Genomic DNA, 62,438 nt, shown 5'->3' with positions numbered 1-62,438 from the left:
TAATTATTTAAATAATTCTACAATATTTAATTGGACAAAGTATATATCTATGGGTTTGAGGCTCGATATTTGAGTCCCACTAGCACCAAGCTATCCTGAATTCTTGTATGTGTCAATTTTATTATTTTTATAATTTTGTATGTTAGTTTTGTAAATTAAATAATTATTTTTTATAATTCTACAATATTTAATTGGATAGAGTATATATCTATGGGTTCCAGGCTCGATATTTGAGGCCCAGTAGCACCAAGCTATCCTAAATTCTTGTATGTGTCAATTTTAATATTTTACATGTTAGTTTCATAATTTTATATGTTTGTTTTGTAAATTAAATAATTAATTTTTGTAAATTGGACAGAGTTTGTGTTTGATATATCAATATAAGAGATACTTAAACTACAGGGATACTACGCTAAAAGGCTTTACATTTTATTATGCTAAAAGGGCACTATATTACTAGTCTTTAAGCAAATAAATAATCTAAACTAGATAAAAACAACAAGAAAACAAAACATTCACGAAAATACATATAAAACAGTAAAAGAAATTTATTAAATATTTTTATTAACAAATAATAACGATTTCTCAATTTTTACATATTTTTTTAGAACACTAATATCTTAGTTAGGATAAAAATAACATACTAGTTTAATCGCAAAAAAATATGAAAACACATTGATGGGCCCACAAAGCAGGTATAAAGCTCTTTATAACTGTGCTATACATATATAGCGCTGTTTCTAAAGGCGTTATATGTATAACGCTCTTTTAAAGAGCGCTATACTTTAACGTCCAAAACGTCCGTTAAAGTATAGCGCTCTTTAAAATAGCGTTATACATAGTTAAGTAACTCTTTTTTTGTTACACACATTTCCGTTCACAAATGAGTTTCGGAACCAAGTAAAGAGTATACTTGCCTTTTTTAGAGGTTTTGACCAATATTGTCCCTTATCTTTGAGGGTAGGTCTATTTTGGTCCCTCAAATATAACCTTGAGCATATTTAGTCCCTTAAGTATGCTAAAGTGGAGCATCTTTAGTCTCACTGACAGAGGTTTTGACCAATATTGTCATTTATCTTTGAGGGTAGATTTATTTTGGTCACTCAAATATAACCCTAAGCATATTTAGTCCCTTAAGTATGCTAAAGTGGAGCACTTTTAGTCTCACTGACACAATATATTCAAAAACTAACAGTGTTACCCAACTCTAATTCATAAAGCAAATCTTCTGCTCTAAAGCAAAATGTTTCCTCTCATTTTATTGGATAACGCAAATTATCACTTTAATTCCTCATTTTTAGATAATGTCTTCTAAAATTTTGATCTTGAATATATCCCATTCTGTGCCAGTTTTCAATGAGAAAATGACACTGTATAACCGCTGTTAAAATAATAGCCGAAAAAATGTATAAAATTTGTATATTATATATATATTGTGTCAGTGAGACTAAAGGTGCTCTACTTTAGCATACTTAAGGAACTAAAAAATAAGGGACAATATTGATCAAAACCTCTTTTTTTACTTGTTAAATTTTCAGAGGTAGACAAATTAAAGTTGTCATTTTCAGTTTCTTGTAAAGTGACTACAGCCATTAATATTAGATTTTAGTAGGTAACAAACTAGTTTCTAATTGATTGGCACAGTTAAGAGGGTATGCCATTGTCAGGATTCTGATAGCCAATGAGAATTGAAAGCAGATAGAGAAGATATAACCCAGGTCCACGCTGGCAAATTGGAAGATATAGAGAGGGGGACCCCAAGAGACAGAGAGGATACTTGTCTTAATAATAAAAATAAGTAAAAAAGGAAGCATGTGGAGATCGGAGATGCCACGAGTGAAACACAAAGAGTCCACATGGCGAGCCATGGCAGGAACGTCGAGATCGCGCCCAACACCAACCTCTTATCATCAAAACCAAATCCCTCCCTCCTAAAACGTAATTGACTCATTTCAATCTCTCTCTCTCTCTTGTAATTACTTGGACAAAGAGAAGACCGTCTCTTTCATCTTCCCGAAATAGCAGACCCGCCATGTCCGCCATTGCTACTTCTGCTGCTCTCTCTTTTCCTTTCTCTTTCTGCCGTTCTACCAAGACTTTTACTACAAGAAAGGTACCTCTTTTTTACTACTGTTATAGCGGTACCTTACGTTATACAAACTTTAAATTTAGCTGGATTGCTGTATCTGTTGTGTAAATAAACTTTTCAGCAATATATATTACCTGCTCTAGAAGGTTACTTGACTTAATTTTTCAGGTTTTTAGTTAAACTGATTATGAGTATTTACATTTAATATCGTTTAAGAGGATTTCCATTATCAATGCTTAAAAGTTAAACCCATAAGTTCTAAATTCTTTTTTCCCTTAAAATTCGTACCCAATCAAACGCCGCCATATAAAATGAAACAAAGGGACTAAAGCTTACTAGACTCTGATGGCTCTGATCTTTCACTCAATGTTAACGGTTTGGTTTGTGGCATGTTTTTATGATCTGGGGTGTCGGGTATAATAAGTACTAGTAGTAATTCACATAGTAATTGGTTGGGTTATTTGGGAAGTTATCTGAATGTGAAGAGAGCCTTACATCACTTGCAATTTTCTGTCTGAAGACTTGTTGAGTGGACGATAATTGTGCAATTTTGTTCATTTTCAGTGTTTCAAAGGGGGATTTGGAGTGTTTGCAGTGTATGAGGAGGCAGGTGAGTTAACAAACAAGAAAAGCTCCTGGTTGACACTCTTTGATGTGGAAGATCCAAGGTCAAAATTTCCTCAGTCTAAAGGCAAGTTCCTGGATGCAAATCAAGCTTTAGAAGTTGCTAGATTTGATATACAATATTGTGATTGGCGAGCTCGGCAAGACGTATTAACCATAATGCTCCTGCACGAAAAGGTTTGTTCTTGTAAATAATCGTGTATTTACCCCTAATGATTATTGAAGCTTGAAATTGAGCCGAGTTCAAAGATTCATTATATCGCTAGGTCTATACATAAAGCAATAGCTTTGTATACAAATATTGTACTATGCTTCATCCTACTAAAAGTGACTGTTCCTTCTTTGGAGTTGTTTCTTGTCATAGTTGTCTTCCTTTTCATCCTTGAACTAAGTCGTGTGACTGGTGGATACTGTCCGAGTAGGTTGTGGAAGTATTGAATCCTCTGGCACGTGAGTACAAATCTATTGGAACCATGAAGAAGGAACTAGCAGAGTTACAAGGAGCACTTTCTCAGGCTCATAAAGAGGTATAGAATAGTTTAATACTTTAATCCCATGAACAAGCTTATGTTATTGATACAAGTTACTCCTTTCTGATTTTTGGGTGGATGTGTCAGATATCAAATATTTTCCCGTTATTATTGGTTATTAAGGTCTATTTTCCTTAAAATCTTAAACTTATTGAAGCAGAGCAGGTTTTTAATGAATTAATGGTTAATTACATAGATAAACTGGTTGGAAAATCTTACTTGTCAAAAAAAGAAAAAGAAAAAGAAATGCAAACACAAAAACCAAGTTTGAGGATTTTGTGTACTTTCATACAAGCCAAGTTCTGTATCTAAAGTAGTGATAGCAACAGGTACATATATCTGAGGTGCGGGTTTCTGCTGCTTTAGATAAGCTAGCTCACATGGAAGCATTGGTTAATGATAGGCTGCTTCCGGAGAGGAGTGCAGAAGAATCAGATCGCCCGTCTTCCTCCACCGGTACGTCTACAGTATCTAGAGATACTGTTAAAGGCAAGCAGCCTAGGAGAACCCTCAATGTGTCAGGTCCGGTCCAAGATTACAGCTCTCATTTGAAGAACTTTTGGTATCCTGTCGCTTTTTCTGCTGATGTTAAGGAAGACACCATGGTAAGTCAATTACCTGATTTATGGAATAACCACATTTTCATAACTGCAGACAACATTTGATAACCAAGTTCCGTACTCTCTACCAATTGATAAGTATTCCAGGAACAAAGGAAAGGACAATGTTAAGCTACTTAAATGGACTGATAATACTGTGTTGCCAACCTATAGCATTTTGTACATCTTCTCTCTAACTTTCTGAAAGAGGAGAGAATATGACAATGAAAACTTAGATAGGAATTGGTCTGTTAAGATTTTTATGCTTTTTGCAGTATAACACTGACTCTTCTTTTGATGGTAATTTGACTATAATGTTTCAGACACCAATTGATTGCTTTGAGGAACCATGGGTGATTTTTCGAGGGAAAGATGGAAAACCTGGATGTGTCCAGAACACATGTGCACATAGAGCCTGCCCCCTTCATTTGGGTTCAGTTAATGAGGGTCGCATCCAATGTCCTTATCATGGTGAGAATAAGAAGAATTGAAGCATTCTTCAGTGCAAATTTCCTATATTTGGGGAAATAAATAACGCTTAGTCAATTTGGTGCTTGATACGTGGAGAGTGCACGAAATAGCTGACATTTGTTTTTTTATGTTTATTTGATGATCTTTAGGGTGGGAATATTCAACAGACGGAAAATGTGAGAAAATGCCATCAACTAAATTTCTGAATGTCAAGATCAAAGCTCTGCCATGCTTTGAGCAAGAGGGAATGATATGGATTTGGCCTGGAAATGATCCTCCTGCAGCTACTCTTCCTTCTTTACTGCCACCTTCTGGATTTCAAATCCATGCAGAGGTTTGATATCACTGCCTTCAGATTTTAATTGTTTTTACAAGGCTATCTAAGGACAGTATTTTAAGCTTTTCTGCCTCATTCCTGATATTCTTGAAATTGGCAGATTGTTATCGAACTTCCAGTGGAACATGGGCTACTTTTGGACAATCTGTTGGATCTTGCACATGCTCCTTTCACCCATACGTCTACATTTGCTAAAGGATGGACTGTCCCAAGGTTTGTTGTGTTATACCGATGCTAAATTGTCTAGAAGTTAGAGTAACAGTGGTCTACTAGTATTCAGTTTTGAAACCAAAGAAAGATGCGCTTGTTCTTGAAATCTTGGACATTATGGAACTGAAAGTGCAATTCTTGGTTCCTGCATAATTTCTTAATTTCTTAATAACTACTGATTTCTTCCCAACATAAATACTAATAAATTACCTCACTGAATTCATCATGTTTGCCGTCTGCAGAATAACTCTTCTGACTATATATGTCATTACCAAAACGATTTGGACCTGCATTGCATATTTCATTTAAGAGGTCCATTATGTTAGGTTGCTTCTTGGTTAACTTCCATAAGGTTGCTTAGGAGGGTACCAAGTGAGATTAGTTGGTAATTCTTACTTTGCTAGTTACTAATTTCTTCACGTCCCATAATGAATTTTCTATTAAGGCATAGAGAAATAAATCTTTGTAATCTTGTTAATTGATGTATAAAATTAGACAAAAAAAATTGAACAGTCGTCTTGTGCATTGAGTAGAGGGAAAATATTGGAGCATTATTAGCTATGAACATGGAAAAGATTTTTCCAGTTTATGAAAACCAGAACAGTGCATTACTTTATTTCTCTAGTTTTACTTTTTTATTTTTGGGAAACCGGGGGGGGGGGGGGTGTCCTTATTGACAATGTTTGCAGTAAAGGCTCGAAGCTAGGAATACTTACTAGTTACCTTTCTTTTTCAGCTTTGTAAATTTTTTGACTCCTGCATCTGGTCTTCAAGGATATTGGGATCCCTATCCGATAGATATGGAATTTCGACCACCTTGTATAGTTCTATCAACCATTGGAATCTCAAAGCCAGGCAAGTTGGAAGGGCAGAGTACCAAAGAGTGCTCTACACACCTACACCAACTTCATGTATGTTTACCTGCATCTAAACAGAAGACAAGGTTGTTATATAGGATGTCACTGGATTTTGCTCCCGTGCTAAAACACATCCCTTTCATGCAATACGTGTGGAGGCATTTTGCTGAACAGGTTAAGTTCTATCCTTAACATTGGTAGTGTCTGTGATTACATAAACCTCGTAATGATGCGGATTGGTTTAATTGACTTCCTCAAAATATATGGCCACCTGCACAATACCTATAATGCTGAGTTCTCCTGCATAATTTTGGCCTGATTAATGTATGAAAAAGTTACCTCAGTTTCCTGTGTATTAGTCCTGGAAATAGATGCATTTAGCAAACACTTGTTAAGTTGGCAATTGCAGCCAGGAAGTGGAGATTTCTCTTGTTACCATTAACTCTCTGGCTTGTGGAACAAGCATTGCAAGATCACATCTCAAAGTTCCCAGTGCAAAGTGGCTGAACTCCACATCTATCTAGTTAAACAACAAAATTATTAAAACAACTAAAAGTTAAAACTTGCCAAAATGTAAAGTGGAAACTCATTTCCTAATTTAAAGAAAAAATGTCTGCATATGTTGTAAACTGGATAATGCATTAAAGATTTTCCGTCCAAAAAAATGAAAAGGAAGTATTTAATAAGGTATGTTCTGATTTGTTCTTTTGTGATCTCTGCTTTGGGAAAACATTTTCAGGTTTTAAACGAAGACCTACGGCTTGTGATTGGTCAGCAAGAGCGGATGCTCAATGGTGCTAACATTTGGAACCTGCCTGTGTCATACGATAAGCTAGGAGTGAGGTATAGGATATGGAGAGATGCTGTAGAGAGTGGAGCAAAGCAATTGCCATTCAGCAAATGAAACAATGGAACTAATCCAAGGACAGATTTCGTACACTCCAAACAATTTTAGCTCATTGAAGAACTTCGGTTGCTGAGATTATCTCTTGGTATATAACGTGGTTGCCACACTTGTTTCGCGAGGAGATACTAGAGCATCCTGCTCTTGGTGTGTGACTAAAAGGAGATGATTTCAGCATAGCTTCCCTTGTAATTAAACTGTACACTAATTGCTTTTTGGTTCATGTACAGTGTAAACAACCTTGACCCGCCATCAATTCTTTCCTGTTTGCCCTAGCGTGCCTCCTAGAGAATCTGGAGGTTTTTTTCATAGTCATGGAAATGGCCATCCGTCATGTATCATAGTATCAACCTTCTCAGATTTGAATTGAATACACAATTTTTTGCCAAAATGAAGCAAGAGGAAGATCTAATTTTCTAGCTGTTTGACCTAGTTTGGTTAAAAGTGTATTTTTGTCCAGAGACTTATGTTCTCTCAGTACTTCTGAATCAAGAAACAACAGCTACCAGTCCATGGATGGAACTACTTAAAACAAAACTTTCGTATCATGTTATTCAACAAATTAAAATGATATATACCAATGGCCCCGCAGCATTATAATGGTTCCAGGGTAGTAGAACTATATGAAACTTGATTATAGCTCGTAACAAATCTTAAAATCTGGTTCAGTGAAAAGAGGAGTCAGTTTTGTAATGTATAAGACTATATCAAATCAGGTTGTATCAAATTTTTATCGTAAGGTCAATTCTTAAGGTTGTACATACTTAAGACTATCAATTTTTGTCATACTAGTAAACGGTGGCGGAACCAGAATTTTCATCGAGGAGTGTCAAAAATATAAATAATTAGATACACCGAAAAACTAAGGGGAGTCAACATATAGTAAATATACATAATACAGAAAAATTTATCTAGCAATACAGTGTAACTTTTGGATGAAGGGGTATCGATCGACACCCCTTGGTTGAATGTGGCTTCGCCACTGCTAGTAAAAGGTCGATTCTTCCCTTAGACGTTAAGAGTCCGTGTAAGTTGCTATGTATAAGGGCAATATTCCCACCATTTAAGTTCGTAAGCACGTCCACCTTGTTTATAACAAAGAACATGTATATGGTAAAATCGATTCATATTAAATGCTCGTATAATAAAGCGACATGTGGAACCATAGACAGGTGAAAAGCGAGACAGGTGGAAGTCAAAACCAGGGGCAACAGTCTCGATTGGCACCGGGAGGCCCTTGAAGGGGATGTTGCTCATGGGGACAAATGAGTGTCTGTCACCCGATAACATTCAATGAAGAATATTCTGCAGTATTAAATACATAGTCTGTTATAGAGAATATGACATTCATAGCCTGCCGTTACACATTCTTCAATGGCCCCCATAATTATCATTTAAGAGGGGCTTGATCCTAGGACTTTGTTCCCTAGTTGCCAATATAAATAGGGAGTCCGGAACCAAAATGTTACTTTTTTGGACTCAAAGTGCCAAAATAGGTGAAAAAATAACTGGTGACCTTTTTATGTATAGCGCATGAATTACATGTGCTATACCTTATTGTTAACGTATAGCGCATGTAATTCATGCGCTATACTTGTTAATTGATTGACCCACAATAATTAGTGGATATAACACATAAATTAAATGCGCTATATCCTCCAATTATTGTACCCCTCACACATATTTTTTACTTATTTAAGGAGTTTCATTCGTTCTTCAAAAATTCAGTCTTCAACATCCTTTTTTATTTTCCTTACTCATTCCGAAATATTTGTTTACTTCACTTTTCTGAATTTTGCCATAATGTCAGAAGAGCAAAAAATTAGGGTTGCATTATATTGGGAGGGGAGGGGGAGGGGAGGGGAGGGGGGTTGTCGTGAAGAATAACTCAGTACACTATAGTTATTCTCTACAATGTATTGTTAAGTTGCCAGTCACATTGGAGTACGATAGATTGATAACTTTGATATGTAAAAGAATGAGTGTGAACAAACGTTCGGTTAATATTAATGTAACCAGAAGATATCCATATTCGTTTACTCCGTAAGGGGTTGCTTGTTATGTTGAGTTTAACATTGAAGACGATTAAACTCTGAAAGATTTTTTGAGGACTCCGGATGAACACCGGGAACTTCTTGTGATAAAAATGCTGGAATGTACGTCAAGTCTCAAGACGCCCATAATATTGAGGTTCCGCAAAATAGGGATAACCCTCAATCATCTGGTGGTATTTTTGGAGTAGTTTTATCCGAACAGGTTCCGTTTGAAAGAGTCTGGCCAGATCTAAACTTATCTCCACGGACGAATGAGGAGCGATGACATAATTTCTCTCAGGCTTACATAATTCACATGCCGAGTGGTAAATTTCAATTTTCCTTTTCTTAGTATGATTTTTTATTTATATATCATATTCATACTAACACTCATATATTCCAAAGGGGGTGCTGGCCAGATATGAATTTTATAAGTTATGAATCAACCAACAATTGGAATATGCTCAATTTTGGTGATTTGGATTATGCTTGTCCATCCGCGACCCAGAGTGTACGATTCCCATGTGCCTTTTCATTCAAGGGAGATTCCCTACCTTAATCAGTTGCTCAGTTTGCAGGATGTGAATGCCCTCACAAGGGATTTTGATGAAATTCGGACATCAATATGGGATGAATCTAGACCAACAGAGCTGTCAAAGAATATGCTTCTTGCTGATAAAGCGTGCCTTAGCAGAGCGGTGCGAATTTACAGCATAAAACATTGTCGTGAGATCGAGGTTTATGAGTCATCTCCGAAAGTATATGAGGTTATTTGTCGTAGATGGTTTCAAGGTTGTAGATGGATGCTGCGTGCGAGAAAGTTGAAAACAAATATATGGATTGTGGAAAAATACATTGGCAGCCACACTTGTGATATGGACACATTCAATGGAAATCATTTTAACTTGAATGTTGACTTGATTTATCTTGTCTTGATTCTACACATTGAATCATCCATAAGGTACAAGATTAAAGAGTGTATAATATTTGTCCACCAAGTATATGGTTGTACCGTTACCAAAAGAAAGGCATTTCTCGGGCGTAAACGTGCGTTTGAGATTGTTTATAGTAATTGGGATAAGTCATTTGCCGCTCTACCCAAGTACATGGCTGCTTTGCAAACACTTTAACCCTGGGACTATTGTTGAATGAAAGCTTGAGCGGAGTCCGGGAATACTAGAATTCATATTTAGATATGTGTTCTGGGCATTTAAACCAGCCATTGATGGTTTTGTGCATTGTCGGCCGTTAATCTCCATAGACGACACTCATGTCTATGGAAAGTATGATATTAAGATGTTGATTGTCATTGCAGTAGATTCTAATGGAAGCATATTTCCCCTCGCATTTGCTATTTGTTCCAATGAAAGTGAAGAGACTTGGACATGGTTTTTAAACCACTTGAAGGAGCACGTTGCTAGACAACTTCAGGTATTTATCTAATATATGATCGGCATGGTGGAATTTTAAGTTATGTATAGACTTTGGATGCATGGAAGGAACTATATGCCTACCACCGTTACTATGTTAGGCACTTGAAGACCAACTTCTAACGGGCTTATCCGAACAAGAACTTACATGATTTAATGTGAATGGTTACAACAGATCATAAAGAGTGTAAATTCAGGAGGCGAGTGAAATTGATTAGGAGGAAGACCCAGGAGATTATCGTTGGTTGATGCAACATGAACTTGATAAGCGGATTTTGCATAAGGATGGTAGTAGAAGATGGTTAATTTTGACAACAAACGTGTCAGAGTCTTTCAACGGGTTGTTGAAGTCTGTCCGTGGATTTTCTGTCACTGCCATGGTGCGGATGTCATTCAAGAAGATGGCTAAGAGGTTTGTTGAAAGATCCCGAAGTGCATCTTCCTTGTTGGAAAGGGGTGTTCAATTTATGCCAATGCCGATGAAATGATTTGAGAAACATAGGAAGCGAGCACAGTGGCATACATATTTGCAATATTGCAATGAGCGAAATATTTTTGAAGTTCGCACTGGTTTGCATCAAAATCGCGGTAATAATACCCACAACATCAATGAATCCAACAGATTATGTTCGTGTGGGAAATGGTTGATCTATCACTTTCTATGCTCACATGCCATGAAGTGCTTTCAACATACTAGTTTTGCTGCGACAAGGTACGATGATAAAGAATATAGTGTTGCTGCATACAAAAACACCTATAGCGACAACTTCCAACCAGTGAGTGCTGAGCATTATTGGCCACCGGAACCATTTAAAATGGTGTGTAACAAGAATTATGTGCGTCGCCGGCAAGTACAAAAAAGAACATAGATACAGAATCAAATGGATGTTGGTGATACCGTTTATGTGCGTAAATATGGTATATGTTTCCAAACAGGATACGATCACCGTATATGTCCTTCAGTCGGTTTGGGAAGCGGTGGTAATTCAGCTTCTGATGGCAGTTCATCTAATGCACCCAATTTTCAATGATAAACTTAGTGATTTGTTGTAGTATATTTTGTTGTACTAAATGTCTGTAATGGTGCTGCTTGCAATATTTATTAAATAAAATTAAGTTTCCAATAGTTTTCAATCTAATTGACAATTAGCATTGAAGATTCAATACAATACTTTAAAATAACTTCAAGAAATAAATAACAATTTTCATTCGCCATTATCATCACTGTCTGGCACTATTTCATTGTCAATGTCTTCATCTTCTTCGTCAACATCTTGTACGCATCCGTACGGACCGAGGGCATCATAATCTAGGCCCAGTTGACACACATTTCTCGTATTTCATCGCTATCATCAATAAGACAACTTGCTTGATTTCTACAACAATATGGGACTCCTACGTCCAACGTCTGCGGTAGAAACTTTGGTACTCCCTCCCACTCGACAACTGTTTGAAATACAGATAATCAATGTCTCTATGCAATTTTTCATTCTCTAATAAATCATAATACTGATCCTCTGTTCCTTGTAGGTAGCTAAGATCATCCAGTGCATGATGAACGGCTAGTGCCTTTTCCATCTCTAAATTCTCCTGCATCAAATGCCAAATCATTTCTGGTTCATCTTTGTGTGTGTTTATTTGGAATGGTGCAGACAGTGCTTGTGGTACAACTAGCCCATGCAAATGGCATAGTACTTCATAATCACACATTTTTAGTATATGGGAACCCATTGTAGTTTTTCACCCCAAATTCGCATACCTTCAGGCTTTGTAGTATGTGTTTCCCCCTCAATAATGTGCCCTGCAACTTTGAGATCAGTATGAATATTGATAGGCTTATTTTCCAAGGTACGTAGAACACCATACCACTTGTCATCCACCAAATTAGTATAGCAACCTAGCATGTATTTTTCAAGGTAGTGATCGATTATGTTATGACGTGTTCCATGTGGATCTGTTGAACTACCTTTACCTTTTTGCCTTTTTAAAAATGCATGCAACAATATGTAGTGAAAGTCCAGGCTCTGCTTACACGGTTCAGGGAATGGTCAATAACCCATATTCCGAGAGAGGAAAACGCGGAAGCAAGCGCACTGGCTAATCTAGGATCGTCCAAGAATTGAAGGGGTCAGACTCTGATATGATCGTATAACTTATTCATTCGGTAATGGATATAGATGGCTATAATGAAGTAAACTCGACCAATTTGGTCTGGGACTGGAGGAATGAGATCGTTGACCATCTCGAGCACGGAAAACTACCCGAAGATCCCAAGGCATCACGGGTGCTGCGACATTAAAGTAGTTCGATACTACTTCAGGGGAGGTCAATTGTATAGAAAATATTTCCAAGGCCCATTGGCCCGATGTTTAGGAGCCTCCGAAGCTAACTACGTTATGAGAGAAGCTCACGAAGGAATCTGTGGAAATCACTCAGGTGGATTCCTTGGTATTAAAGCTTATTAAGGTAGGATACTACTGGCCCAGGATGAAACAAGGCGCCAAGGCTTATGTTCAGAAATGCAATTAGTGTCAATGCCACGCACCGTTGGTGCATCAACATGCAAAATTATTGCACTCGGTTTTGTCGCCCCGGCCATTCATGAAATGGGGTATGGACATAGTCGGTCCGCTGTCGCCGGCTCCCGGCAAGGTAAGATTTCTTTTGATTTTAACTGGCTACTTTTCTAAGTGGGTTGCGGGTCCGTACCAGAAAATCGGTGAGCGTGAAGTAGTCGATTTCATGTAGGAGAACATAATTTGCAGGTCTGGGATACCAAAAGAGATAGCTTGCGAAAACATGCCACAATTTATAGGCACAAAAGTCACAAAATTCCTTGAAGACCTGAAAATCAAAAGAATCACATCATCGCCATATCACCCGAGTGCAAACGGACAAGCGAAATTAACGAACAAAGTAATTATTCAAAATCTCAAAAAGAGATTGGAAGTAGCCAAAGGCAAATGGCCCGAAGAGTTACCAGGAATGTTATGTGCATACCGAACAACGACTAAATCAAGCACATGGGAGAAACTTTTTTCTCTCGTATATGGATCAGAAGCCTTGATCGGGGTGGAAGTAGGGGAACCTACCATGAGATACTTCCAGGGGGACGAACAAGCAAACAGAAACATTAATGGTCAGACTGGAGCTGCTCGACGAACGCAGGGACTTGGCACATATAAGGATGGGGGCTCAAAAACAAAGAATGGAAAGATATTACAACCGAAGAGGTAATCTCCATTTTTTTCAAAGTGGGAGACTTGGTTTTAAGGAAAGTGACCCAAATACCCGAAAGATCAACGCAACAAAGTTGGGTCCAACATAGGAAAGCCCCTACCAGGTTTCAGTTATCACCGGGAAAGGATCATATGAATTGGAAAATCAAGATGAGGTAAAATTGTCGAGAAACTGGAACGTGGTACACTTCAAAAGATACTATTGCTGATGAACATTGCCTATACTGAAAGTATGTGTTGCACTATTTTTCCCTTCATCCAATATTTTTCCCAATTGGGTTTTTATGTCAAGGTTTTTGACGAGGCAGCAACGGAATGCATACTACGGAGAAAGCATCGTCAGTAGAAGTAAGACCTTTAAAAGACAAGGCATGAAAGCAATAAGACACTACGGGATGGTTAGATAGTCTTTTGCTCGATGGCATAGTTCCTACCGAGAAATAAAGCTTGTTATCGGGCCAAATGTTATCCGATCATTCACGAGTTCAAGTCACTGGGGGTGGTTAGGTAATCTTTGGACCTATAGCAAAGTTCCTAATGGGAAGTGAAGCTTGCTATCGGACCAAAGATTATCCAACCATTCACTAGTGGTATCTTCAAAGGAGCAAGACTTCCAGTGTTCAAATTCGCATTCTTCGCATTCGAATAATGGGAGGGAGGGAATGATACATCTAACGAAACTATGACTGCCACATGCACCGTGACTACAAAATCCGGGAACAAAGATGTATCATTGGGACCGAGGATTGCGCGGCCAGCCCCGTATAAACAAGTTGTACGAATTAGCTATAAGTAATGGCAATTTCTTTTTCAGCACAACGAATGCTTATGTACTTTTGAAAATGGAAGGAATAAAGTAAAGTCCTTTTATTTTTATCTTATTTCTTGTCCGAACAATGAATTAATTTTATCATTTAAAAGTTAATCAAGTACTTCAAATGCTAGTGCCGTAATAAACAAGAGACGCCTTCTTTAAAAGCACTGTAAACATAAAAAGGCCCTCTGTTATGAAACCCTCACAGTAAAGGGTTGATTCCAGAAGAACTTATGCCCGAAATCCAAATGCTATAGGGAAATATACACCTGAAGCCTTGCATAACTCAACGCAAAGAGAAAACATTATGCAGTACTTAAACAAAAAAACACTTCTATATAACAACGTGCCAAGCAGCACAAGGACAAGAGTATAAAGTAAAAAACAAAAAGGAAAGAAAATAAAAAGCTAAACAACTGCATCCCCAGAATCTCGGGGAAGAGAAACATCTACGTCCCCAGCAGAAGTAAGTGGATATGCCGCTGGATTGAGGTCTTTACCTTCATCATCATCCCCTTCAGGTTCTTATTCAGCTCCCGAGAACTCAAAATCGGAACCAGAAGAGTCAGTAGTATCAGGTTGGACAGGGAGACCCTTCGGGCAGTTGACTCTAGCTCACGGGCCTTGGCGATCTTGGTATCAAAGTCAATGACGCCCACTTTAGCCTCTTCCAAGGTTTTTCTCCTCATGTTGTACAAATAATATATTTTCTCATTAATGAGGGAAGTCGTTCGGCGTTGAAGCTCTTCTTTAAGATGGTCAACCTCGATCGAAAGGTTATTCCGCTCGGATCTAGCGGCTTGAAGGCTGACATCAAGGTCACGAATAGTAGAGTTATAAACTTTATTGTGCTCCATGACTTTCTTATACTTCTCTTCCAACCGGGCATGCTTCTCCTCCGCAGCAACAACCTCTTCATCTTTGGAATTCATGGTTGCCTCCAAATTATTTATTCTTTCAATAGATGCAGGCTTGCGATCGGCAGCAGCAAGAAAATAATTTTGGGCCTCAGACCACTTTGCCTTGGCCTCTTGAAATTATACCCTTAATAGGGCGGCTTCTTGGCTGAGGGTCACCACCTCTTTCTCGCTGTGCTACAATCGAGCCTCTAACTCGACCTCGGCACCCTGTGATTCCATTACCGGGAGGCAAGCAACAATTTGATCTCGCTCAGCCAGTAGATGATTCCGCTCGGAGGTGAGTTTTTCTTTATCAAGGATCAACCTTTGAAGGCCCTTGGAAGCAAGGAAGTTAGCCAGCAAAGCAAAAGTTCAAATAAAAAATCTTGTCATAGTGAAGCTAGAAGAAACAGTAGAGGGAATAAAAATCGTACCGTTGCTGTGTTGTACATGAAATTATTTACCATACATTCCCCCCGAGAGAATGTATTTTATTCCTATATTTCTCTGAAGCCATAGGCTTCAGGTAATTGGTAAGTTCCACCAGCCGGGACAACAGATGGCATTCGGTAGAGACCAAAAGGGAGACGCTCCTCCTCCTTTGAGGATCTGTAGAGGGGCGAATAGTTATGCCCCAAATTCCCATGGACTGGGAAGAGGGACATCCTTCTCTAGGATGTCTGCGGCTGGTGGAGATGATATAGCAGTTGCTGGTGGCAAAGGTAAGGCTGGCAAAGAAGGAGATAAAGCTGGTGGCGTTGTGGGTTGAGAAGCAGCTGCGGCAAAAACAGTTCTAGTTATTGGTTGCTCTTCAACCGAAGAAGGAAGAGATCCGGTACCCAACCTCACAGTACCGGGAGCAGCGACTGGGAGGCAGAATCGAGAGTTGGAATCTTCCACTATATCACACCCCCTAGAGCGCATGGATGTCGTCCTCGGTTGGTGTAACTAGCTCAACAGATTGAATGTTCTGTTGAGCTGATGAAGGTCGACGTCTTATATATAGAAAAGCCCCTTCATCACTAGCTCCTCTATCATCATCGATCATCATATTGTCTGTGGGTGGCTCAAGCGCAACGCTCTTCACCTTTATTTTTTACCCTCGGCCTAAGAGGAACGTCGCCTTTTTTGTTGTTTGTTCTCCGACCGGGGACTCCAAGAGGAAGCACTTGCACTGGAAGCAGGTCTGATGAGATTCGTTCGGGCAAAGGCCTCCTGCAACAATCTCGCCGCATCTGCAGGATCAGCCAAAACGTCCTCCTCAGGGACGGTAACAGAGCTATGCGGAAGACCTTAGTTCAACAGGAAGAGAAGTTAGTCAGGTTTTCTATGTGTGAGATAAAAATAAGATAAGTTCAACTTATCATGATTTTTGGCCTTCCACCCGTATTTAATGCCAGTTCTTTTCACCAGCGGGTCTCAGCATGGTAACGTCCAAAATATTCTTGACTCACTGGTCCAAGCCTTCAACCCTTGGTGGTGTCCATCAAATTGCTGAATAATAATTAAAATAAAGAAGGATCAGTGATAGTATGGAACAACCTTTAACCAGAAGAAAGGACAGACATTGAACTTACGTGTACGATTCCATGATTCAGGAAAGGATGGAGTTGTGGCTGGGATGATGTCCCTGGTGGCAACTATAACGAACCGCTCCATCCATTCACAGTCGTTGTCATCATCCATGCTGGTGAGCAGAGCATGGTGACCACATTTGAAGTTTATCATTCCCCCACGGAAAATCATGGGGGAATAAAGGTTCATCAGTCGAGCCAGGGAGAGCTTCTCGCCCGTCTCATGGCATAGCCGCCGAAGACAGGTTATCGTCCTCCATACAAAAGGGCTCACCTGTGCAAAGTTGACTTGGCAACAGAATAAAAACTCCAAGATTACGGAGTTAAGTTCCCCGCTCAATGAGAACGGGCCCAAAGTGAAGGGATACATATAAACGTACGTAAACTCTTCTTAGGGAAGGTCACCCGCTCCGCTAGGTCAGGAGTGATGAAGTTCAAATCATGACAACCACAGTCTTCCTTCACAGCATATATGCTAGAAGGACAGATGGAAAAAGGGTATACACCAACAACCCATGGCGCGAGAGTTAGCAGAAGGGAACTTCTCTTCGAAGTCCTTAGCCGTAGTAAGCTTTTTGGGGATAATGATGCTCACCGTAGGAGGAGCGACATCATTAGTACTTTCTTTGTTCTTTGAAGAACTGGAGTTTTTAGAAGAGGAGTCCATAGTTAGCAGAAGGAAGTAAGGGTTTCTCTGAAAAAGAAGGTTAAAAGCAAGAGTGACTTGAGTAAAGAGAGTTTGAGAGAGTTCAAAAAATTATGAAGTGTAAAAAAGAAGATTTAAACGTAAAAGTAAAGGAATGGGCGGCTAAAATTGTGGCCATGATTACCTTGAGAACCGGCGAAAGTATTGTTGAATCATGGGATGATGCGTGTTCGGGGCATTAAATACGAAGAGACGTGGGTTTAATCAAGCGTCAGAAATTTTTCAGAGGGAGTCGGTAAGTTTTTCGCCAAGAAAGGTATCTTTACCAACTTCCCGATGACACAAGGATGTGCCACCAGAAAGCATGAGGACTGTCTGTATAGGGTAAAATCGATCCATATTAAATGCTCGTAAAATAAAGCGACACATGAAACCAAAGAGATGTGGAAGTCAAGACCGGGGGCAGCAGTCTCGGTTGGCACCCGGGAGGCCCCTGAAGGGGATGTTGCTCATGGGGACAAATGAGTGCCTGCCACCCGATAGCATTCAATGAAGAATATTCTGCAGTATTAAATACATAGTCCGTTATAGAGAATATGATATTCATAGCCTGCTGTTACACATTCTTCACTGACCCCCATAATTCATAATTGTCATTTAAGAGGGGTTTGATCCTAGAACCTTATTTGCTAGTTGCCACTATAAATAGGGATTTCAACAACCATTGTAATGGGATGAATTTTCTGACAAACTTATACTATAGAATATTTAAAAGCTCAATAATATTTCGTTCCTTGCTTATTAAGATTACTATTACTATCTTCGAAAGCTACGATCCCGGAATAAGGTTGTTTATTGTGTTATCTCGATTTAAACGCTAAGTCTTGCATTTTTTATTTAATTTATTTATCATTTTGGGATCAAATCGATTAGCTTGTCTATAAACCATGTATAAATTTAACTGAACCGTTTTACGGGTAAACAGAACACTATTCTTCTTTTTTCTATTAATGTGAATCCTAATCTAGCTTTAGGACTTTTCAACCTTGTTTATGAGTTCATCTTTTTTTTCTTTCTATTAATGTGAATTCTAATCTAGCTTTGGGATTTGTCAACCTTGTTTCTGAGTTAATTTATGTATGATTTTTTGTCATCAACCTAAACTAGATTTTACCGACTATAACAATAAAATTATAAAAATTCTTATCACATTAGTATTAAACTGTCTAATTAAATTGGTCAAAATATACAAATGATCAAGATTAAATTATCAGTGTTATGACAAGATATAGCCTATCTGTAATCGAAAGGGAAAAAGTGTATATACACACACAAAGCTAAAACAACAAAAACATATTAACACCACGATCAAACAAACACCTCAATCGACCAATTTATCAATTAGACTCTTCAAGTGTGTATTACATAGATCAAGCAAGTACATGTCGCTCATGTGGCATATGCCCGTTTGCTAACCAAATTTTGAGCGCGTGATACATTTTTGCAGCCTAAATTTTTTATTTAAAAAAAAAAAAAACATGAAATAGCCTGCAGCTTAGCCTCTCTTCTTCTTTCAAGTGCAACCTACCATGAAACCATCGTAGATTCCCTGAAAATCAACCACTAAAGCGCCACCTTAAATCACTAAAAACCGTTGCCTTTCATCATATAACTTTCTGTGTAACCTCTCCGTTTAGTTCCGTCGAGCCAAAATTAATCCCGAGCCCAGCCGAAAGAAGCAACAAAAATTGCAACAACAATAGCTGTGAAAACCACCAAATCTCCACTGGATAAACACCCTTTTTCATCCAACAATACCTTCATTCCAATAGAAACACACAAACAACAACCAATTATTTGAAATGATAAATTAGAGAAACAAAAGTAATATAAGCCCAAATTCATAGTCAAGAAAATGATGGAGAGAGAAGACTGAACAATGCAGTAGTGTTTCTTTCAACTTTGCTTGGAGCTCAATTTTCCGGTGAAAGAGATGAGCTTTTTCCGGCGAGGTCCGTCAATGATTTCATAGTGGGTTCTCTATTTTGGCTATTCTCTGTTGTTTGGAGGATGGATTTAGTAAAAAGGGGATGGAGATGTAAAAAAGGGCAGAATGAAGAAGATGAATGGGGGTGGGAGTGGCGCTGGTTTTGGATGGAAGGAAGAGGATGAAGTTGGGGGGGGGGGAGGAGAGGAGGCACTGCTTTGGTTAAAAGGGTTTTTTCTTTTTTTGAATTTATTTTTGTTTTTGTTAATTATATGTGTTAAGTTTTTATTACAAATTACACGTGTCGTTCATTGATTGGTTCATTTACTATGTCATTGGCAATTGTAACTCACGTATATGATTTGTTGCACTCGGGTATTTACTTGATCTATGTAATACACACTTGAAGTGTCTAATTGACAAAGATGTCAGTTGAGGTGTTTGTTTGATCGTTGTAGACAACTTAAATGGGTCTTTATGTATTTCGCCTTAATGGTTTGATATGTAATATTCAAGTTATTGTTATCAGGCTTGACCAGCAGAGTAACCTTTCCAAATGCCCGGCCCGACCCGACCGCTAAAGTCGACCGAACCCTATAAGTAGCCATCCCTTTCCCACTCTCACTCAAAACTGGGAAGTTGATCGGGAATAAAACCCTATGCTTTTTCTCTCTATTTTTCTACTTCTCCTACAATTCGCTTATACCCGTTTGATTGGGTAGAAATCTTGGTCTGAAGTCTGTGTTTATCAATCGAGCAATGGTGTGGTGTAGTAACTGTGAAAAGAACAGGGAACCCGCGAATCTGGATGGTAAAATATGTTGTTCCTCCTGTGGAAATGTTCTTTACGAAGATAATTTGTCAATTGAGCCCACTTTCTTTAAGAATGCTGCTGGACAGAGCCAATTGTCAGGAAAACTTGTGCGGTCTGTCCAAAGTGATTATTCACTTTCACGTCAAAGAACAATAGATGAAGCATATAATGATATAGAGAGTATGGGATATGCATTAGGAATTGACGGTGGTGAATCAATATATAGTCCGGCGTCGCGTCTCTATACGCTAGCACTTGAAAGGAATTTCACAAGGGGTCGTAGGAAAGAGCAAGTTGAGGCTGCTTGTCTTTACATTACATGTAGACCATAACAATAAGCCATTCCTACTTATTGATTTTTCTGAGTATTTAAGGATAAATGTCTATGTTTTAGGTGCTGTTTTCCTACAGCTTTGCAAACTTCTAAGCCTTGAACACGACCCGATTGTTCAACAACCTGTTGATCCTAGTCTTTTCATTCATCGATTCACTGATCGTTTATTCAGGGGAAGGAAGCCGAATATATCTAGAACTGCACTTCACATTGTGGCGAGCATGAAGCGAGATTGGATGCAAACAGGGAGAAAGTCAAGTGGGGTATGTGGAGCTGCACTTTATATTGCTGCTCTTTCACATGGACTGAATTGTTCTAAATCAGAAATTATCAAAGTCGTGCACATTTGTGAAGCAACATTGACAAAGCGATTGATTGAATTTGAAAACACAGAATCTGGGAGCTTAACGATTGATGAGTTAAATACAAGAGCTAAGGAGCTTGAGAAAGAAGAGAGGCTAGCCCTGCAACTTTATTCAGGGTCAAAAGGATGTGGGATCACAGAAGTGCTATGTGAACACAAGAAAAGTGTGGAGCTGCCCTTTGCCCGTGGTCTATGTGAAAGTTGTTACATTGATTTTGTAAAACTTTCAGGTGGGCTTGATGGAGGATCTGAACCTCCAGCCTTCCAATGCGCTGAAAGAGAAAGATTAACGGCAAAAGAAGCTGCTGAAGATCCAAATTTTTCCATGTCCGATCAGGTGGAGAACAATGGCAGCGAGTATTTGGAGCCTGAAAATGGAGAACATGTGCAGATATCAGTCTCTGAGAAAATAGGAACTGAGCATAATGCGATTTGTGACACATTACATGGCACGGATGGTATATGTCCTGATGAACATGATGAATCGGGGAACTTTTTGGATATCGATGATGTAGAGGTTGACGATTATCTTCTAAATGAGGAGGAGAAGCAGTACAAAGAGATCATTTGGGTAAAAGTGAACTGGGAATATGAGGAACAAGCAGCTAAGGAAGCAGCTGCATTAGCTGCACAGAAAGCTTACGAGGAGTCCATTTTAGCTAACTGTTCCGAAGATGTTCAAGCTGCACAGAAGCTTGCTGCTGATGCTGCTGCCGCTGTTGCAAAATCAAGAAAGGAAAAACGACAGAAAAGGGCTGAAGAGCTGAAAAATTCTGGTCCTGCTCAAACTGCTGCGAAGCAACGAAGCAAATGTTAACTAAAAAGAGGCTGAGCTCTAAGATCAACTATGATTTGCTAGAGAAGCTTTTTGATGAAACTGCAATACCTGAGAATCCAAAAAAATGTCGGGAAAGTGGGTGATTCAATGGATGATGGCGTGGTAAGGAGCAGCAAACTTTTTGTTGGTCCTCGTAGCTAAATGCTTCTCAAGTTATTGTTTTTTCTAATTATAATTGATTAATTTATTTCCTGGGAACACTTTCAAAACTGCAATGTTAAAACACAGTTTTAGTCGTGAAATTCATATTTAACTAACAGAATCAATTTTCGTACAGAAATTGCTCATCCTAATGCCATCAAAATGGCACTAATTAATTAGTTGGTTTAAGTAATTACACATTTATATTATGTAGTAATCCATTCGTCATTTGCTACAGTATGTAATTTATAGATTTCCTAACAATAGATCATTGCATTATCAAAACAGGACAACAAAATTATTCCTCAAACTCAAACTTATTACAAGAAAGAACATAATTACAAACATTTATACACGAATTCAAATCCTGAAGCGCCTATTAAATATCAGAAATTCACAGTGCATTACCACAGAAGGGGCAGAATCGGAATTCGCCATCCACTTCCCGGCGACAGAACTGACACTTGAGAACTTCCGGGACATCGGCCGTGGACGACGGAGGAGTTAGAGATTGCGGGAAGAAAAGTTTGCAGTCGTTGCAGTACATCACCGGCTCTTTCCCCGGCCATCTCCATACAGGAATAAAGAAGAGCTTCAGAACCTTCTCGTAGTCGACGAGGTCAGCACGTGATCCGCACGCTATACACCTCCCTACCCCGCTCTTCAATACCTGTCTCGCCTGCTGCTCTAGCCCTCCTACGAAGAAGAAGAACATTGTTTTTTGTCGTTAGATTTTTTGTTTGCGATTTGCTGAATGGCTTTTTTGGTATAAATTGAAGTTTTTGAACAGAGAGAAAGAGCTGAAAAAAGTGGAGTTAAGTTTCTGGAGGATTCCGGGTATTTCGGTTGGCTTGAGAATCAAGTAATTCGTGGACCGTACTTAAGTCTAGCTCATTAGTGTACTCGGCCCTATAGCCCATTACATGTGCGTAAGTAACAAGGATAGTGTGATGATAATTTATTTACACTAAGTGGCCATTTTTGTGACCTTGTATTTAGAAGTTGACCATTTGAAGTAAAAAATTAGATACACGGTCTGCATATTAATTTTTAATTTTGAATGAATGGGAAGATCTGAATTTTCCCTTGAATAAATGATTTAGATTTGTCATCCATTAATGTTTGAGCTAGATATGTCATTATTGACTAACAATAAAAGCTTTCTAACACTTTAGTCTTTTACGAAAGAGAAAAATGATTAAATTTGCCCTTGAACTGGTCCAACTTTGCTCCCTCTAAACCAAATCATCACCATACAATTTGATTCTTTCCACTCTTATAAACATCACCTAAAGACCTCCGACAACACTCATAGAAGGAACAAACAAAAGTTCCACACAAATATCACTCCATTAAGACGAACTATCTCGCACGTTCATCTTTATTATTTTTTCCAATCACTATTTTACCTCCGCAAAAGACCATCGCGCCTCTAAGATTATTTTATAACCTCAACTGCCATAATATTACTGCAAATAATTTAGGAGCCAAATATTGTGTACTCGCATTTGGCTTAGCATTAGGAGGTCGATGGGAAGCTCTTGCATCACAACTTGGTGATCTGAGAAGGATTAACGATAGAGTTGTATAGATGAAGGTAAAAAATGAACTTAGTGGTGCAATTGATAATTGTTAGAGTTTCATTTGGGCTGATTTAAAGTGGTTAATTTGACCTAGATGTTGGAGGTTCTTACTATGAAAGAAGATTAGTCTTAAGGTAGTTTTGCGCGTGTACCTGTGTGTGTCAAAGAATATACAAATTTTAAATATTATGTAAATATTATTAAATAATGTATTTTTCGTTATTGAACAAATATTAAAGAAATAAATATAAGTTCCTAAAATAACGAATGTTAATGTCACTAAGCTAGCTCAATAAAATAAAATAATTCTATTCCAAATAAGTTTTTATATGCCATTATTATGATTTATGACGCGTGAAATATCTTATGAAAACTATTGTTATCTTTGTTACCAGATACTATAAGCAAATAACACAAAAAATACTTTTACCATATTTATTCAAAGATAACAAAACAAATTGAAGAATTTGAATCTTTTGGTATTTTAGAAATTTGTGAGTGATGAGGTAGAACTCCTCATAGAAAAATATTAATAAATAACAATAAAAGTTTAAGTAACTAATATTGAATTACAAAAATATATAATACTATATTAAAAAATATATGGAATTATTATTTATTGGAATGAATATTAAAATAAAGAAAAATGATAACGACACCTTTTTTGAATACCTTTTGTTTTATGTTACGTCCTTAATGCTTCAACTTAGCATGTTTAAAAATCTAATTTTTAGTACTATATTTTAATGGATTTGCTCTATTTTCTTATTTCTTTCACGGCCATGCTTTTCTAGTGAATTTTTTTTATGTACCTTAAAAGTTTTATCAACCTGACAAATAATTTTACTTACATAATGATTTTGAAAAATATTGAATTGAATTTTTTTTTCTAACTTAATAATTTACTTAATTATTTTTTGAGATTTCATGCTTTTAAGATAGTATAGAAGATTCTCTTTAGCAATTTGTATAATATTTATATAATATTGTTCGCCTTTTTTACCATTTAAAAATATATTTTATATGGACAAAATAGTAATTTGATTATCTTCTTAATATTTAAAACTTCTAAATCAACTAAAATTTTATTTATTATATCTTTCCTTATTTGAATTCTATAGAAAATAACTTTAAAATTAATTAAAATTTTATCTTATATAAACTATTTAATTTATTTATGACACAACTATAACTATACTTTTTCTAATATTTAGGGGAAAAAAGGAATAGAATAAGCGGATTATTTCCATAAATCGACGTTATCAATTTTCCTTTCCACTAAGAGTATTTGAATTTGTTTGGCCAAAATCACTTAGCTTGAACATTCATTAATTGTTTTGTTTACCATTATTGCCACTGAATCCTTTCCTTACAATATTTTCCAACGTGGTGAGTTATTGTGTGTGTGTATATATATATATTAAAAATCAAATAAGAAAAAATAAAATAAATAAAATTTTAGTTGATTTAGAAGTCGTAAATATTAGGAAGATAAATAAATTACTATTTTGTCCAATATAAAATATATTTTTAAAGGGTAAAAAAAAGGCGAATGATATTTCGCTAATGATTTTCGTACTTTTAATATAATATAAATATGGTGTTACTATTATCGGAGTTGTGACCATGTTCTTCAAAGTTCAAGGCAAATTTAAACCATTGATCGCATAATTTAAGAGAAAATATGACCGTTTTCCTTTTTTTTTTTAAAACACAAATACTTGTTGGAAACATTTTGTTGTTAGTCAAGATGAAAATCCTACCTTTTTATAAACAACAAGACTCCAACTATTAACTGAATTTGAATTATTTGACAAAGTTTAGGGACAAATTTGGACTTGCCCTAAATTTTAAACTTTAATATTAACTTATTCATGTATAGTCAAAGCCCGAAGTTTTTTCTTGGATTGAAGCATAATTGATTCACTGATAAAAAGAAATAGTAGGTAAAAAGTGTACATGAATGAATTGTAAGAATACGTAGGGATCATTTTCTTCATTTGTTAAGGCGATGCTCGTAACACCCTTTTCTTTTAGTTGAACTTCTCCTTTCATTTGGTCCAGAATGAGATACCACATAGTTAAGTTAACTATTTGTTTACCCGTAAAACGATACAGTTAAATTTATATGTGGTTTCTAGACAAGTGAACTAATTTGATCCTGAAATAATGCAATAATTAAATAAATATACAATACTTAGCCTTAAAATGTACATGAAACAACATAGATGACAGTTCCAAGAACAAGGTTTTCGGGAACAGCAATGATGAGATCTAAAAGTGAAAAAGTAAGATTGTATTAAGCTTTGTATAGAATATGGTGTAAGTTTTGCCAAAACATTCCGTGTCCTTTACAATGATAATTGAGCTCACTATTTATAGCTGCGTCTAGGGAAGGAGGTCCTAGGATCGTGCCCTCCTTTAATGTCAATTATGAGGGTCATTGATTAAGATGTAACGGTGAATAATAATGCCAAAGTTTCTGTAACTGGCCGTTGCTCTTAATGCTGCAGAATATTCCTTATTAAATGCTACCGGACGCAAAGCATTTAAAACACCTTTATGAACGTTATCCCTTCCGGTGACAAGCAGAATGACTGCGTTCGCTCTTCGGCCATCCCCGTCTAGGGTTCCATGTGTCTTTCTTTTAGATGACGAAGTTGGTAGAAATATTCTTTTGGCGAAAATTACTATAACTCCATCTGAAGGCTTCTTACGGTTGATTAGACGCACGTCTCTCAGCATTTAATTTCCCGAACACGCGTCATCCCACGATTCAGCACAGATTTTTTCGATTACCGAGGTAATCATAGCCATGAATTTAGTCGCTAAAATTTTACTTATTCGCATCATTCTTTTCCTTTGCACTTCATAATATCTCGAACTTCTGATTTGCATCTTTGTTCTTCATCCTTTTTCTAATAATCTTCAAACAAAAACCTTTTCCTTCTTCTTATTCAATGGTTCTACCTCCAAGCATGTCGGTTCTTCAAAAAACAAGAACAAAGCCGAGGGTACTCTACTCCTCCAACGGTGGGTTCCATCATCCCAAGGAGACTCAGTACCACAAAGGACTTAGAAGAGAAATTCCTTACTGCTAACCCTCGTACATGAGCTGTTAGTAGGTACCCTTCTTCCATTCGCCCTTCCTGTATTCCTGTTGTGAAAGAAGACTATCGCTACCATGAGTTGGATATCATTGCTCTTGATCTATCAGAGCGAATGACCCTTCAAAGGAAGGTTTTATATACTTTTACACGTATCCCTTTACTTTGGGTGCATTTTCTTTGAGTGGAGAGCTTGATTCCGTGATTTTGGAGTTTTTCCTTCGCTACCAAGTGTGTTTGGCACAAGTAAGTCCATCAGTGTGAAGAACGGTTGCCTGCCTTCGACGCTTGTGCCAGGAGACTTGAGAGGAGCTAACCTTAGCTCATATGATGAATCTACATTCTCCTAACATCTTCTACGGGGGAATGATAAACCTCTACAAGCGTGGCCACCATACTTTACTGTCTAGCATGGATGATGACATTGACCGTGGGTGGATGAAACGGTTCGTTGCAGTCGCCACCAACCACATTATTTCGGCAATGGCTTCATCCTTTCCGATCGCTTGGACCCGCTCTCGTAAGCACTTTGTTTAGTATTTCATTTTACTAAATATTTTTCTATAGCTGTATTAATCCCCCATCCTTCGTTTGTTTCAGCAACTCGATGTATCCCACCGGTGATGGAAGGCTTGGACCAGTGGGTTCAAAAGATCTTGGACATCACGATGCCAGAAACTCATTTGAGGAAAGAACTAGCCCTTAAATACGAGTGGAAGGCCAAATATCATGGTAATTTTAACTTACCTTGATTCAATATTTTTTTGTATATGGAGAACTTGGTTGAACCCTTTTAACTTATTCACGAAATTAGGTCTACCTGCGGGATCTATTACTTTGCTCGAGGAGGGCGTCTTAGCTGATCCTATTGATGTAGTGAGGCTGCTTCAGGAGGCACTTACTCGAACAGGTACCTTTGGGCCTATTTCAGGCGCAAACACTTCTTTACGGAGTCCCCGGCTAAAAAATAAACAACCGAAGAGAAGACGTTCCTCCGCATCCGGGGAAAAGAATAAGAGGGCAAAGATTGATGCCCCTGAGTCATCTCCGGTGGCGATGGTGACTGGTCCTCCTTCCGGGCTGGTCATAGACACCATGATAATTGATGAGGATGAAGATGCTAGTGATGAGGGAGCTTCTCTACATAGAAGACAATTATCCTCATTATCTCAACATGATGCTCGACTTGTTGAGAGAGTTACACCAACCGAGGATGATGCCTCGACACCTATTTTTGGGCCCCAATTGTTGTGCCTGGTACAGCGGGACTGAGTATCGGGTCCTTGCCGTATTTGTTTGGCGAGCATCCAACAACCAGCACTGCATTTGATGCAGCTGTTTCTCACTCTTTAACTCCATCAGCTGCATCTCCATCTTCACCAATACCAGCAACTGCTACATCACTTCCATCTCCATCCACTCTTCCACCAGTAGATGCTACATCGTCTCCACCGGTCGTACCTGATCATGAAGAGACTGTTCCTCTTCCATAGTCCCCAATTCATTGGAATTTAGGGCAAAATTATGCTGCCCCTTTTGAAGATCCTCACAGGAGGAGGAACGTTACTCTTTCAGTCTTTGCTCTCACGGCCGGTAGAGCTTGCTAATTAACTGAAGCCTTTAGATCCAGAGAAATACTGGGAAAAAATTCAGGCACTCTCAGGAGAGTGTTTGTTGAACAACGCCATGCACAATGTCGCAGCGGTACGTTCCTTTCTTTCTTTGTTATTTATTCTACTTTTGTATAAATGTATTCTAAGTTTTACTTCTTGTTTTGTAGGCCAACTTTCTTGCTTCTGAGGGCCTTCATAGGTTGATTCTCGAGAAGGGGGAACATACTTTTGAACGGAATTAGCTTTTGGCGGAACGTGGCCGAACTGTTCTCCACCTCTCAGAACTGGAAACCAAAGCTACTGAGGTCATTGTTTTGGAGGCTCGTTTGCAGCAAAGCGAGCAAGAAGTGGTAACTTTTAGCCAAGAAATTGGCCCGCTGAGGGTTAGATTTGATGAAGCCAAGGCCATGTGGGTTAGATTTGATGACACATTTCTTGCTACAACCGAGCACGAGGCTGCCTCCACTGAAAGAGTGATTAACTAAGAGTCTTGCTTGAACTCCAAAATTGAAGAGCCTGCTGCTGTGGGGGCTAAACACGTCGAGCTAGAAGAGAAGTGCAGGAAAACTATCAAGCATAATAGGCTTTTTAGTTCAACTATCCTTGACCTTGATGTCAGCCTCAAATCTGCTAGGTCCGCCTGGGAAAACCTTTCTGCCAAGGTAACCCAACTCAAAGAAGAACTCAAGCGCCGAGAGGCTTCCCTCGTTGTTGAAAAAACTTACGCCATGTACAACATGAGGAGAAAAACTTTGGAAAAGCCAAAGTTGGTGTCATTGACTTTGATGCCGAAATTGCTAAGGCACACGAGCTTGAGTTAGCTGCTTAAAGTGGACTCCCATCGAGGTCTAATGTACCTGGCCCTTCTGCTTCTGGTTTTGAGTTTTCGGGATCTAAAGAAGAATCAGAAGATAATGATCCTCAAGGCCAAACTAATAAAAATATTGAGCCATCGATAGATCCACCTACTTCTCTCGGGGATGCATACACTTCTCTTCCTCCTGGTTCCAGAGGCATTACAGTTTAGTTTCTTTTTTCTCTTTTTCCCATTTTGTACTTTTACTGTTTTGGCGCGTTCTTGTAAATAAAAATATATTTTTGCTCAAGTATTATTTGAGTCTTACTTTCGTTTGAATATCCATGTAAGTCTTTAACCTTTGCATTTGATTAAAAATTTTGCGCACATTTTTCCGTTTGCGTTCTTCTATGTGTAGTCTCGGATGCATTTTTCTCGAAGCACTTTGGTTCCTAGCATTATCCCTTTTACGTGAGGGTTTCTATAAGTATTTGCATAAGTTTACTTTTTGCGTCTTTTCGTGTATGTCTTCGCGTGCATTTTTCCTCGAAGGCCTTTTTGATTTCGAGCATAAATTCTTCCATATTCAACCCTTTAACGTGAGGATTTTCATAAGTATTTGTGCAAGTTTAGTTTTTGTATCATTTCGTGTATGTCTTCGGGTGCATTTTTCCTCGAAGGATTTTTGATTTCGGAAATAAATTCTTTCGAAATCAACCCTTTAACGTGAGGGTTTTTATAAGAGAGGGCCCTTTTATGTTTACGGTAGTCTTGAAGAATACATTTCTTGTTCATTACCGCACTAACATTTGAAGTACTTGTTTAACTTTCAAATGACAAAGTTAGTTCATCGTTCAGACAAGAAACGAGATAAAAATAAAAGGATTTCTTTTTATATAATTCCTTCTATTTTCAAAAGTACACAAGCATTTATTATGCTAAGAAATTGTCATTACTTGTGGATAGCTTTTATTATGATAAAAAGAAATTTAAATTACTTGTGTCTATCTTGTGCAACTTATTTCTACGGGGCTAGTTGCGTAGTCCCCGGTCTCGATGATGTATTTGGTTTCCGGATTTTCGTTTCTCGGTTGACGTGGTAGTCAATGTTGCCGTATTCTCATATCATTCTATCTTGTACAACTTGTTTCTACGGGGCTGGTTGCATAGTCCCCGGTCTCGATGATGCATTTGGTTTTCAGATTTTCGTTTCCCGGTTGACGCGGCAGTCAATGTTTTCATATCCTTGTACCATTCTCCTCCCCCCTATGCTCGAATAAGAAGAATGCGAATTGGAATACTGGAAGTCTTGTGTCTTCAAATATCCTACATATGAATTGCTAGATAGTCCTTAACTCGGCAACATACCTTACTTCCTCTCAGGAATTCATGCTATCGAGCGAAAGAATATCTAACAATTCTCTATCGGTTTGTGCTCGTGAACGGTTGGGTAACTTTCTGTTCGGTAGCAAACTTAACTTCCCATTGGGAATTTGCTATCGAACCAAAGATCATCTAACCATCCCCGAGTGGAAGCTTGTTTGTTTGCCTTTCTATCAAAGGTATTATTGTTGTTGTCTTCGTAGTATGCTTTCTATCGTTGCCTCATTAAACAACCAAAAAAAACCAATTGGCACAAAAACTGAACGAAGGGAAAAAGAGTGCAACACATACTTTTCGCTTGAGTAATATTCATCAGCAATAATATCTTTTGAGGTGTGCCATGTTCCAGTTGCTAGGCAACTTGTCTCTATTCTGGTTTTCCAACTAGTATGAACCTTTCCCAGTGATAGTCGAAATTCGATAGAGACCGTTCCACATTGGACCTAGCTTCCCCGCGTTGAGTTTCCGAGTATTTTGGGTTACTTTCCTCTAAACCAAATCTCCTACTTTGAAATAACGTAGGTTGGCTCTTCGATTATAATATCGCTCCATTCTTTGCTTTTGAGCTGCCATTCTTACACGCGCCAAGTCCCTGCGTTCCTCAAGCAGTTTTAAGTTGATTAACATTGCTTCGTTGTTCGATTCTTCATCTGCCTGAAAATATCTCAAAGTGGGTTAGCCCACTTCCACCGGGATTAGGGCTTCATCACCATACACAAGGGAAAAGGGAGTTTCTCATATGCTCAATTTGGCCGTTGTTCGGTAGGCCCATAGAACTCCGGGCAATTCTTCGGGCCATTTGCCTTTTGCTGCTTCCAACCTTTTCTTGAGGTTTTGAATAATCACTTTGTTTGTTGACTCTGCTTGACCGTTTGTGCTCGGATAATAAGGAGAAGATGTGATCCTCTTTATCTTCAAATATTCGAGGAACCTTGTAACTTGCACCGATAAATTGTGGCCCATTGTTGTATGCAATCTCTTTTGGTATTCTAAACCTGCAAATTATATTTTTCCACTGGAAATCCACCACTTCCCATTCTCTGATATGCTGATAAGGACCTACTTCCACCCATTTAGAAAAATAGTCAGTCAGAAGTAAAAGAAACCTTACCTTTCCGGGAGCCGGTGGTAGCGGTCTGACGATGTCCATCCCCTATTTCATGAATAGCCATTGGGACAGAACCGAATGTAAGGGTTCTGGCAGTTGGTGTACTAGTGGTGCGTAGCGTTGGCACTTATCACATTTTCGTATGAAGTCTTTGGAATCTTGTTCCATGCGAATCCAATAATATCCCGATCGTACCAACTTCAGCACCAAAGAATCTGCGCCCAACTGATTTCCGCATATCCCTTAGTGGACTTCTCTCATGACATAGTTAGCTTCTGATGCTCCTAAGCACCGGGCCAACGGGACTTGGAAGGATTTTCTATACAATTAGCCTCACTTGAAGCTATAACATGAAGCTTTGGCGTGTAACGCCCGTGATGCTTTGGGGTCTTCGGGCAATTTCCCGTGCCCGAGATAGTCAATTATTTCATTTCTCGAGTCCCAAAACCAAACTAGTCAAATTTACCTCATAGTAATTATCCGTATCCAGGACTGAGTTCATCAGTTGCACTACCGTCCCGGACTCTGATCCCTTTATTTCAGTCGATGATCCTAAATTTGCTAATGCATCTGCTTCTGCGTTATCATCCCTCAAATATATGTTTTCCTTAATTAAACAATAAAGTGGTCATGTCTGCAATTACCAATTTCTTACCATAAGTTTTACCATTTTTAAAGTCTCAAATGGACAAGTAATACAACCACAACATATCATAGTTTGTCTTTCCCAGCACCAATACACAATCTACACTATGTCTACGGAGACTCTATAGATAAAGAAGAGTACAATAATAATACCGACAATAAGGCCCCGGCTATACCTCAAATAGAATACACAAAGTACATAAGATTCATAAACCCGGAATGAAGTGAGGCTCACTAAGTCAGCTGGGAAGAAGGTGCACTGCTATCACTGACCAATATCTCCTGCTGTGGAACCACCTGCATCCATTGAAAGATACAGCACCCCCGGCAAAAAGGACGTTAGTACTGTCGAATAGCACTATTATGTATAACTAAACACCCTCTCAATAGAATGACAAATAATACAGACAAGATTATCATAATATCAATGAAAGCCTTAATTAACATCAAACCTCAATTTAGGATCAAGACAATGTTCAAAATAATTTCCATATCTCACATTGGAAGATTTTTAGTATCGATATACCATTGTCCACAACACCAGTACCACCGTATTCTCGGTACGGAGTCTGATCACGACCCGATTGGTTAGGATGTCTCATTAGAGATATCAACCACAATTACTCTCAATATAAATACCACCGTCTTTAACACGGAGTTCGATCACGACCCGATCGGCTAGGCTATCCATTAGGGACATCGACCACAATCACAATTTCAATTACAATTTCCAGCATAATCACCACCATGTGTGCGGCATGGTGTCCGATCACGATCTGATCGGCTAGGTTGTCTTATTTGAAACATCAACCTTTTAATATCAATCATCGCATTTCATAATACTTTCACATCTTTTCATTTCATTGGCACTAGTGGCCATAATTATAAGATCATTCTTGGCACGTTGGCCATATTCAATATTTCATGCTCACCTTATCAATTTCAAATATCATCCTCATCATCAACAACAAACACAATTCAAATCAAAGTGAATAGTACACATGTGAGCAATTTAGAGTCTAATGCACATGGAGATATTTCACAAAATTTGGCATAATAGCCTTCATTTGAACTTGACTTAAAGTCGAAACATTATTAATGCACACCCCATATTTTAACAGATCCTCAATTAGTAACATAACATGAACAGAGTATTTGGGATGCTTGTTGAACATATATCTTTCAACCCAATCTTACTCGGAATAGCCAATTTCATAATGAATCACTCGGGACTTACATAATTTATATGAATATCGTGGGATTCAATTCTAAGAGAAGAGTTTAGCCAACATACCTCAATTGAGCTTCCTTAAACTCTAAAACGTTCCGGAATTCTTAGCAACTTCAATCTATTTTAGAAATATAATAAATTGAATCAAAATTAGGAAGATAATCATGGTTCTACATCATTTGAGCATTTTATCAAACATTGGGTGTGCACAAGGTTTCAAGGTCCTTTTATGGAGGATTCCATCATCCCACAACCCAATCTTTACCATACTTAGTTCAACAATCTTCCTATACCCCTTGATATCACATGCATATAAAATAATCAACTCTCATGCCCAAATATTATCTTGCTAATTACCCATTTTCAGATGATTTCGAAATTAGGGTTTAGGGTGTAGAATCTTACCTCTAGGATAAAGACCTAGTGATCTTGCCTTCTTAATCTTCCAAAACTTGAGCAAGAATTGAAGAACACCTTCTCACTCTAGGGCACTCTCTCTCACTCTAAAATATCAGATTATATCTCAAAAATGGCCCAAAACGTGTATTTAACGAAGTAGGGTCGGATTTTAAAAACCCAAAAATAAAGCTCCAGAACAGGTTCTGCGGTCGCATATGTGACCGCATATCGGTCGCATATGTGACCGCATATCGGTCGCATAATTGGTGTCCAAACTGACCAAAAATCTACCTAAGTTTGCGGTCCGCATAACTGTTTTGCGGTCGCATAGTGCATCGCATAACAGTTATGCGGTTGCATAGTCGACCGCATAATTGCTTCCAACTGACCCAATTAACTGCCTCACTCTGCGGCCATTATGCAATCCGTAGAGTGATTCTGCGGTCGCATAATGGACCGCAGAAATGCACTTTTCTGCCAAACATTTTTCTTTACTTTCCGGTGCATTATTCAACCCAAAAAGTCTGAGCCGCGACTTGTAAGCTCGGCGCGAAGAATTTCTATAATACTCAACACGTAAAACCAATTCGGCACCACGAAATATTATTTTCTTTTGCAAAAAATTTACGGGGCCTTACAGTTTCCCCCGAAGGCGTGATTAAGACTATCTCGAGTTCGGGCCCTTTTACGTTGGAAGCTCCATTCGTAAATAAGGTCCAAACCCCCGATGTCGATTCTGACACCATTACTACTGTAACGACCCGACTTGTCATTTTTAATATTTACGCCCCTTTCAACTATTTTAACTCTTGAATAGTTTCATATGATGTATTATGACGTGTATGAATCATCGATTTTGATTTTCAGGTGTTTCGAAATTAGTTCAGAAGAATGAATTTCAAGTTTGAAGCTTTAAGTTGAAAGAGTTGACTAAGTTTGACTTTTTAGTATTCTCCCTCATATCGGAGTTTTGATGATTCCGTTAGGTCCGGATGGTGATTTTGGGCTTGGGCGTATTCCCGAAATTGCTTTTGGATATTTCTAGAAGGTTTCGACACCAATTGGCGAAAGTTGGAAATTGAAGGTTTGGAATGTTCATAAGTTTGACCGGGAGTTGACTTTGATGATATCGGGTTCGGATTGCAGTTCCATAAATTTTAGTAACTTCGCTATGTCATTTATGACTTGTGTGAAAAAATTTAAGTGATTCCGGATTGATTTAATACGTTTCGGCACGCGTTTTGAAAGTTTGAAGATTCAAAGTTCATTAAGTTCGATTTGAGGTGCGATTCATGATTTTGATGTTGTTAGGTGTGATTTGAGGACTCGAATAGGTCCGTGTTATGTTACGGTACTGGTTAGTATATTTGGACGGGGTCCCAAGTTGCTCGGGTGAGTTTTGAACGAGTTTAGGCATTTCGATACTCTGATGAGGTTATAGAATAGTTAGAAGTGCGAAAGGCACATTTTGGAGTATTGAGGCAAAGCCTCATGTGCGGACCGCAGAAGAAATATACGGACCGCAAAAATCCTCTTGCGGCCACAGAAAGGAAAATCTGCAGGTTTGATGGTCTAACTTCGGAAGCGTATATCTTTTAATCTATAAGGAATTTGGAGATGATCCCAAAACAAAAGTTGTAGCCCTTTGAGTCTAGTTTTCGGAAAGGTAAACCATTCATATTTAAACCTTTGCATAGAAAGTTATGGCCAATTTACTGAAGCCTAGTAGTGCAGTCACTACTGAAGTGCGACCACACAATTTGGATTGCGGCCGCAGAACCTGGAATGTGCGAACCACACAAAAATTGTGCGGTCGGCACATGGGGAGATCATATTGGTACCATATAAATGAGTGTTTCATCTCATTTTTTATTTTTGGACTTTGGAAGGTTGGTTAGTGGCGATGTTTCGTGGGATTTTCAAAATATTTATCGGGGTAAGTGATCCTAACTCGAATTTGATTAATATACATGAATATATCATTATTTTCATTATTTAATTTGTATTTTGAGATGGGAATTTGAGGAAAATTGTAGAAACTTCATAAGCTATAATTTGAGGATTTGAAGTTCGAGTTGTGATCGGATTTGACTAATTTTGGTATGGTTGGACTCGTAATTGAATGTGTTATCAGATTTTATGAGTTTCATCGGGTTCCGAGATGTGGAACCATTGTCAACTTTTCTAGCGAAGTTGGAAATTTTAATAAATTGTTAAATTATAAGCATTGGAGTATATTGTGATTAATTTGGAAGTGGTTTGAATAGATACATATCATATGACTTGAATTGAGGATATAAGATGGCGTTTGGAGGTTGATACGCGCGGATTGGAAATTTTCAGGCATTGGTTAGTTTGCTCGACATCGAATTCGGCTTGTTCGAGATAAGTAGTACTTCTAAACTTGGAGCTGAGGGTATGAACCCTGATTATACGTGTTATGTGATTTGTTTGGAGGTTACGCACATGCTAGGTGACGGGTGTGTGGGAACGCACCATAGAAATTGAGACTCAGTCAATTTCGTAGAGCTGTGTAGTTAATTAACTTGTATTTTTCCATGTATTTTTCATGTGTTAGAAAAACTGAGTTGTGACTCATGTTAGAAATCATGCTTAGGCAAATGGTGGTATCATTGGGACCCACTGTTGAATTATATGTTCAAACTGTAATTTCATACTCAGTCATGTTCATTCATTGCATATCATATCTCAGTCTTTCTTATTATTTATTGATACATCATATCATCATTTTGGGCTAGTTTCATGACATTGTGAGCCAGAGAGACTGGAGAGATTGACTGAGTGAAGCAGAGGGCCTAATTGTGAGGATATTATGGGATCGGGCTGTACGTCGTATCATATTTTTATTTATTTATTATAACTCTTGGGCTGAAGGAGCCCCTCCGGAGTCTGCACCCCCACAGTGAGTGTAGTGGATATTATATTTGGGATGGAGTTTCATGGGTACGGAGTTGCCATATATATTCACTTCTGGGATGGAGTTCCTTGGGCATGGAGTTTTCTTATTTATTTATATTTGAGATGGAGTTCCCTCGGCATGGAGTTGCCTTATTTATTTATATTTGGGATGGAGTTCCCTGGGCTAGATTGGACCTATACAGTACTGAGTTACTAAATGTCTGTTATTATGTATATATATTTGGGATGGATCTTCCTTGGGGCTGGATTGGCCATATATAGTACTGTGAGATTGAGTACTCTGAGAGTGTGAGTACATGCATTCATCATTGTGCTGCATTGCATTAGACATGTATACGTGATATGTAGGCATAAAGTATGATATTTCTCATGCCATATGATAATGAAATTTCTGATATGTCGTTAAAGATTTTGAGAAAAATCACGGATTTCAGACTTACTCATATTTTCGGTGACTTTCGGCAAAAGATTTGAGTTTTACTATTATATTAAAAAGAAAATGTTTATTTTTTCTGAATTTTATACGATCTGGGCATTTTATTATTGAGTTATTACTTGTGTTACTTTAAATTGTATTGTTATGAGATGTTATTAGTTATTGGAGTTCAACTTCGACCCTTGTCCCAGCTCGTCACTACTTTCAACCTAAGGTTAGGTTTGTTACTTATTGAGTGCATGAGGTCGGTTGTACTCATACTACTTCTGCACCTTACGTGCAGATTTTGGATGTTGATGTTGATGTACATGGCGGGAGCTGGCATTGAGGATGTACCTGCGATCTAGTCACAGTTGCCTCTTGTTCTTGGTAGCTCCAGAATTATTAATCTGTTCATATATAAATTTCAAACGGATGATGTATTTTTATTTCACACCAGCTTTGTAAATTCTAATCTTAGAAACTCTTGATTTGTACTACTAGTCCTTGGGGAGTGTATTAGATACAATTAAATATTAATTGAATCGGATTGTTATTATTTGACTTACCTAGCGGGTAAGCTTAGGTGCCATCACGGCTAGTTGGATTTTGGGTCGTGACAACTGCCTCCTTGGTTGCCAGAGGCAGTAGTGCCGGAATGAAATCATCCACAAAGTTAGCCAAGACTTGTGACTTAATTGGAGTCCTTAGTTTATATTCTATGTCGAACTCACTCATTTCGACGGCCCATTTGGACAATCGGCCTGAGAGATCGGGTTTATGGAGGATATTCTGCAAAGGAAAAGTAGTCACCACAACTATCGGGTTGCATTGGAATTAAGGCCTCAACTTCCAAGCGGCGACTACAAGAGCTAAGGTCAGTTTGTTCAAATGTGGGTAGCGAGTTTCTGCTCCCATTTAAATTTTGCTAATGTAATAAATGGAAAATTGCGTACCTTTGTCCTCCCGGACTAAAACTGGACTTACCACAACTTATGAAACCGCGAGGTAGACTAGAAATGTTCCACCTTATTTTTGTTTTGAGAGCAATGATGGGCTTGATAAGTACTTCTTCAGGTCCCTCAGAGCCTGCTGGCACTCCGGTGTCCATTCGAAATTATTTTTCTTTTTGAGCAGTGTGAAGAAGCGGTGACATTTTTCCGACGACTGAGAAATGAACCTGCTCAACGCTACTAATCTTCTTGTGAGCCTTTGGACTTCTTTTATGATCGACAATTGTTCTGGGATATCCTCTATGGCCTTGATTTTATCGGGGTTTACCTCAATTCCCCCTTATGAGACCAGAAATCCCAGAAACTCACCAGAACTTACCCCGAACGCGCACTTCTTGGGATTAAGTTGCATGTTATGCTTCCTCAGGATGTCAAATATTTCTTTCAAATGCTTAAGGTGATCACCTGCATTCAAAGACTTAACGAGCATATCATCTATATAAACTTCCATAGTCTTTCATATTTTCTTTTCAAACAACTTATTTATAATCCGTTGATAAGTGGCTCCGGCGTTTTGCAACCCGAAAGGCATCACATTGTAACAATATATACCAAAATTCGTTATAAACGAAGTCTTTTCCTGATCTTCCGAGTTCATCTTGATTTGGTTGTTCCCTGAATAAGCATCAAGGAAACTCATTAACTCGCGCTCGGCCGTGACATCAATCATTTGATCAATCTTTCGGGAACGCCTTATTAAGGTCTTTATAGTCTACACACATGCGAAATTTATTATTATTCTTCGAAACTACCACTACATTGGCTAGCCAGTATAGATACCTTACCTCTCAGATTAAACCGATATTAAGCAAGTGGTTTACCTCTTCTTTGACGAATTATTTCATGGCCTCGACAATAGGATGTTTCTTTTGTCTTACCGGATGTACGTTGGTATCCAAACTTATCTTTTGCATGGCTACTTCTGTCGAGATACCTGTCATATCCTGGTGCGACTATGCAAAACAATCGCCATTAAATTTAAGGAATTCAATAAAGCCAGACCTGAGCTCCGAGTGCAGTCCTGTTCCCAAATGGAATTTTCTTTCTAGGATTTCTTCGAACAATGCAACTTGCTCCAGTTCCTCCACCGTGGACTTCATTGCGTCCGTCTCTTCTGGAACATGGAAATATATCGACACCTGATAATGTTCTGGCAACTCTGCTCCCGGGCTAACTTATTCTAGCCCGGAAATAGGTGTTAGTTCCTATAATTGCTATGTCGTGTGCTTATTCCCTTTTGCCACTGGAAACCAAAATTGCATTAATCTCTCTTGCTGCTGGTTGATCACCACTTACCTGCTTGATTCCTTTGGGCATTGGAAACTTCAGCAATGGGTGATATGTTGAGGTTACAACTTTCATCTCGTGTAACCATGGTATTTCCATGATGATATTGGATCCCATGTCACCATCTACTACTTCGAAGAGAGTTATTTTCATTACTCCTTCAGCATTTGTGAGCAGCAAAATCTCTCCCCGGGTCGTCACGCTCGCAAGGTTGAATCCAATGAGGAGCTTTGTTGCTGGAATAAGGATTCTGGTGAGTTTAGCTTGCTCTAATACTCTCTATTGTATGATATTTGCCGAACTTCCTGGATCCACTAGAACACTCTTAATCTTAAAATCCAACACATTTAATGAAATTACTAGTGCACCGTTGTGTGGTAACAACAATCTGTTTGCGTCCCCCTCCGTGAAAGTGATATCGTCTTCCCAGAGTCTTTTACTAAGAGTTATTGATACTTTCGTTTTCTTTTCTGCTGAAAGGGTGAGCCCGTTAATCTCATTCCCTCCGAAGATCATATTGATCGTTTGGCGTGGGGGTTCTTCTCCTGCTTTTGAAGGTTCTGTGTTGTCTCTGTTACGACCATAATTGTTCTTAACTCGGTCACTCAAGAATTCTTTGAGCTGATCATTCTTCAATAGTGTTTCCACCACTTCCCGAAGGTATCAGTAGTCCCATGTTCGGTGGTCATTCGTCCCATGGTATTCACACCATAAGTTGGGATCCCTTGGTCAGAATCGGGTCTCATAGGTCTCGGGAATTGTGATTCTTTTTAGGTTTCCCATGGCTGACACCAACTCCACTATACTGATTGAAGTTATATTCCGATAACTTGGGGTAAGAAGGATCCTGAGACCCCAACGTCTCATTATCCTAAAGTGATCTATTGTTTTGACCACGATCGGTCCCTCTGTCAACACTGAACTTGTTTGCTGCCCAAAAGTTTCTGCCATGGCCTTCGATCCACTTGTAAGGCAAACATCGACCCCATGAAGTCTGTCTGTCTGCGTTGTAGTCATCATTTGATTTTTCTTTGCTTTTCTTCCGTCCCTTAGACGATGATGTAGAACCGGCCTGGTCATCTTCGATCCTTATCTTTAACTCGTACCGATTGTGGACATTTTCCCAAGTGGTTGCTTGAAACTCAAGAAGGCTCTCCTTCAACTTCTGGGAAGCATCTGAGCTTCTCAGATTCAATCCTTTGGTGAATGCTTCAGCTGCCCATTCATCCGGGATAACCGGGAGCAACATTTTTTCTTTCTGGAATCGGGTAATAAACTCTCGTAATAATTCGGATTCTCCTTGTACGATCCTGAATATGTCAGACTTCCGGGCTTGTACTTTTCTGGCCCTAGCATGAGCCTTGATGAAGGAATCCGCGAGAATCTCAAAGGAATCTATGGAATGCTCGGGTAATAATGAATATGACATTAGAGTTCTCCTCGTGAGAGTTTCTCCAAATTTGTTTAACAACACAGATTTAATTTCTTGACGAGCTAAATCATTTCCTTTTATCGTTATTATGTATGTGGTAATATGCTCATGTGGGCCTGAAATCCCGTCATACTTTGGCATTTTAGGCATTTTGAATTGCTTTGGGATTAGTTCTGGTGCCACACTCAGCTTGTACGGCAATTGAGTATACTTCTTCGATTTCGGGCCTTTCAATACTGGTGGTGTGCTCGAGATCTGGTCCATGCAGGAGTTTACTTCCCTCATAAACCGTAAAAGTTCATTCTTGAAGCGTTCTCGTTGTTGAGGCCGGGTCTATTCCCCCTAGTCTGTCGGAGCCAACTTCACCCCTGGGAGTGTTGTTGTCGACTCTCTATGTTGTTTGGTTTGCGGGAACACCATGAGAAATTGGATCTTGTCTGTTTGCATTATTCAAAGCCCACGCTAGTGCCTGCTTCAGCTCTGTCATAACCTTATCCTGTCGTGTGCAATGGCCTAGAATGATCGCATCTTGCTCTTGCAGGACCCTCACCGTATCCACGACATGCTCCTTGTCAGCATCATCGGGATTTGTCTCCCGAACCTGTCGATGGTTCTGCCTGTCATGCATCGGTATGGCATTATTTCCCTCATTGCGGGTGTCACTGATTGAATCCTCGAAATGAGGTTGATCCCCTCGAATTTCAGGGTTGTACGTGTTGTTAACAGTGTTATCTGCCATTTTTGTGATTTTTTTTAAGACAAAATAATCAAATCACGTTAGTTAAAAAGGCAAGGATCAATTTAATTGCACGCCTGTCTAGGCCCCACGGTGGGCGCCAAACTGTTTACCCGTAAAACAGTATAGTTGAATTTATACGTAGTTTCTAGACAAGTGAACTAATTTGATCCTGAAATAATGCAATAATTGAAGAAATATACAATACTTAGCCTTAAAATATAGATGAAATAGCAGAGATGACAGTTCCGAGAACAAGGTTTCTGGGCACAGCAATGATGAGATCAAAAAGCGGAAAAGTAAGATTATATTAAACTTTGTATAGAATGTGGTGTAAGTTTTGCTAGAAAATTTCGTGTCGTTTTCAATGGTAACTGGGCTCACTATTTATTGCTGTGTCTATGGAAGGAGGTCCTAGGATCGTGCCCTCTTTTAATGTCAATTATGAGGGTCATTGATGAAGATGTAATGGTGAATATAAATGTCAAATTCTCTGTAACGGGTCGTTGCTTTTAATGTTGCTGAATATTCTCGATTAAATGCTACCGTACGCAGAGCATTTAATACACCTTTATGAACGTTATCTCTTCCGATGACAAGCGAAATGGCTGCATTCAATCTTCGGTCATCCCCGTCTAGGGTTCCACGTATTTTTTCTTTAGATGACCACGTGTCATATTATATTTCACCTTGTACAATATATATGTTGTTTGCAAAGAATTGAGTAATAAGAAGAGTGAACGATACTTCCTTAATTTAAATAAACAAAAATTTAAATAGTAGGTTCGCATTTTCTAATCGAAATTATAATAAAGACACTACTCTTCTTTTTCTATTAATGTGAATTATAACCTAGCTTTGGAATCTATCTTTATGTAGGGTCACTAACTTCATTACTTAGTAAAAAAAAATTCTTTTTCATAACTTAAATTGGCAAAGTTACAAAACTATTTTTGTTAAGTAACTCGATTTTATTCACTATATAGTGAAGGCAAGATTATTTTTCGAAACTAAACTATATCTAAATTGCTCAAAAGTACACATGATCGGAAGATTATTACATTATGACAGTTTCTTGACACGAAGGCAATAGAAGAGAAAAAAGTGTATATAAATACAGTCGAATCTTTGTCCAAACCATCAAATAACTAATTTTCTTTTTTTAAAGGTGCGGAGTGTATTAGAAATTAAAAGTCATTACAACAAGTAGTTGTGCTGCGAGCGTAAGAATTTCCCATACTTGCCAAATAGTTAAAAGTACGTTACAAAACATTCCTAGTAGCACTTCTACTTTCAAAATCCATACTACAGTAACATACTTAGCAGTAGTGGCTTATCTCGGAATCTCATCAATCGTATCGGGTACACCAAAATTTTAAAACTAAAGTACGTGTATATAGCTAAACCATAAAAACGTTTGTAGTAGAACTACATATTTTATAAATCAAAACTAACATAAAAAATATAACAGAAAATGTTTTTACTAACAAAGGTACGCTTAGAATCAAAGGAAAGAGAGGATTTGTAACAAGTAGAGAGCTTTTTGTTAAAGAAACTTTTATAGAGTTTGGCATTTAAATCTTAAGATTTATTTATAAGCAACTTTTAATTAAAAAACTACTTACGTCTGAGATTGATTTTTTGTGTTTACACAAATTTCAAGCTTTAAGAGTTGTTTATTAGAATATTATTAAATTAAAAAAGTAGAGTAAATCGAACCAAATATTGTGGTCTCTGTTTAGTTTTGGGGAACGAGAAATGGATAAAAACATTAAAATTTGCGAGCTTCATTATTCCTTCCCTGGCTAGCGAATTGATGGTAAGCTAGAAACACGTATTTTAGTCGTAGTATTTCACTCTAATTACTGTATTTTACGTGGGTTTGAGCTTAAATGATAGAGAATTATACTTATTACGTGTTTTATGCGTTGTAGGAAATGATTCTGAGATATTTAGGTAATTTGGAGCGAAATCGAACAAGTTGGAGCTTTGAATCTGAGTAGAAGCCCAAGAAATTAAGTGCGGATCATGTTCGGGGGTCGAGTACCAAGTATGAATATCAAAAAGTGAACAAACGAATTTACTCTGAGAAAAAGCCACTACCGCGCCGCATGGGGCGTCGCGAGGCTCGGCGTGCCAGTGCAAAAGTGGAGACAAGCAAAGTGTAAGCTCTCTGGATTTCCTCACTAGTGCACCGCATGGGGCGGCGCGGCTATGCAAAATCGTAAGAGTGATTTTCAAGTTTGGCTAGGAAAGGGTAGTTTCGTCTAGGCTTGTTTCTACACGGTATAAATGCACCAAAAATATAATTTTGAAGGGACTTTTGACCTACGGGAGATTGGAGAACCAACCAAGGCAAGAAGACTCAAGAATTCATCAATATTACAATCTGCAATCGGTGCAATACGGGAGTTTGTATCGAATCATTAGAATTGATATTTTCTTTGTTCTTAAACTTATTTGAGATGTGTTACTCCATTATTATGGAGTAATTTCCATTAGGGTGTTGACATATACGGTGTTTCGATAACTTGATTATGGATTCGATTCTTGATAATTGTTAGAATTAATTGATGGAGTTTTAATTTGTATTGTGAGTTATTTATTGTTTTGCTCAATCGAAAGAGGAGTTGATATTGAATTTCTTCATATTATATGCTCTAGTTTAAATTCGTGATTCAAATAGGTAAGCAAAAGAGCTTCTTGAATTGTTAATCGGACTAGAAAATAGGGAAATATTCGTGAGAAGTTACCGTTTAGATCATAACCATCATTTGATTGTTGCAATTGTTTACCGTGCTTCAATTGGATTAAGTATTGAATTAACGTTTGATCGAACGAGAAACATTAACTTCAAGTGCAATCTGATTATCGGTTGAATTCGTGAGAATCAACTGTATTACAGAGTGAATTAACTCAAGAATTGGATCTCGAGTCGGTTATCTTTCACCTGTCTAGTCAAATACCCTTATCCCTCTCATTGATATTTCTTTGTTGCTCATCTGCAGTCTTTTGTGATCAATTATTTTTTTCTTAATTTTTAGTAGTTGACTATAGTAACAATCATCAAATCAAGTGTTAATTTTTCTGGATAGTAATCAACTGGAAATTATTCGAACACTGTTTAAATTCAATTCATGTGAAAACGATAAATAATATATATTATCTTTGACTAGCGAGTAATAATTTTGCGTTGTATTTTGCTCTCGTCAGGAATCTGCTGCTAAATTTTGTTCCGTGAAGTAATGTTTAATCTGTCGGGTACCAAGCAGTAGCGTTAAGGACCTCAAGTATGGACCGGGCGAGAGGAACAGAGGTAATGTAAATACATTTGTAACGTACAGAATCAATCTTTTATTTGCACAGAAATTGCTCGCTCTTATGCCATCAAAATGGCACATTGGGGCATGTAGTTATACAATTCTTAGGGTACACATTGCGCGTATACCCCTACTTAATGAATAATCTTTTTTTATAAAATATACAAATATTATATTTGAGTTCTAAAATAAAAGTTGTAAAAAAGTATAAATTCCTGAAAATGATATCGTTGATTCTGATTAGCTAACTCAATAAAGAAAAAAAAAATACATAAATATTTATATTAAAAATTGTGTATGTGTTATAAAATAAAAGCTTTTAAGAAAGTAAAAGTTTCCGAAAATAATAAGTAGTGATCCAATTTAACTGACTAATAAAGAAAGAAAATATGTCCACAGACATCCATAATCATCTGAGACGGCGATATATTTTTAAAAGATAAAATATTAACTGATTTTAAAGTCATAAATATTCCTATATATTTCAAATAATTAGGAAAAATTTAATAAATAAATTTTTAATTGATTTCAAAAACTTAAATCACATAAATATTATATTATTAAAAGAATATGCCTGAATTATTAACAAAAACTAAAAGCTCTATGTCTAAGTTCATGGTCAAATTTAAAAGCTTGATTCTCGAAATTTAAATAGTGTCACATAAATGGAGACATAGAGTATTGTTCCCCTAGTTAGATAGTGATATGCAATATCAATTAGTCACCCTTTAGCAACAAAAAAAATAATTAGTCACCCAATTTACGACTACATGCAATAGTTATAAGGCAGATAAATTTATTGACAACTGGTCAAACAACTAAACAAAATATATACTCGGATATATATATATATATATATATATATATATATATATATATATATATAAAGGAATTTTAAATTTAAATTACCTCGAGAAGAATCTAGAGGCAATGATGTGAGTTCCGGGGAACCTAATAACTTTTGTTCAAACTTTGTATATGTATTAAAAATTTATTAAATATTATAAATATTTAATTGTTAACCTAATTATTAACTTGAGATTGTTGTAGAAACCCATAAACTTCAAATTTTAAATCGGTTTCTCCGAAGTAGAACTCATATTCCATGCATGCGACAATAGCTAATAACACATATTTAAGAACGAAATGAGGCAAGATGATAACAAAAGATTTACTCGAGGTATTGGGATCTTTTTTACTTAAAGGAGCTAAAATATTGTTTAGTAATGTAACTAAAGCAAGATTCATGCTAGGATTGGTAAACTCCAAACCGAGGTCCTTTCAAGGATCTGTTTAGTCTAAATTGACACGATTAACGCAAACTTGATCATTCTCTCTAATTCGAAGTAAAATACTTTGGGACGTAGAGAGAGAGAAAAAACATTATGTTGGTTATCGCAAAAAAGAAAAAGATATTATATTAGGCGAATTTGATACTCCCCAAACTTGATCTTCCTCCAACGTAAAATTATTCTCTTTGATAGACTTCTTCACACATGCCTTTTGGTTTCTTCTCTTTAATCATGTCTGCAATTTCTTTGTGTTACAATATATTCTTTGTGTTAGCTCGATCATGCGCCATGATCAAATCAAGCAATTTTCAAGTAGCTAGAAATCAATATTGGCTTTGGAACACGTTAAATAACATCTTGTCTATAGGGTAAAATATGATATGACACATGCCTGACAAAAAATGAGGACACGAAGAATTCAAGATGGGATGGTTGAGGACTGAACACAGCCGATGTGTTTGTCACCGAAACGGATAACGTTCATAAAAGTGTATTAAATGTTCTGCGCCCAATAGCACTTACTAAGGAATATTCTACATTATTAAGAGCGACGGTCCGTTACAGAGAATTTGGCATTTATACTCAATGTTATATCTTCACCAATGACCCTCATAATTGACATTAAGGGAGGGCATGATCCTAGGACCTTTTTCCTATGCATAGTTATAAATAGTGAGCTCAATTATCATTGTAAAGAACACGAAAATTTCTAGCAAGAACATATATTATATTTTATACAAAGCTTTAGACAATTTAACTCTTTTGTTTTTTGATCTCATTATTACTTTATTTGGAAACCGTGTTCACGAAATCACTATCTTTGCTATTTCACCTACATTACAAGGCTAAGTATTATATATTTCTCCGATTATTATATTATTTCAGGATTAAACTAATTCACTTGTCTAAAAATTATGTATAAATTCAATTGTATAGTTTTTTACGGATAAACAGTTTGGCGCCCACCGTGGGGCCTAGACAATTGTGCAGTTAAATTAATCCTTGCCTCTTTTACTAACGTGTTTTGACTATTTTTATCTTAGAAAAAATCACAAAAAATGACAGACAACACTGTTAACGATGCACACAATCCCCGAAATTCGAGGAGATCAGCCTCATTTCGAGGATTCAATCAGTGACACCCGCAATGAGGGGAATGACGCCACGTCGGTGCATGACAGACGGTACCCTCGACAGGTTCGGGAAAGAACTCCTGATGATGCTGACGAGGAGCAAGTAGCGAATGTTGTGAGGATCCTGCAAGAGCAACATGCAATCATTCTAGGCCATCTCACGCGACAGGATCAGGTTATGACAGAACTGAAGCAGGCATTATCAGGTGCTTCGAATAATGCAAACAGGCGCGATCCGATTCCTCGTGTTATTTCTGCAGACCAAACAACACAGAGAGTCGATAACAACACTCCAGGGGTGAAGTTGACTCTGATGGGGCCGGGGGAGCATATCAGGTCTTAATAACGAGATCGATTCATTTAAAGATGAGCTTTTATGGTTTATAAGGAAAGTAAACGCCCGCATGGATAAAATACCGGGCGCGTCACCAGTATTGAAAGTCCCGAACTCGAAGAAGTATGTTCAATTACCGTACAATCCAAGTGCGGCACCAGTACTGATCCTGAAGCATTTCAAAATGCCCGAAGTTCCAAAGTATGATAGAACTTCAGACCCACAGGAACATATTACCACCTACACAACGGTGGTGAAAGGAAATTATCTAGCTCCTCACAAAATTGAATCTGTGTTGCTAAAGAAATTCGGTGAAACACTTACGAGGGGAGCCCTAACGTGGTATTCATTACCGCCCAAGCATTCCATAGATTCCTTTGAGATGCTCACAGATTCTTTCATTAAAGTTCATGCTGGGGCCAGAAAAGTGAGGGCCTGGAAGGCCGACATATTCATAATCGCACAAGGAGAATCAGATTTGTTACGAGAGTTTGTCACCTGATTCTAGAAAGAAAGAAGGTTGCTCCCGGCCTCTCGAATGAATGGGCAGCTGAAGCATATACTAAAGGATCAAATCCAAGAAGTCCAGACGCTTCCCGGAAGTTGAAGGAAAGTCTGCTTGAATTTCAAGCAACAACCTAGGCAGATGTTCACAACCGGTATGAGTCAAAGATAAGGATCGAAGATGACCAGGTCGGTTCTACATCATCAACCAAAGGGCGGGAGAAGAATAGAGAAAAATGAAAGGAAGTCTACGACGTGTATAGACGGACTTCGAGGGGTCAATTTTTTCCCTACGAGCGTACCGAAGGCCATGGCAAAAATTTTCGAGCAACAAATAAGTTCACCGCTGACGGAGGGACTGATCGTGGTCAAAACAATAGATTGCTTCAAGATAAAACAAATGTCAGGGACTCGAGACCTTTCTTACCCCAGGTTGTCAAAATATAACTCCAATGTCAGAGTAGTGGAAGCGGTGTCAGCCATGAGGAACATTAAAGAGGCATGATTCCCGACACCTATAAGGTCTAATTCCATCCAAAGGGATCCTAATTTATGGTGTGAATACCACGGGACGAACAGTCACCGGATATGGGACTGCCGACATCTTCGGGAGGAGGTGGTAACGCTATTAAAGAATGGTCATCTCCGAGAATTCTTGAATGATCGAGCTAAGAACAATCACAGTCGCAAGAACGCGAAATCTTCAAAAGCAGGAGAAGAAGCCCCACGCCGGACAATCAACATGATATTTAGTGGGAACGAAATTAATGGGGTCACCTTTTCGGTGGCAAAGAAGTCTAAAGTATTGATAACTCACAGCAAAAGACTCCGGGAGGACGATATCACTTTCACAGAGGAAGACGCAGGCGGATTACTGTTACCACACAATGACGCACTCGTAATCGATTTAAATGTGTTAGATTTTAAAATTAAGCGTGTTCTAGTGGATCCAGGAAGTTCGGCTAATATTATACAATGGAGGGTATTGGAATAAGCTAAACTCACCGGAAGCATTATTCTAGCAACAAATCTCCTCGCTGGATTCAACCTTGCGAGCGTGACGACCCGGGGAGAGATCCTGCTGCTCACGAACGCTGAAGGAGTAATGAAAACAACTCTCTTCAAAGTAGTGGATGGTGATATGGTATACAACATCATCTTGGGAAGGCCATGGCTACACGAGATGAAATTTGTACCTTCGACGTATCACCAATTACAAAAGTTTCCAACGCACAAAGGAATCAATCTGATTGTCACGACCCAATTTCACCATAGGTCGTGATGGCGCCCAACACTACAGCTAGGTAAGCCAACTAATAAGTCAATCGTACATTGGTTAAACTTTTATTCCAAGAAAATAATAAAATACTAACTTCTACCAATGTGTGTGCCAAGACCCGATTTTATAAGTGCATGAGCATCTAGTAGATTATAAAAACTCCAAATACTGTCTGAAATGAAATAGAAAGAATATAAATATAAGAAGAGACACTGGTAGCTGCAGAACGGCTCAGAAAGGCAGCTCACCACTATGTCTCGGGATGACGTGGGTATGTGATGATAGGTCCTCCACTAGTACCTGTCTCAGAGCCTGCACAAAAAGTGCAGTAAGTGTAGTATGAGTACGTAAACAACGTGTACCTAGTAAGTATCAAGCTTAATCTCGAAGTGGTAGAGAGGAGATGGCCGACTTTGAGACTCACTATGGGTCAATAATAATTGAAATAAAACAAGGATATTTAAATCAGCATGATTTACAGAATTTACAATAATTTATTTAATCAGCGAAAATAATCAAATTCTTTCAAATGTAACAATTCTCAATATATTAATTAAATTCCTTCAATTCAAATAAATTCTAATTTATCAATTAAATCTCATTTACAGGAGTAACAATTAATTCCTAAACAAGCAAGAATAATAATTCATTAAATTCCAAGGATTTTTCAATTTATTAATTAGCTTCACAAGCTGAAATAAATTATTAAAGTATCGTGTAATTATTATTATTAAACACGATTTCTGCCGAGGACATACGGCCCGATCCAGAGTGTCGTGTACACTGTCAAGAGACGTGCGGCACGATCCATAGATGCATCTATCCTGCCGAGGCATTCGGTCCGCTCCACAAGAAAGGAGGACATTTTCTTATGTGCCTCCGGAAGGAGAGTATGTTTAGTATAAGATAAATTTGGGAGGAGAACAATTTATTTTAATAATTAATTGATTTAAACAAAAATTAAGCATATGAGATTTCCATCCTTTAATATCTTTATGTAACAATTCACAATATATTCATATATATCAATTAATATTAATTAATCAAAGAATACAATTTACACAAGTAAGGCATGCTTTGAGTCCTAAGCTACCCGAACTTTAGCATTAATAGTAGCTATGCACGGACTCTCGTCACCTCGTGCATACGTAGCCCCCACAATTTAGCAACAATTGTTTAATCTTAATCACCTATGAGGTAATTTCTCCCTCACAAGATTAGACAAGAGACTTACCTCGTCTTGCTCTAATTTAATCCACTATAAGGCCTTTTCCACGATTATCCAACTCCTCTCGCTCGAATCTAGCCAAAATAATTTGATACAATTACTAAATATTATAGGAACCAATTCTATAGGAAAATACTACATTTTGAAGAAAAGATCCCGAAATTAATTAAAACTTCGCCTGTGGGGCTCACATCTCGAAATTCGGTGAAAGTTATGAAATCCGACAACCCATTCAATTACGAGTTCAACGATACTAGTTTCACTCAAATCCGACTCCAAATCGATACTGAAATCTCAAAAATTCGTTTCTATGAGATTTCTAAAACTTTCTCAAATTTAAATCTCAAAACACTAATTTATGGTGAAAATAATGATATACTTGTATATGTAGACCAAATCCGAGTTAGAATCACTTACCCCAATATTTTTCCCTTCAAAATCTGCCAAAAGTCGTCTCTGCTCAAGCTCAAGTTCGTCAAAAATGGCAAATGGGACGAATGCCCTCTTTGTATAAAACTGCCCAGCAGCCTTCGGAACTGGTCCTCGAACTGGGCCTCGATCACGGCTTCGATCATCGGCTCGAGCCTGGACCTCGGTCATGTCCTACCTTCGATCAGGACATCGAGGTTCGGCCTTCGATCAGGGCATCGAGTATGTGCCTTCGATCAGGGCATCGAGCATGTGCCTTCGATCAGGGCATCGAGCATGGGCTCGATATCAATTCAAAATATCCAACAGAAGAGGAAACACTGCAGTAGTTTTTAAGTCCAATTTTTTATCTGTTAACCATCCGAAACTCACCCGAGGCCCTCGCGACCTCAACCAAATATACCAACAAGTCCTAAAACATCATATGAACTTAGTCAAACCTCTAAATCACATCAAACAACGCTCAAACCATTAATCATACCCCAATTCAAGCTTAATGAAACTAAGAGTTTTCAACTTCTACATTCGATGTCGGAACCTATCAAATCAACTCCGATTGACCTCAAATTTTACACACAAGTCATAAATGACATAATGGAGATATAAAAATTTTCGGAACTGGATTCCGACTTCAGTATCAAAAAGTCAACTCATCGGTCAAACTTCCAAACTTAAATTCTTGTTTTTAGCCATTTCAAGCCTAATTTAACTACGGACTTCCAAATAAAATTCTGAACACGCTCCTAAGTCCAAAATCACCATACGGAGCTGTTGGAATCATCAAAATTCTATTCCGGGGTTGTTTTCACATAATTAGACATCCGGTCACCATTCAAACTTAAACATTTTAATTTTTCTTCAAAATTCCATATCTCGGGCTAGGGACATCGGAATTTGATTTCGGGCATACGCCCAAGTCCCAAATCAGGATACGGACTTACCAGATCTGTCAAAACACTAATCCGAGTCCATTTTCTCAAAATGTTGACCAAAGTTAACTCAATTGAGTTTTAAAGCTCTAATCCACATTTTAAATCAATTTTTCACATAAAGACTTTCCATGAATTTTTACGGATTATGCACGCAAGTCGAGGAATGATAAATAGTAATTTTTGAGGTCTTAGAACACATAATTAATTATTAAATTTAAAGATGACATTTTGGATCATCACATTCCCCACCTCTTAAACAAACGTTCGTCCTCGAACGGGTTTAGAATTATACCTGAAGTGCTGAATAAGTCTGGATATCTGCTCCGCATGTTTTCCTCGGCCTCCCAAGTCACTTCCTCGACTGGTTGGCCCCTGTACTGGACTTTTACTACAGAAACCCTCTTGGACCTCAACTAGTGAACCTGTTTATCAACAATGGCAATTGGCTCCTCTTTATAACCCAAGTTATTATCTAGCTGAACTGTGCTGAAGTCTAACACATGTGATAGGTCGGCATGATACTTCCGGAGCAGAGATACGTGGAAAACCGGATGAAATCTCGATAGGCTGGGAGGCAATGCAAGCTCATAAGCAACTTTCCCAACTCATTTCAACACCTCGAATGGGCCTATAAACCTTGGGCTCAACTTTCCCTTCTTCCTGAATCTCATAATTCCCATCATCGGCGAAACCTTCAAGAGAACTCATTCGTCTACCAAAAATGATAAATCACGCGCTTTCTGATCCGCGTAACTCTTCTGCCTGGACTGTGCTGTACGAAGTCGCTCCTGAATCAACTTTACCTTTTCCAAGGCATCCCTTACCAAATCAGTACCATATAACTTAGTCTCACCTGGCTCAAACCATCTGATAGGTGAACAACATCGCCAACCATATAAATCCTCAAATGGATCCATCTTGATGCTAGATTGGTAACTGTTATTATAAGCAAACTCGGCCAAAGACAGGAAACGATCCCACTGACCTCCAAAGTCGATCACACATGCCCTGAGCATATCCTCCAAAATCTGAATTGTCCGCTCTGACTACCCGTTGGTCTGCGGATGAAAGGCTGTCCTGAGCTCTACACGGGTCCCCAACTCACTCTGTATTGCTCCGCAAAAATATGAAGTAAACTGAGGGCCTCTATCTGATATGATGGAAATTGGCACATCGTGCAACCGAACTATCTCCTGAATATAAATCTGGGCCAACCTCTCTGAAGTATACGTAGTCACAACAGGAATAAAATGTGCCGACTTGGTCAACCTGTCAACAATCACCCAAACTGCATCAAACTTCCTCAAGGTCCACGGCAACCCAACTACAAAATCCATAGTAATCCGTTCCCATTTCCACTCTGGTATGGTCATCTGCTGAAGTAGGCCACCTGGCCTCTGGTGCTCATATTTAACTTGCTGGCAATTTAGACACCGAGCTACATACTCAACTATGTCCTGTTTCATTCATTGCCACCAATAATGCTGCCTCAAGTCACGATACATATTCGCAGCACCTGGATGAATAGAATATCGAGAACTGTGCGCCTCCTCCAGGATCTTTTTCCTTAGTTCATCCACATTAGGAACACACAGATGATCCTGGAGTTGTAGAACACCATCCGCTCTAATAGTAACTTCCTTGGAACCACCTCGTAGTACCGTTTCACAAAGAACCATCAGGTGTGGGTCATCATACTGGCGATCCTTGATCTGTTCAAATAGTGAAGATTGGGCCACAACACATGCAAGAACTCGGTTGGGCTCTCAAAATATCCAGCCTCACAAGTCTGTTAGCCAAGGACTGAATATCTGAGGCTAATGGCCTTTCCTCTCCTGAAATGAAAGCCAAACTACCCATACTCTCTGCCTTTCTGCTCAAGGCATTTGCAACCACATTTGCTTTGCCCGAATGATACAGGATAGTAATATCATAATCTTTTAGTAACTCCAGCCATCTGCGCTGCCTCAAATTTAGGTCCCTCTGCTTGAACAAATGCTGCAAACTGCGTTGATCAGTGTAAACTTCACAAGACACCCCATAAAGATAATGCCTCCAAATCTTAAGAGCGTGAACAATCGCAGCTAACTCCAAATCATGTACCGGATAATTCTTTTCGTGGGGCTTCAGCTGACGTGAAGCATATACAATAACTTGCCCTTCCTGCATCAATACACAACCCAAGCCAATGCGCGAAGCGTCGCAATACACTGTATACATCCCCGAACCGGAAGGCAACACTAACACTGGTGATGTAGTCAATGATGTCTTGAGCTTCTGAAAGCTTGACTCACAATCATCAGACCATCGGAACGGAACACCCTTCTGGGTTAATTTTGTTAAAGGTGCTGCAATAGATGAAAAACCATCCACGAATCGACGATAATAACCTGCTAAACCCAGAAAACTTCTGATCTCAGTCGCCGAAGTGGGACGATGCCAATTCTGAACTGCCTCAATCTTTTTGGGATCAACCTTAATACCATCACCCGATATAATATGCCCCAAAAATGCTATAGACTCTAGCCGGAACTTATATATGGAGAACTTAGCATATAACTTTTGTTCCTGTAATGTCTGAAGCACTACTCTCATATGTTGCTCGTGCTCCTCCTTACTACACGAGTAGATCAAAATGTCATCAATGAAGACAATGACAAATTAATCAATATATGGCCTGAATACCCTGTTCATCAAATCCATAAACGTTGTCGGGGCATTAGTTAAACCTAAAGGCATTACCAGAAACTCATAATGACCATATCTAGTACGGAAAGCAGTCTTTGGAACATCCGAATCCCGAATCTTCAACTGATGGTACCCCGACCACAAGTCGATCTTAGAGAATACCCTAGCACCCTGCAACTGGTCAAATAGATCATCAATACGCGGCAACGGGTACTTGTTCTTAATAGTGACTTTGTTCAATTGGCGATAATCAATACACATCCGCATTGCTCCATCCTTCTTTTTCACAAATAATACTGGTGCACCCCAAGGCGATACACTCGGTCTGACAAACCCTTTGGCTAGTAACTCTTCAAGTTGTTCTTTCAATTCTTTCGGAGCCATGTGATACGGTGGGATAGATATAGGATGGGTATCTGAAGCCAAGTCAATACAGAAATCAATATCATGATCAGGTGGCATACATGGAAGATCTGAAGGAAAACATCGGGGAACTCCCGAACTACAGGCACTGAATCAATAGCCGGAGTCTCTGCAGTAGTATCTCGAACATAGGCTAGATAAGCCAAACAACCCTTCTCAACTATGTGTTGAGCCTTTATAAAAGAAATAACTCGATTAAATGAACTAACAGGCGAACCCTTCCACTCCAGCTTAGGCAATGCTGGAATAGCCAAGGTAACAGTCTTGGCATGACAATCTAGAATAGCATAATATGGAGATAACCAGTCCATGCCTAGAATAATTTCAAAATCGGTCATCTCAAGCAGTAGGAGATCTACTCTAGTTTCATAACCACAGAATGTAATAATACAGGACCGGTAGATCCGGTTCACAACAATAGAATCGCCCACATGAGTGGACACATAAACAGGAGTACCCAAGGACTCACGAGAAACGCCCAAGAATGGAGCAAATAGAGATGACACATATGAATACGTAGATCCTAGATCAAATAATACCGAGGAATCTTTGCCACAAACAGAAATAATACATGTAATCACGGCATCTGAGGCCTCTGCATCTGGTCTAGTCGGAAAAGCATAGAACCGAGCTGGAGCACCAACTGTCTGGGCTCCACCTAGCTGACCTCCACCTCTAGGACGACCCCTACCCACCTGTCCTCCACCTCTGGGTGGTCGGACTACTGGTGGAGTAACTGGTCCGGTAAGCATAGGCTACTGACCCTGCTGTACTGGTCTACCCCGAAGCCTGGGGCAAAACCTCCGCATGTGACTGGGATCCCCGCACTCGTAACAACTCTTTGGTGTGATGGGCTGCTGACTAAGTGTCTGGCCCTGGGGACCTGAATACCCACAGAAAGAACCCTGAATAGCTGGTGGGCGATAAGAACTCTCTGGTATAGCACTGAAATAAGGTCGTACTAGAGCACCTCGAGGAGGTGGTGGTGCTGGATATGGGGGTCTGCTGGACTGTGCCCTCACGAACTGACCTCTGTCCCCGGACGGAGCACCTCTGAACTATACAGAGTACCTGAACCATTTATATCTCATAATCTGCTCCCGGCTCTGCTGACGTACACCCTCAATCCTCCAGGCTATCTCCACAACTCGCTCATAAGAAGTACCCATCTCAACCTCTCGAGCCATATTGGCCTGAATACTAGTATGTAAACTGGCTACAAACCTTCGCACTCTCTCTACCTCAGTAGGGAGTATCATTAGTGCATGGCGAGATAATTCAGAAAACCTCGCCTCATAATCAGTCACTGACATCTGACCCTGCTGGAGCTGCTCAAACTAAAACCGCAACTCTTCCCTCTAAGAGGGTACAATATACATGTCCAAGAAGATACGGGTGAACTTGTCCCAAGTCATGGGAGGAGAATCTGCTGGTCTGCCAAGAGCATAAGACTGCCACCATCTACGGGCTCTACCCTCTAGCTGAAAAGTAACGAAATCAACCCCATGGGATTCCAATATCCTCATGTTGTACAGTCTATCCTTGCAACGATCAATGAAATCTTGTGGATCCTCATGTCGCTCACCCCCAAAGACAGGAGGATGTAGTCTTGTCCATCTGTCCAATAGTTTCTGAGGATCGGCAGCTACAGGTGGCCTGGGATCAGGTGTAGCTGCTTCCACTGGCTGGACTCCACCCACGGGTAATGCACCCTAGGTCTGATATATAGCAGATGCCTGTCCATGAGCCTGCGCGGTAGGGGTCTGTGCTCCCCCGCCCGCCTGAGATGTGGCTGGGTCTGCCGGAAATAAACCGGCCTGAGTCATATTGTCCATGAATCGCAGAATACGACCCATGACATCCTGAAATCCCAGTGCAGATGTGAAGTCCACCGGAGCTGGCTCTGCCACATGCACCTCACCCTGCTCCTCAATAATAGGATTCTCTGCTGGATCCACTGGCGGCATAACTGGAACAGTCCTGGGACGTCCTCGCCCTCTACCACGGCCTGGAGCCCTCCCTCGGCCTCTAGCAACTAGGAGAGTAGCTCTTCCCTGGTCTGGAATCTCATTAGAGCGTGTTCTCACCATCTGTGAGAGAATAAGAGAAGGATATTTAGTGCTACATTAATTGCACGATGGAATGTGAAGAAAGGTAATTTCCTAACACCCTATAGCCTCTCGAAGATAAGTACAGACGTCTCAGTACCGATCTGCAAGACTCTATTAGGTCTGCTCATAACTTGTGAGACCTACGTGAACCTAGTGCTCTGATACCATGTTGTCACGACCCAATTTCACCTATAGGTCGTGATAGCGCCCAACACTACAGCTAGGCAAGCCAACTAATAAGTCAATCGTACATTGATTAAACTTTTATTCCAAGAAAATAATAAAATACCAACTTCTACCAATGTGTGTGCCAAGACCCGGTGTCACAAGTGCATGAGCATCTAGTAGATTATACAAAACTTCAAATACTGTCTGAAATGAAATAGATAGAATATAAATATAAGAAGAGACATTGGTAGTTGCAGAACGGCTCAGAAAGGCAGTTCACCACTATGCCTCGGGATGACGTGAGTATGTGATGATAGGTCCTCCACTAGTACCTGTCTCAAATCCTGCACAAAAAGTGCAGCAAGTGTAGTATGAGTACATAAACAACGTGTACCCAGTAAGTATCAAGCCTAATATCGAAGTGATAGAGAGGAGATGGCCGACTTTGACACTCACTATGGGTCAATAATAATTGAAATAAAACTAGGATATTTAAATCCACATGATTTACAGAATTTACAATAATTTATTTAATCAGCGGAAATAATCAAATTCCTTCAAATGTAACAATTCTCAATATATTAATTAAATTCCTTCAATTCAAATAAATTCCAATTTATCAATTAAATCTTATTTACAGGAGTAACAATTAATTCCTAAACAAGCAAGAATAATAATTCATTAAATTCCAAGGATTTTTCAATTTATTAATTAGCTTCACAAGCTGAAATAAATTATTAAAGTATCGTATAATTATTATTATTAAGAATGATTTCTGCCGAGGACGTACGGCTCGATCCAGAGTGTCGTGTACACTGCTGAGGGACGTGCGGCGTGATTCATAGATGCATCTATCCTGCCGAGGCGTTCGTCCCGCTCCACAAGAAAGGAGGACATTTTCTTATGTGCCTCCGGAAGGAGAGTATGTTTATTATAAGATAAATTTGGGAGGAGGACAATTTCTATTAATAATTAATTGATTTAAACAAAAATTAAGCATATGAGATTTCCATCCTTTAATATCTTTATCTAACAATTCACAATATATTCATATATATCAATTAATATTAATTAATCAAAGAATACAATTTACACAAGTAAGGCATGCTTTGAGTCCTAAACTACCCGGACTTTAGCATTAATAGTAGCTACGCACGGACTCTCGTCACCTCGTGCGTACGTAGCCCCCACAATTTAGCAACAATTGTTTAATCTTAATCACCTATGAGGTAATTTCCCCCTCACAAGATTAGACAAGAGACTTACCTCGTCTTGCTCCAATTTAATCCACTATAAGGCCTTTTCCATGATTATCCAACTCCGTTTGGCTCTAATCTAGCCAAAATAATTCGATACAATCACTAAATATTATAGGAATCAATTCTATAAGAAAATACTACATTTTAAAGAAAATATCCCGAAATTAATTAAAAATTCACCTACGGGGCCCACATCTCGGAATTCGGCGAAAGTTATGAAATCCGACAACCCATTCAATTACGAGTTCAACGATACCAGTTTCACTCAAATTCGACTCTGAATCGATACCGAAATCTCAAAAATTCGTTTCTATGATATTTATAAAACTTTTCCAAATTTAAATCTCAAAACACTAATATATGGTAGAAACAATTCTATGCTTGTATATGTAGACCAACTTCGAGTTAGAATCACTTACCCCAATGTTTTTCCCTTGAAAATCTGCCAAAAGTCGTCTCTGCTCAAGCTCAAGTTCGTCAAAAATGACAAATGGGACGAATGCCCCTTTTTTATAAAACTGTCGAGCAGCCTTCGAAACTGGTCCTTGAACTGGGCCTCGATCACGTCTTCGATCACAGGCTCGAGCCTGGACCTCAGTCATGGCCTGCCTTCGATCAGGACATCGAGGCTGGGCCTTCGATCAGGGCATGGAGCCTGTGCCTTCAATCATGGCATCGAGCATCTGCCTTCGATCAGGGCATCGAGCATCTGCCTTCGATCAGGGCATCGAGCATGTGCCTTCGATCAGGTCATCGAGCATGTGCCTTCGATCAGGGCATCGAGCACGTTGCTCGATCCTAGCCCTCGAGCCTTACCTTCGATCATGTCCTCGAGATGGACCTTCGATCTTGGCTTCGATCTCAAGCTCGAACCTGAGCCTCGTTAACCCTGGACTCGATACTTGGGCTCGATATCAACTCAAAATATCCAACAGAAGAGGAAACACTGCAGCAGCTTTTAAGTCCAATTTTTGATCTGTTAACCATCTGAAACTCACCTGAGGCCCTCGGGACCTCAACCAAATATACCAACAAGTCCTAAAATATCGTACGAACTTAGTCAAACCTCTAAATCACATCAAACAACGCTAAAACCATGAATCATACCCCAATTCAAGCTTAATGAAACTAAGAGTTTTCAACTTCTACATTCGATGTCGGAACCTATCAAATCAACTCCGATTGACCTCAAATTTTACACCCAAGTCATAAATGACATAATGGAGTTATGAAAATTTTTGGAACTGGATTCCGACTTCAGTATCAAAAAGTCAACTCATCGGTCAAACTTCAAAACTTAAATTCTTGTTTTTTAGCCATTTCAAGCTTAATTTAACTACGTACTTCCAAATAAAATTCTGAACACGCTCCTAAGTCCAAAATCACCATACGGAGCTGTTGGAATTATCAAAATTCTATTCCGGGGTCATTTCCACATAATTAGACATCCGGTCACCATTCAAACTTAAACATTTTAATTTTTCTTTAAAATTTCATATCTCGGGCTAGGGACCTCGGAATTTGATTCCGGGCATAGACCCAAGTCCCAAATCATGATACGAACCTACTAGAATTGTCAAAACACTGATCCGAGTCTGTTTGCTTAAAATGTTGACCAAAGTTAACTCAATTGAGTTTTAAAGCTTTAATCCACATTTTAAATCCATTTTCAGATAAAGACTTTCCATGAAATTTTACAAATTGCGCATGCAAGTCGAGGAATAATAAATAGTACTTTTCGAGGTCTTAGAGCACATAATTAATTATTAAATTTAAAGATGACATTTTGGGTCATCACACTAATAAGAGGTAACCAACCGGCAGCAATGGAGATGAATGCAATATTAGTTTCAGTTGTAAAGGAAGGAGCGCACGACATAGCAATTACAGTAACCGGTGCCTAATCCTAAGTTAGAAGAGGTTATTCTAGTGGCAGAATCGTTAGAACAATATCAGGTGCCGAGATATTTCCAAGTCTCGGAAGAGGCGGACGCAACGAAATCCACGACAGAGGAACTAGAGCAAGTGTCATTTTTCGAAAATTTTTTAGAAAGAAAATGTAACTTGGAAACAGGACTGCACCCCGAGCTCGGGTCTGGTTTTATTGAATTCTTTAAAATTAACGCTGATTGTTTTACATGGTCGCACGAGGATATGAAAGGTATACCGACGGAAATATCCATGCACAAGCTGAGTTTGGATCCCAACGTACCACCGGTATGACAGAAGAAGCGCTCTATTGCCGAGGCCAGGAATAAATTTGTCAAAGAAGAGGTAACCCGTTTGCTTAAAATTAGTTCGGTCAGAGAGGTAAGATATCCGACTGGCTAGCCAATATAGTAGTAGTTCCTAAGAAGAACAATACATTTTGCATCTGTGTAGACTATAAAGATCTTAATAAGGCGTGCCCAAAAGATTCATTTCCGCTGCCAAACATCGATCAAATGATTGATGCCACGGTTGCGCACGAGTTAATGAGTTTTTTTATGCTTATTCCGGGTACAACCAAATTAAGATGAACCTAGAAGATCAGGAAAAGACTTCGTTTATAACAAATTTCGGTATATATTGTTACAATGTAATGCCCTTCGGGTTGAAAATGTTGGAGCAACTTATCAGCGGCTTGTAAATAAGATGTTTGAAAAACAAATAGGAAAGACCATGGAAGTTTATATAGACAATATTATTGTCAAGTCTTTGAATGTAGGTGACCACCTTAAGCATTTGCAAGCAACATTCGATATCCTGAGGAAGCATAACATGAAACTTAACCCCGAGAAGTGCGCGTTCGGGGTCAGCTCCGATAAGTTCCTGGGATTTATGGTCTCACAAAGGAGAATTGAAGTAAACCCCGACAAAATCAAGGCCATAGACGACATCCCGGACCAATTATCAAACGTGAAGGAAGTTCAAAGACTCACAGGAAGGTTAGCAACTTTGAGCGGGATCATTTCCTGGTCGTCGAAAAAATGTCATCGCTTCTTTACATTACTCAAAAAGAAGAACAATTTCGAGGGGACGTCAGAGTGCCAACAAGCTTTGAGGGACCTGAAAAAGTACTTATCAAGCCCTTCATTGCTCTCGAAACCAAAAAAAGGCAAAGCATTGCCAGTCTATCTCGTGGTTTCATAAGTTGCAAAAAGTGCGATTTTAGTTTGGGAGGACGAATGTACGCAATTTCCTATTTATTACGTTAGCAATATTTTAACGGAAGCAGAAACTCGCTACCCACATTTGGAAAGACTGGCCTTAGCTCTTGCAATCACCGCTCGAAAGATGAGGCCCTATTTTCAATGCCACCCAATAGCTGTGGTGAGTACTTTCCCTTTGCGGAACATCCTTCATAAACCCGAGCTCTCGGACAAATTGGCTAAATGGGCCATCAAAATGAGTGAATTCGACATAGAATATAAACCGAGGATTGCAATTAAGTCACAAGTCTTGGCTGACTTCATGGCCGATTTTCGTCCAGTATTGCAACCTCTGGAAACCAAGGAGGTAGTAATGGTGTCGGAATCGACATTAGGGGTTTGGACCTTATTTACGGACGGGGCCTCGAACGTAAAAGGGTCCGGGCTCGGAATAGTTTTAATCGTGCCTTCGAGGGAAACCTTAAGGCAAGCCAGCAGAACGATCCCTTTAACTAACAATGAAGCAGAGTATGGAGCTTTGATTGTAGGGCTCGAATTGGCCCGATGACTTGATTCTAAGGTTATAGAAATCAAATGCGACTCACAGTTGGTGGTAAATCAGGTTTACGGGATCTTTGATACCAAAGAAGAATGTATGCAACAAATATGGTAAAGGTCCAGGCTCTTTTGGCACGATTTTATGAGTGGTCAATAACTCATATCCCGAGAGAGGATAATGCAGAAGCGGATGCATTAGCAAACTTAGGTTCATCGACGAAAATAAA

At 38.8% G+C, this 62,438-nt stretch overlaps 2 protein-coding genes and 1 pseudogene across 2 annotated transcripts; 2 read left to right on the top strand and 1 right to left on the bottom strand.

The window, feature by feature from the left end:
* The first annotated feature begins 1,938 nt into the window (after window positions 1-1,938).
* LOC104116717 (chlorophyllide a oxygenase, chloroplastic-like) lies at window positions 1,939-7,012 on the top strand. The gene is made up of 9 exons (XM_009627639.4): window positions 1,939-2,113; window positions 2,654-2,890; window positions 3,136-3,240; window positions 3,573-3,848; window positions 4,166-4,313; window positions 4,463-4,647; window positions 4,751-4,863; window positions 5,597-5,891; window positions 6,457-7,012. The coding sequence occupies exons 1-9, from the start codon at window positions 2,033-2,035 to the stop codon at window positions 6,619-6,621; spliced, it is 1,605 nt and encodes a 534-aa protein (XP_009625934.1). The 5' UTR covers window positions 1,939-2,032; the 3' UTR covers window positions 6,622-7,012.
* Window positions 7,013-19,868: 12,856 nt separating this feature from the next.
* Window positions 19,869-21,802, top strand: LOC104116718 (transcription factor IIIB 60 kDa subunit-like; annotated as a pseudogene).
* Window positions 21,803-21,987: 185 nt separating this feature from the next.
* On the bottom strand, window positions 21,988-22,561 carry LOC104116716 (uncharacterized). The gene has a single exon (XM_018777840.3). The coding sequence runs from the start codon at window positions 22,447-22,449 to the stop codon at window positions 22,129-22,131; it is 321 nt and encodes a 106-aa protein (XP_018633356.3). The 5' UTR covers window positions 22,450-22,561; the 3' UTR covers window positions 21,988-22,128.
* Window positions 22,562-62,438: the final 39,877 nt, after the last annotated feature.

Source organism: Nicotiana tomentosiformis, chromosome 6, assembly GCF_000390325.3.
Source record: "Nicotiana tomentosiformis chromosome 6, ASM39032v3, whole genome shotgun sequence".
Classification (NCBI taxonomy): domain Eukaryota; kingdom Viridiplantae; phylum Streptophyta; class Magnoliopsida; order Solanales; family Solanaceae; genus Nicotiana; species Nicotiana tomentosiformis.
Note: the sequence above shows the minus strand (reverse complement) of the source record. Positions and strands in the feature narration are given on the sequence as shown.

Bases quoted from the DNA above. Each gene is read 5' to 3' on its own strand.
- LOC104116717 (XM_009627639.4), top strand. From the start codon at position 2,033: ATGTCCGCCATTGCTACTTCTGCTGCTCTCTCTTTTCCTTTCTCTTTC. The intron at 4,314-4,462 runs GTGAGAATAAGA...GATGATCTTTAG, and splicing joins CATCCAATGTCCTTATCATG to GGTGGGAATATTCAACAGAC. The intron at 4,648-4,750 runs GTTTGATATCAC...TGAAATTGGCAG, and splicing joins GATTTCAAATCCATGCAGAG to ATTGTTATCGAACTTCCAGT.
- LOC104116716 (XM_018777840.3), bottom strand. From the start codon at position 22,449: ATGTTCTTCTTCTTCGTAGGAGGGCTAGAGCAGCAGGCGAGACAGGTA.